The 72,089-nt window shown below is 41.3% G+C and overlaps 1 long non-coding RNA gene and 1 pseudogene across 1 annotated transcript; one reads left to right on the top strand and one right to left on the bottom strand.

Annotated features, from left to right (window-relative positions):
• The first annotated feature begins 3,621 nt into the window (after positions 1-3,621).
• Positions 3,622-28,725, top strand: LOC116584204. The gene is made up of 3 exons (XR_004283090.1): positions 3,622-3,723; positions 12,234-12,439; positions 27,588-28,725. It is a non-coding gene; the product is annotated as an uncharacterized LOC116584204 (long non-coding RNA).
• On the bottom strand, positions 14,015-14,094 carry LOC116585366 (annotated as a pseudogene).
• Positions 28,726-72,089: the final 43,364 nt, after the last annotated feature.

Raw genomic sequence — 72,089 nt, forward strand, 5'->3', positions numbered from 1 at the left:
GTGCTTTAATCATCAAGCCCTGGCTTTCAGTCGCGTTAAAAAATTCAAATTCAGTGGGAAAAGAATATTGATTCACAGACCAGCCACTTTAATAGAAAATTCCAAGTTGCTTGGGAACCACAAGTTAGCCATTGTTTGGCCAAGACAAGAGATGGTGTCTGGGAATATTTGGGGTCCCTGCTTGCAGAGCTTGGAAACGGGGAAACAGTCCCCTCTGGAGGTCGACAACTCGGGCTCCACAGCCAGCCTCATCTGGGTTGGGATTCAGCTCCACTGCCTAGCTGTGCCACCCGGAGCAAGGTAATTTCAGATTCATCGTCTAAAACAATGGCAGTGTTTTTCGTTCAAGTGATTTTGTGAGACTTAATATAAGTAAAACACCTTATATATAGATGGTAGCCCTTAAAAGATTCTCAAAATGGTGGCTAGTTAGAAAAGCAATAAACTTGAGTGGAGTCAACCCCAATTTTTTCTGTATTCTTTTCCTTCCTCTGCTGCTTCTTTCTCCTTTCCTATTCTCTCCTCTCTCCTTCCCATCCCCTACCCCAGCCCCGTTCTGGATGATCTGAAGGAAGACGTTAATTATTAGAGAACATCCAGTTCTTGGCTTTCTATGTAGAAGAAATCAGTGATTTTGAGGACCCTAAAGAGAATCATTGATTTTTGTAAAGGCTTAATGAAAAGTCAACAATCAAACAAAAGCTTTTTCCCCTCTGAATCATTATATTGTGTTGTTCCTGAACATCTGGGCAGAGGGGAGGGCTGCCTTCTCTGGGGCCTCAAAACACAGCTTCTTGGGCTGTAGCTATGTCTCTGTTTATGCCTCATTTGGAACATAAGCCATCATTCCAGGATTCTCTTTCTGGAGCTGCCACTAACTATGTGGGTGAATTATTTTCCAACTTTGAACTTCAGTTTTTAAAATGGAACAAACCAGGCGAGACTTACTATAATTGATGGAAGTCGATGAAAATACCACTCAGATTTAATGCTTAATCGTATACTCTTATGTCGTTTCCTGTGTATCCATCTTGTCTTGACAGCCAGCTCTTCAAGCAGGGGGACAGTGTCACACTCCACAGGAAAGAACATAAGGTTTAGAAGGAGGGGCCTCGGGTTCAAGTCCCAGCTCTGTGACCTACCAGCCTGTGTGACCTTGGGTGAGTCTCCATACCCCCACCATCCGTGCTTTCCTCTGCTACAAAATGGGGTTGATGCACCCTTTAAAAACACAAGGTTATTGTGAGGACTAAATAAGGTAATAGTTAATATAGCACTTGCTAAACTTAAAAAACAGGTTCATTATCATTCATTGTATTGCCCACAGAGCCTACCACTAGGCAAATTATGTAAGTTTTTGTTGAATGTCATCTGTTTTAAGAACAAAGGTAAGACTTGGTATTATTGATTTTAAAATCACTGAAGAAGAGTATTGTTGGTATATGATTAAAGCATTTCATTTCCAATGCAAAATTTTAAACACAAAAAATATGCTTTCAAAACCAGTAAAGGCTTTGAGTAATGTTATGTAAATAATATTGATGTTAATATTCTCTAGGTGCCTTAAGATTTATGTGGTAAGAATAAATACCAAAATTAAACCTGAAATGAAATACTAGTGTTCTCAGTGGGATTAATTTTGTGAGGCTCCCTTTGCATAGTACATCGCTCTTAAATTTGCATAGATAAATTTTAAAAGTTATTTTCTAATTATAAAATAATATTGTAGAAGATAGTAAAGTATAAATGCAAAACCAGTTGTATTACTTAGAGTTCTCCAGAGAAACAGAACTAATAGGATATATTTTATATATAGATATATATAAAGAGATTCATTATAAGAAATTGGCTCATGCAATTATGGAAACAGAGTCCCAAGATCTGCAGTTGGCAAGGCAGAGACCCAGGAGTGCCAGTACTGTAGTTTCACTCTGAGCCTATTTCAGGAAGCAGAAGACCAATGTCCCGGCTGAAAGACAGTCAGACAGAGAGGGTCCCTCTTACCCCACCTTGTTATTCTATGCAGGTCTTCAACTGATTGGGTGAGGCCCACCCACACTGGGGAGAGCAATCTGCTTTACTCAGTCTAATAATTCAGATATTAGCCTCATCCTAAACCATCCTCACAGACACACCCAAAATAATGTTTGACAAAATATATGGACAAGCCAAGTTGACACATAATACTAGTATAATAGATTACTGGGAAACGCAGAAGGACAAGAACTGATCAGATTCCACCACCCAAAGATAACCATTATTAGAGACTTGACATGTTTCACATGTTTCTTTTCACTCTTTTCTGTTTGGTTTGTTTAGTGTGCCATGGATCAGTTTTTTAATCACTTGTTCTATGTGACAGGAGGGTTCATATTGTCTCTTCTTATTTACTTAGAAAAGTATCTAAAATTTCCATGCCTCTGGTTTTGCACTTCTAAAACAATTATTTTAGAAAACCTGCCTTGAATATATGACACTGTCATTATAACCAAATTAAATGAGCATGACCCACAACCCTGTGTCTCACCCAAAGGAAAGAGAAGTGACATCCAAGTTAAGGAGGCAGAGGTTGGGGGCAGGGGAGGTATCGGGGATTCCTGAGAGACTCCAGGGAATTCCATCCCCTTTCTCCAAGCTGATGCCTATGTTGGAAATGTTCCCAGATGGTCGGCCTGTTGCTTTCCCCCCTGATCCAGCACTGAAGGTGTTAATAGCCCATCTCACCCTCCTTGTGTCTCTAGGCTGAGGTGTGAGCAACTAGGGAACCCCCAATAAATTAAGGACAGCAGCCTTTCTGAGGAGGGAGAGGTGGCTTGTTCAGCATTTTAAGCCTTTTAGTTGGTGTCCTTTATTACTGATTGATTTACTGGATATTTGCTCAGTGGGCAGGGGGATTTGAAATATAACATAAGCGCTTCCTGAGATGTCAGTACTCTAATGTTAGTGGTCTGCACGAGGATGTAATTCATATCTGCAGGTGCTTACTCTAGTATCAAATACTTCAATAACATCATGCCTGTGGAATCCACTACTCCCAAGTGCCCTATTTGTATTCTGATATGCCCACGTCTTTTCCTATGTGTGTTTTCCTTTCTTAAGGAGCTCTCATTTCCTTCAATAGGATATGTTTTATTTCATCCCTTTTCCTGCATTTACTCATATTAATGTCACCGCATTCGCTGGTAATAGCCGAGCCTGGAAATACCCCGCACAGCCACGGAAATGCTAGCCTGTGGTGGGTTATGACGAAGGAATGGCATGGAACCAGTGGAAGTAACGGTTTCTTTTGGAGTGTTAACAAAATGTTGCCCAGTGAGAGAACACATGAGGGAACAAGTCCAGGGAACATGGTGGCATTCCCTAGAACTGGCAGGGTTGGGGAACCAGGAAGGAGAATTTAGAGTTTGGGATACTTCATTTCCAGTCAGAAAGTTCTGGGTTGATTGATGGAAGCCTGGCACAGTCAAAATATCCCTTGGGGTCTTGTGTTGATTCCCCCCATCATAGTGCAATAGCTGAATGTTTCCGATTGGCCAACACAGAAGACTTTGAATAACTGAAGCCCCTAGATCTGCTGGGTGGGACCATGGTGATAAAATGCTGTCTTTGGGCAAGGTCCACTCTCCTTCTCTTTTTCCAGTGCTTCACCTAAGTATCGGGGAGACTGATGCAGGCAGGCAAGCGGTCCTGCTTAGCAGAAGGAGAATCTACTCAGGACCTGAGGTGAATTTGTTTTATCCTCTCCCTAGCCTCCACGTTTTCCATTAATAGGATTGATCTAGCATTTGGTCTGCTATTTATCTCCCAAGAAAGTGTAGAGAGAAAACATGTTTTTTGGTAATGTTACAGGATATAGGACATTTTAAGCATGTATAAAGGCACCAAGAATTGTGTTGAAAATTACTTGCTTAGAACACAAAATGAATTTTCCTCCAGAATCTATTTTGCATTGTTGGGTGCAGATAATTACTACAGTCCTCTAATATTAATGTGCAGATAGAGTTATAGATGCTTTAGTTCGAATGGTATAGGTTTACTCTTCCCCATGTCTATTAAATTCTTATTTTATCAGCTAATAAAAATGTAGGGTAGAGGGACCATTGTCCCACAGTTAGGAACAGAGACTCTGGAGGGAAGACTTCAGGGTACAGGGGACACTGGCAAAGGCAGCCCTTCATAGGCTTGGGCTGTTATAAGTCAGCAAACTTAATATGTAGTGTGTTGTATATTATCTATAATATATGGATATTGTGATATATATATATATATATATGATATAAGCTATAATATATATAGGTTATATGTGTGTGTATATGTGTGTGTTTCCTGTAATAAGATACAGGATGGAACCCCTGGGGTTTGCTGTGGGTGGCCAGCTTCCCATTTTAGACTGTGGGTTTAGAAATATTTCCTTTTTGCCTGAACTGCTGAGGTGTCTGTAGGGGAAAGACAAAAACAGATATTGCGAATTTGAGCCCTGCCAAAGAGTTAGTCCTGGGATCTTGGAAACTTTGGGAAAATGTACTTTTAAAAGACGGGATCTTGAAGAATTTTAGGACAAATAATTCTTGGTCACACTAAAACCAGCTTAGTGGGACCTTGGTGTTGCAAAATCAAAGATCTTTTCCTTCTTGGAAAGGATAGTTTTCAAATCAATTAGAGTCTCTAAAAAGCATAAGCTGTTCTGCAGAATAATGTAGACGATTGTCTTTGTGGGTAAGTTGTATCTCCACAGATTATTTTCTTTTTTAGGAAAAAATTTCTCCCCCCATACAGATTTTGATAGCCCTCTCACTAAAAATGACTGTTGGCTCCTGATAAAGGCGTTCCTCAGCCGGAAGATCAGGAGCAAACCCCAGACAAGGCTGATAGAGGGACCCTGAGTTGAGACCAAACTGAGTACTTAAGACTCTGTGTGAAGGGCCCACGAGAATGTTATTCCAAACAAAATAATCCAGCCCTAAGTAGCTTGCGGATGGTGGAATCCTGGGCTCCACCAGATGGGAGAGATTTGGGGTGAGCTACCTTGAGGTCAGAGGACTGAGTTTTCTCTAAGAGTGAAAATCCCTATGGTCAATCACCCAGCAAGGGGAGAGATCCAGGGGTGGAGAAGGAAAATGGAGGTGGTGTTGGGGTACAAAGAAGATGGGACATTGAAGACATGACTTTTCATGGAAAGGAGGGATACTAGAGGCCCTTCTAGCTCCAGTCATAGAGAGGACACAAAAGGAGGTGGAACCTTGGGACAGGTTTCACGCTGGTGGACAAGAGGTAGGAGAGTGGGGGGGATCAAACACCTAATTAGATTCGGGGACAATGGAAGCACCCATTGAGTTTGCCCAGGCAAGGTGCTTTCTGTTGATAGAGTTCATCATAGGGATGTTCTGAGGGTTGCTTTGAATGTGCAAGTCCTGCAAATCTTTTGTTAAATTTATGTGTATTTCATATTATTTGTTATTATAAATGGTATTGTTTTAAACTTCATTTCTAGGGGCGCCTGGGTGGCTCTGTGGATTAAGCCTCTGCCTTCAGCTCAGGGTCATGATCCCAGGGTCCTGGGATTGAGCCCCACATCGGGCTGTCTGCTCGGCAGGGAGCCTGCTTCTCCCTCTCTCTCTGCCTGCCTCTGCCTACTTGTGATCTCTGTCTGTCAAATAAATAAATAAAATCTCTAAACTTCATTTTCCAATTGTTCCTTGCTACTACTACTACTACTACTACTACACACACACACACACACACACACACCCCATATATATATCATTATATATATAATTGATTTTTATATATTAATTTTTTATCCTGAAACCTTGCCAAATTCACTTATTAGTTCTAGTAGTTTCCTTGTATTTGTTCTAATCTTTCTGACTTTGGTTCTTTTAAAATACCTTTTATATCTCAGGGTACCTGAGTGGCACAGTTGGTTGAGTTTCTGACTCTTGGTTGCCACTCAGGTCTGATCTCAGGGTTGTGAGGTCAAATCTTGCATTGGGCTCTGCACTCAGCACAGAGTCTGCTTGTGTTTCTCTTTCCCTCTCCCACACTGTACTCTCGCTCTCTCTCTAAAATAAATAAAATAAATCTTGGGGAAAAAAAACTTCTATGTCTCTATTTAGCTTGTTCTATCTTTCCTCTATCATCTTGAATATATGGTATACAGTTATAAGCCTTCTATTGTCTTTTTTATTGTCCTTTTCTATTGACGCTACCATCTGTATCATTTCTGGGTCAGTTTCAATTGATTTTTTTTCTTTTCATTATGGATTGTGTATTTCTTCTTTGTATGCCTGGCAACTTTTGTTGGATGCTAGACATTGTGAATTTTGTATTATTTGATATTATTTGGTAATGGATGTTTTTGCATTCTAACAAATAGCCTTGAGCTTTGTTCTGGGATGCTGTTGTTTAAAAACAGTTTGATCTTTTTTGTTGTTGTTGGTAAGTAGGTTCTATGCTGGGTTTGGAGCCAAATGCAGGGCCTGAACTCACAACCTTGAGATCAAGACCTAAACTGAAATCAAGAATCAGACTCTTTTTTTTTTTCTAAATTTTTTTTTTTTTAAGATTTTATTTATTTATTTGACAGAGAGAAATTACAAGTACACTGAGAGGCAGGCAGAGAGAGAGAGAGAGAAGGAAGCAGGCTCCCTGCTGAGCAGAGAGCCCGATGCGGGACTCTATCCCAGGACCCTGAGATCATGACCTGAGCCGAAGGCAGCGGCTTAACCCACTGAGCCACCCAGGCGCCCCAAGAATCAGACTCTTAACTGATTGAGCCACCCAGGTGCCCCAGTTTAATCCTTTTGGGTAAGCCTTTTTAGGTGAGATCAGAGCAGGGTTTATTTAAGATTAATCTGTCTTCAGTTGTGAGGCAAGGCTCTTTTTAGTACTCTGATGCTTCCACTCTGGGTATTTGGAACAGGTACTGATCCTGGCCCTGTGTGTGGTGTGAGCATTATTCTCTCTAATCTTTTAGAGTGGTTCTTTTCTTGGCCTGGGTAGTTTATTATACACATGTGCTAAGTAATACTCGACTGAGTACTCAATGGGGACTGTCTATGGAGCCCCAGACTTGTCTCTCCATGCAGCACCCTCTCGCATCCCCTGTACTCTGGCCAGTGACCTCTAGCGGCTTCTGCTTCCCCAGACTCCTACTCTGTATCCTCAATTCAGGGAGATGGATGGACTCAGCCTGGATTTCCCCTCCCTATGCTGCACACTGGAAACTTTCTCCAGGCCATTTAGTTTGGGAAGTCAAGTGGGCTCACCTCATTTCTTTCTCCTCACTCCAGGACTACTGCCCTTTGTTTTCTGATGTCCTATGTCTTGAGAACCATTGCTTCATATCTACTATCTGATGTTTTAATCGTTTCGGACATCAGGGTAAATCTAGTCCCTGCTGTTCTATTTTAGCCAGAAACAGGAGTGCTTGCCCACCATCTGAAAACCCAAGCCCACAGAACTCCATTGAATTTCTGCTGGTGAAAACTAGTCCTGTGGCTCCACTTGGCTAGAAGAGGGGTGGGGCAATCTAGTTTCTGGCTGAATGATTACTTCCCAGCAACAACTCTGCATTAGGAGGGGAGGCACAAATTTGGGTGACTAACTAACCATCTCTACCACAGTGTTCTTCCCCTTATCTTGGAGATGAGCAAGCTGAGGCCTGGTGGAGTGAAAGAAAGCTTTAACCAGGGGAAATTAGGATGTGGTCAGAATGGAGTTGCACTTGTAGCTCCTACAGGCTTGTCTTCTAAACTGTGTTTCTGTGCTGAGGATTCAAAAAGTCATAAAATCAGCTGACCTCATCCACTATCAGAGCCAGGAGGGGCTTTGATTGTGAGAACAAACCTCTCAGTATTCAAAGTGGGATTGCATATGTGGTGAAAGAAATTTTTAAAGCAAAACAGAGTGTCTATGGAGCTTAGCTTTGTTTTCTTTGTTTGACTAAAACCTCAAGTAAGAGAGGAGAATGTAGTGGGAATAATTAGCCACAACGGGTGGTATAAATCCAAGGAGAAAAATAATTCATCAACTTTAAAGCAACTCATTTAAAACTGTGAGTGTAGTTTATTTGACCTGCATTTGGGAGCAAATATTAATGAAGAAGTAAAGGCAGCTTATGGCTTTCTCAGTTCTTTCATTTCCCACTAGATGTCTTTGATAGAAACTAATTATCAATGCTCTTGATTTAATTTGGAAAAAAATTGGATGAAGGTTTTCCTTTAGTCCCAAGTCAGTGTTCACAACCCAGGAGAACTAAAATTAACCCCTGATCCTTCCACAGTAACTGCTTTAGCCAGTGAAGTCCAAGGAGTCCACTTTAGAAGATAAGAAAAATTATGATTATTATTATGGTGATTATTATTTTTTAAATAAAAATTTCTTGTGGGAATGCAGGAAGACTAGAGGAATTTTTCCCAGTGCTTAGGTTGCTTTTATTAAACCACTAAGCAGATACCACAAAACTTCCATTAATTGAAACCCAACTAAATTGAACTCATTTTTATCCCATATTCTACTTTGAAGAAAAAAGTCAAAGGCAAGAAAGCCAGATACCATCAGCAACTTATCTTTTTTTATTAAAAGATTTATTTATTTATCTTAGGGGGAGAGAGAGAGCAGGGGAGGGGCAAAGGGAGAGGGAAAAAGAGAATCTCAACCAGACTCCCTGTTGAGCATGATGCCTAACACAGGGCTCGAGCTCAGGACCCTGAGCCAGAATCAAGAGTCAGATGCTCAACCGACTATGCCACCCAGGCACCCCTGTCAGTACCTTATCTTAAAATCAACTTTCAAGACCATACTTAGGATCCATTACCCATATCTCAGCAACATACAGTTTCTATATTTTCTCTGCAGTATGTTCCTAATAATGATGTTCTGCAGGCTTATGTCTTCACTTCTCTTTTTTTGGTAGACTAGCATTGAGATTAGGAGTATGGGTTCTGGATTCAATACTAGTTCCATCATTATGAGTTTTGTGGTGTCATCTGTAGAATAGGAAAAATATTAATACCTATGCATAGAGTTGTTTGGATATTGAATGGGTATAGGTTGTGTGCTAGAGTAGTGACTTGCCAGCTACTCTATGGAGTAAGTGCTCAATATGTTTTGCTATCATTATTATTATTGTTACTACTAATAATATCTTTATTTATTTTTTTGAGGGAGAGAGAGGAGGTGGGAGGGAGGGGCAAAGGGAGTAGGAGAGAGAGAAACCCAAGCAGGTTTCACACCCAGTCTGGAGCCCCATGCAGGATTCCATCTCATTACCCTGAGACCATGACCTGAGCTGAAATCAAGAGTCAGACTCTTAACCAACTAAACTCAGGTGTCCCTCTGATGGTATCTTTAGATGACACTTAGCCTTCTCTACAACCATGACTTCAACTTTCATTTGTATCTAATACTGATAGCACTCGAAATAAATATAAAATTGTATGTGTGTATCTAGAACTATGACTTTGTCCAATGTTTTTACTGTTTGCTGGACTTTTATTTCCATTGACCTTCACCTTTGAGAGACTCATAATATCATTTCTAAGTAGTCACCTGTATAGATAGGGTTCTAAATCTCCTTACATCCCACTGCAGGGGACACCTGGGTGGCTCAGTCAGTTAAGTGTCTGCCTTTAGCTCAGATCATGATCTCAGGGTCCTGGATTCAAATCCTGTATTGAACTCCTTGCTCAGCAGGAGCCTGATTCTCCCTCTGCCTGCTGCTCTCCCTGCTTGTACATACTCTCTCTCTGACAAATAAAACCTTAAAAAAAAAAATCCCACTGCAGGATGGTATAATGGCATCTACAGAGAACCCATTGTCATCAGTCTTGACTACTGTTGTCTTCCGGAGAAGCCAGAATCTAAACATCCAGCAGACTAGGCCTCCCTTGCAAGTGACTTCCATTCAGGCCCTGGGCCACTCAAGGCCTGAGTGTCCCTCTCCCCACCAGTAAACCCATCATGCCTCCTCTCTCTGTGATCCTTGGTACCATCCAGGTAACTTCTACTCATCTTTATAGCTCTCTGCTTTGATTCCCCACTCCCTTCCCCACTGCTCTCCTTTCCAAGACTTCCTTGGTCCCTTAGGAAGCAAATTCTCTGCATCCTCAACCTTTTCACTGAAGATTACCTCTATATCCATTCCTTAACTGAAACCAACCTCTTTCCTAAGGATACTGCTTCTCTTGGTAGCTATCTCAAATGGATAATTCTCATTTTCTGACTCTACCCGTGCTTCCACAGGGGAAAGAAAAGCCCTGCTTTCTTCTAGCCTGCACCATAGGGCTACTCCTCTGGTTGTATCACTAGCTGTCTTCTGGACATATACCCCTCATTCAGTGAAGACACTGGTGGATGGGGCTCATCTTCCTAACTTCCACTCTAGGTCTGGCTCATCTCTGAGAGCTTTACTGTACTCCTTCATCAGCTGTACTTTCCAAAAATATATCACGTATCCTATCGTGACCCATACCTATCCCATCCCAGAAACAATAAGTGTAGACATTCCACTGTTGACCGGACCTCTTAATTTCATGCCTGTCTCATATAATTACTCCTATTTTACATTTTCCTTGATCATATGGCCTTGTTATTATAGTCTTCCTTGAGTCTCTTGAAGCCTAGGTCTTCCCCTATCCACCGTTCACTTTATATCCCACCCAGTTTGGGCCTCATGCTTTACTGTTCCACATCTTCCTTGCCAATTAAATTCCTTGCCCCCTTTTCTTTTTCCACTATGTACACTCCAAAAACCCTTGGATCATTCTAGTGTCTGACTTCAACTTGCCTAAACTGGGGACTGCTTCACTGCTGAAGAAAATAGCATTATCATGGAGGCTGGTACATTCTTCACTTGGGTTTTTCAGCCTTCTGATTCTCTGAATTAACTATTTCAAAACTTTTTCATTCTACTCAGTGCCCTACAGTACTCAGCATTTCAGGCTCTCACCTCCTACTGCTCTCTTGCCGACACCTGTCCAGCCACAATCAAATTTAGCCACTTGCTAAATCTTGAACATGACTCTGATGGTGGGTTTATGTGTCAACTTGACTAAGTTATCATTCCTAGTTATTGAAGCATCAATATAGGTGTTGCTGTGAAGGCATTTTGTAGATTGTAGATTAAAGCTCATAATAAGCTTACTTTAAGTAAGGGAGATTATCTTAGGTACTGTGGGTGGACCTGATTCAATGAGTGAAAGGCCTTACGAGTAGAACTGAAGCTTTCTTCAGTTCTTCAGTTCTTGCAACTTTAGCTCATTCCTGTAAGTTCTAGCTCACCATCCTGATGGCCTGCCCTACAGATTTAGCACTTGCCTCGCCAATTTCCTGGCTGTCTGCTGGACTTTTCTTTCCATTGACCTTCACCCCTGACAGGCTCACAATATCATTTCCAAGTAGTGACTTCAACATCTTGCTTCAACATCACGTAAGCCAATTCCTTGCAATAAATCTCTTACTATATATCTGATTCTACTTGTTTTATTTCTCTGCTTGAATCCTGGCATGGATTTTATGCCCTGAAAGTGGGTGCTGCTCTAACAAATACCTAAAAATGTGGAAGTGGCTTTGGAATTGGGCAGTGGGCAGATGCCAGAAAAATTTTGAAGGGCACGTTAGAAAAAGCCTAGATAGATTGTCTTCAGCAGACTGTCAGTAGAAATATAGATGTTAAAACTCTGCCTGTGAGGGCTCAGGAGGAAGTGAGAACTCCTTCCCTGTTGTGGAAAAGTCCATATTGTCTTGGAGAATACACAAATGACCATAACTAAATTGTTGGTAGAAATTTGGATATTAAAGGTGCTACCAGTATGGATTCCGAAGTAAATGAGGAACACATTTTTGGAAACAGGAGAAAAAAGAATCTTTGGCATAAAGCAGCCAAAACAACAGAGTTGTGTCCTACAGTTTTGTGGGAAGCAGAACTGTTAAACAATGAATGCAGGTATTTACCTGCGATTCCCAAGCAAGATGTTGAAGGCATAGCCTTCTGTGAAGCAAGAACTTTTAAGAAAAATGAAGAGGACTTGATTTGGGAAATTCTCAGGTTATCTAGACAGCAAAAGGTGTTAAAACTAGGAGATTTACTATCAGGGAAGCTGTGCTTTGGAGAGAAAGCAAGAGTGTGACTGGGCAAACTTTAGTTAGTGTCTAGGATCACGGTTTAAAGTATTCAGTCATACAGATGACTCTTTGAAGAGATTAGGTGTGTGACTCAACCTTCTCCACAGAAGCCAGGAACAGAGAAAAGATAACCGGGAGAAGCCTGTGGAAGGGTCTAATGGAGTCAAACGGATCCCCATGACATACAACAGAACGAAGGAGGCCCGCAAGGTTTCTGAGAATGTCACACCAGCGGAAGCACCACCAGCTTGACCTAAGAAGACAAAATGAAAGAGGGCTGTAGAAGTCCCCAAATTCTATGGACAGGAAGCAGGTAAAACTATTCAGCTGCAAACACATGCTACCCTTCATGAAATAAGAAGGATGGCTCAGAAAGCAGAACCTTGGCTCCAAAGCGTAGAGTCTCAGGCCACAGGATGTTATTTACAGGTCTTGAAAACTAATGGTGTTTGCCCTGCTGGATTACAAGATGGTCTAGGACTAGTGATGCTTTTTTCCATCCTTTTCCTTCCTTTTTGAATGGGAACGTCTCTACCTGGCAGCCTATGATGGTCCCACCCTTGAATTTTAGGAACAGATAACTTGTTTTCTAGTTTTACAAATCCGTAGGTAGAGAGGAAATTTGCATCAGAATCGATCCTATCCAGAGTTCCATCTGTATTTGACTTAGATAATATTTGAGATTTTTGAGTTGATGACACCTAGATGAAATTGTGGACTTAGAATTGATGCTGTATAGGATTGAGACTTTTAGGTATGTTGCGATGGTGGTACATGTATTTTTTTTTTTTTTTAAGAGTGCATGCACACACCCATGTGCAGTGGGGGAGGGACAGAGGGAGAGAATCTTAAGCATGTTCCATGCTAGACAGGGCTCCATCTCATGACCCTGAGATCATGACTTATGCCGAAATCAAGAGCCAGATGCCTAACTGACTGAGCCACCCAGGCACACTGGATTACATGTATTTTACATATTGGATGAATGTGGATCTCTGGGAGCCAGAGTATGGACTGTGGTAGGTTGAAGAATGGCCTTCAAATATATGCAGGTTCTAATTGCTCAACCTGTGAATATCACCTTACAGCGGCAAAGGGATTTTGTAGTTGTGACTGAGGATCTTGAGATAGGGAAATTATCCTGGATTGTCTTGGTGGGCACTAAATGTAATCACAGTTGTTTTTAGAGGAGGAGGGAGATTTGACTACAGAAAACAAAGTAGGAGATGTGAGGACGGAAGCAACAGGTTGGAGTGATGAGAAAAAGAAGAAACTTAGGCAGCCTGCAGAAACTAGAAGAGGTTCAGATTTCCCCTGAAGCCTCCAGAAAGAACTAGCCCTGCTGACACCTTGACTTTAACCCTATGAAACTGATCTTAGATGTCTGCTTCCAGAATTTAAAAGAATAAATTTTGTAGGTTTTTTTTTTTCAAAGATTTATTTATTTATTTTAGAGAGCGAGCATGAGCGGGGCCAGAGGGGGAGGGTGACAGAGACAGAGGGAATCTCAAGCAGACTCCCTACTAAGCATGGAGCCCCATGTGGGGCTCAGTCTTACAATCCATGAGATCATGACCTGAACCAAAACCAAGAGTAGGACACTTATCTGACTGAGCCACCTCGGTGACCCAATTTTGTGTTGTTTTAAACCATAAAGTTCATGGTAATTTGTTACAGCAGCAATGGGAAACACAGTGTCCAACCTTAGAACTTCTGCACTCTTTGTTCCTCTTCAAAGACTCTTCCTCCAGATTTTCATCAAATTCCTTCATCATATTCAAATATTTCCTCATACTTCCTATTCTTAGTGAAGCCCGCCTTCACCTCTCTGTTGGACACTGCAAGCTGCTCTCTGCCTCCCTGTTAGGCATTCTCCACCTCTTCCCTCTACTTTCTCACAGTATTTATTAGCAATAATCGCGCCTCGGATAAACCTCATTGGCTACGATACTGCCACTGCGCAAAGCTCTCTCACAGTATTTATAACTTAACACACTAGATAATTCATTTATTATGTTTATTGTTTATTACCTATTTTCATATGGAATTTAAACTCCGCAATGACAGGAGTCTTCCCTTTTTTCATTAATGTATTCCAAGTACCCAAGACAGTGCCTGGGCATAGTAGCTACCCCATAAATATTTGTGAAGTGAATAAATAAAACCTCCTATCCAATCGCTTCATAGTTTCTCCTCAGTAGATCTCACTTCCAATTTCATAGGAGAAAATAGAAAGCTTCTGAGGAAGCACCATTCTTTGATCATGACTATTCATGGTCTTCTCTCCTCTCTACCTTTTACAACAGAATAGGATATTCCCCTCTTGTTCAAGGTAAATCCCTCCACCAGTGTCCTGGTTCCTACCTACTCCCACCTACTTAGGAAGATGCAATATAAGTTATCCCCTTTCCTACATTATCATTCTTTACCTCTCCTTTTTCTTGGCTTTTCCCTATCAATATTTAAACATGTTCATGTCTGTCCCAATCTAGAAACATCAGTCGTCTCTTGACCTTTGTCCCCTTCCTCTATCTGTGGCTCCTTCACTGCCAGACATTTAGAGTTGTCATTATTGTAAGCTCTACTATCGTCATACTACCCATTTATTCCTCATCCCTCCATCTGGCTTTCACCCACCATCCTTCAACGAATCTGCTTCTGCGAAAGTAGAGGATGACCTCTTTCTAAATTCAAGAGATGCCCCCTTTAGTCCTTATCTTAGATGAGCCTTTGGCAGCATTAGGCAATGACTGCCACGCCCTCTTGAAATAATCTTATCCTTTGCTGTTTTCAAGAGCTACTCTTCGGATTCACTCTGCTTCTCTGTACTTTCGCAGTTGTTGTTTTTTTTTCCCCCTCCTTTTTTTTTTTTTTTTTTTTTAAAGATTTTATTTATTTGTCAGAGAGAGCGAGTGAGAGCGAGCACAGGCAGACAGAGTGGAAGGCAGAGTCAGAGGGAGAAGCAGGCTCCCTGCAGAGCAAGGAGCCCGATGTGGGACTCGATCCCAGGACGCTGGGATCATGACCTGAGCCGAAGGCAGCTGCTTAACCAACTGAGCCACCCAGGCGTCCCTCCCCCTCCTTTTTAATAGACTTTTTTTTAGAGCAGTTTTAGATTCACAACAAAATTAAGCAGAAGGGACAGAGAGTTCCTCTTTACCCTCTACCCCCACACATGGCTAGCCCTTCCCCCATTATCCATGTCCCTCACCAGCATGGCATATTTGTTACAATCCATGACCCTACATTGACACATTATCATCCAAAGTCCAGATAATTTATATTCGAGTTCACTCCTGATATTGTGCCTTCTATGGGTTTGGACAAATGTGTAATGGCATGTATCCACCATTGTAGTATCATAGAGAATAGTTTCATTGTCCTAAACATCTGCGGTCTGCCTAGTCATTTCCTCCTCCCCCAACTCCTGGCAACCGTGGATCTTTTTCTGGCTCTTTATTTTGTGCTGTGCAGTTAGAATCACACAGTGTGTACGTAGCCTTTTCAGATTGGCCTCTTCTTAATATTGTTTCCTCCATGTTTTTCCATGGCTTGATAGCTCTTTTCTTCTTCTTCTTCTAATAATAATAATAATAATAATTAGTAGTAGTAGTATTTTAGCATTGAATACTATTTCATAGACTGGATGTACCACAGTTTTCGTGTCCATCTACCTACTGAAGAACATCTTGGTTGCTTCCAAGTGTTGATAATCACAAATAAAGCTGCTATACTTATCTTCGTACAAGTTCTTTTGTGGACATAAATTTTCAACTGCTTTGGATATATACCAAAGAGCACAATTGCTGCTGGCTCACAGTAAGACTATGCTGATAAGAGTATGTTTAGTTTTATAAGGAACCTCCAAACTGTCTTCCGAAGTAGCTATTCCATTTTGCGCTTCTGCTAGCAGTGAATGAGAGCTCTGTTGCCATTACATTCTCACCAACATTTGATACTTCAGTTACCTTTTTAGAGTCTTCTTTTTTCCTGCTCCTAAAAGTTGTTGTCTCCCAGAGATTTGTTCTAGACTAGCTTTTCTTTTCATATCATACATTCTTTGAAACACACAGGCTTCAATGACCATCTCTAATCCAATTATTCCCAAATGCATTATTTTATCAGATGTGTGCCAGCTGCTGTTATAGGGGCTGTTGCTAGAACAGTGAAGAAGATGGACACATTGCATGGATTTTCTACCTGGGGTGGAAAATCCTTCTGTGGAAGACAGAACTTAAATGTCTTCTGTGGAAGACAGAACTTAAGAAAAAATTTAAAAGCAGGGTGCTTGGGTGGCTTAGTTAGTTAAGCATTTGCCTTTAGCTCAGGTCGTGATCTTGGGGTCCTGGGATTGAGTCCTATATCTGGCTTCCTGCTCTACGAGGAGTCTGCTTCTCCCTCTCCTCCCTGCTCACGCTCTCTCACTATCTCTGTCTCTTTCTTTCAAATAAATGAATAAAATCTTTAAAAAAAAATTAAATGGTAGGATGATTTAGAATAATAGAATTACTTTTTTTTTTTTTTTTTAATTTGAAAGGCAGAGAGACAGGCAGAGGGAGAGGAAGGGAAGCAGGCTCCCTGCTGAGCAGAGAGCCCGATGCGGGACTTGATCCCAGGACCTTGGGATCATGACCTGAGCCAAAGGCAGAGGCTTAACCCACTGAGCCACCCAGGTGCCCTAGAATTACTTTTAAAACTAAATTAGGGTAACAGTAGACAAGGTAACTAGGAAAGTGTAGGGTGGGAAGGCTACTTTGAATAGAATGTCAGAGAAGACCTCTTTGAGGAGCTGGCCTTTGAGTGGAAGAGGCCCGTGACCCTGTGGGCCAGGTAAGCACAGACTTGGGCACAGAATTTAGGGGGGACACCAAAATCTCAATAATCAAAATAAATACTATTTTAAGGAAATATTTTTTTAAAAGCAAAATTAATGTGTAAAACATAAGGAATAAGATATCAAAACTTTAAATAAAAGAGGATCAGTAAGGTGAAGCTAATCAAAAACTGTTTAAGATTATCACTTGGTCAGGAAATGTTATCAAATATGGCAATTCTCTCAATTGAAAATGAGATCATCTAGGAAGAAATTTTGAACATATTCTTGGTGAGTTTGCTTCTGTTGATGCCAATAAATTCTGGTTTGGGTATAAATAAAATATTTAAACTTAAAATAATGTGAGTTTTAATAAACTTTTAAAGTTTTTGATATTTTTTCAACTACTTTAATGTTCTGGAAAAATATTAATCAGTCAAAAAATACATGAAAACATCGAGAAGGGAGCATATTTCCCCTCTGGTCTCAGACTTCTGTATGGCTCTGGACAGCCCTGGAGCTGAGGCCTGAATGACATGGGGAAGTATGGGGAAAAAATGTGGGATCCGATCACGTGTAGACCAGAGAAAGAAGTGTGGATGTTTTTCCCAGTTGCCTTAGGGGGTCGTAGAAAGGTTTTTTTATAATTTTTTTTATTGTATTGTAGTTGACATTTAATAGTATTATGTTAGTTTCAGGTACACAACAGAATGCAGTATTTATAAATATTGTGAAATGATCATCACCACAGTAAGTCTAGTTCACATTGATCACCACACAGCATCACAATTTCTTTTTCTTGTGATGGGAACTTTTAAGATATACTTTCTTAGTAACTTTTAAATATGCAACAGAGTGTTGTTAACCACAGTCATTATGCTGTACATTTGCATCTCATGACTTCTTTATCTTATGACTAGATGTTTGTACCCTTTGACACCCTTCATCCATTTCACCCTCTCCTCCTCCCCACACCCTGTTTCTGGCAGCCACCAATCTCTTCTCTGTATCTATGAATTCAATTTGTTTGTTTAGATTCTATATATGAGTGAGATCATACAGTATTTTGTCTTTTTCTGTCTGACTTATCTCACTCAGCATAATAGCATCAAGTTCCATCCATGTTGTTAGAAATGGTAGGACTTTCTTCTTTTTTGTAGCTGAGTGATATTCCATTTTTACCTATATACCACATTTTCTTTATCTATACATCCCATGGAGGACACTTAGGTTACTTTCCTCTCTTGGCCATTGTGAATAATGCTGCAATGAACATGGCGGTGCAGATCTTTCTGACTCAGTGTTGTTGTTTTCTTTAGATGAATATGCAGAAGTAGAATTTTGGTATTTCTATTTTTAATTTTTTGAGAAACCTCCACACTATTTTCTATAATGGTTGCACCAATTTACATTTGGCTCATAACTTGGTGGCAATTATGGTAATAGCATTTACCTGTCCACAAATGAGCTCCATGAGGACAGAGAATGTATCTTACTCGGTATATATCCCAAGCACACTGGCTGAGTCTCTCTATATTTTTCATTTCAAATTCTGATGGGAGAGAAAGGTTGCTTATTACCTTGTAAGTAGATTGTTTTATGCCCGACCTCACTGGTCGAGATCAATCTATAGATTCGCCGACCTTGGATCAGGTGCCCATTTCTGGTACAATTAAGGCTATCCCTTGCTCAAGAAACGCATGCCATCACTTGAGGACTATGGGTGCTTAAGTCTCCTTATAAATGGCCAGTGATCTTGCTAAGCATTCTGACTGACATGTCTGGTATCTATAATAGCTTTGGAAGAGGGAACCAAACTCAGTTAGCTCACCTTCTCTTTATTTCATAACATTTGTTCTTACCAAAAGAGAGTATGTATTTGGATCAGGTTGTTACCATTCAGTTGAGAGTACTTTCACCGAGCAGGGTTTACCCGCCAGTCCTCAGAGGTGGCTGGCCTTCCTCAAGCCGAGCGGATGGGTGGCCTGTTGTTTGTATTGATAATCTGGTTCCTTGTGGCCCATGTGTGTTTCCTTAACTGGAAGCACACATAAAAGAGTGAGACAACACAAGGAGAGGAAGAAATCTTCTTGGAGAGCTTTCTGGAACTCTCTGGTCTGCTTATTTATCAGGCATCATGGGAAAATGAGGGTTCTGCATCAGTGAGTCTTCCAGACAACTGTATATTCCATTTTAAATGACAACCTAGACAGAAATTCAAGGCATCTTATGAGAATATTTCTAAAAAGCATTTGATACTTTCTTCTTTCATCAACTAAGAACTTTGAGTGTTATTTAACCTTCTCAATGATGCTTTGATGACTTGATTATGTACATCAGTCATTGTGTCAAGCCCTCAGGGCCCTTTGAGTTGTGAAGAGCTGTTTGCTCCAGCACTAAATGGTCTCAGCCTGCTGATTTTTATTAGTTTTGTATATGCTTTTAAGCATTATCCAATATCTTTTCTAGACTCTGATCTTAGCCTAACGTCTTTTCCCTGCTCTGTCCTACTCTCTTCAGATGTGCTGTACTGAATTTATTGTTGGCTGAGAATCCAGAAAACCAAGACTGGGATGGGTGACTGTCGAGTGTTGGATAGAGGAATTCTCTTACCCATAAGAATTATGACTTTTCTGCTGGGGTGCATGTCTTCCTTCCTTCCTCACTTACTTTTACATCATGTCTCAGATTCCTGTGGCCTGTGTGTTAACTATGTGCTGTTCTTAGAAGTTCTAACTGAAAATCATAGAGTCAAAATCTAGGTTTGAAAAAAAATCTTTTTTTTCCCATTTTTAAAATTGTGGTAAAATACACCTAACATAAAATTCACTATCTTAACCATTTGTAAGTGTATAATTCAGTGGTAGGAACCACATTCACATTGTTGTGCCATTGTGGCCACCATCTGTCTGCATAACTCCTTTCACTTTCTAAATCTCAAACTCTGTCCCCTTAAATGTTGACTCCCACGGGCTCCTTCCCCCAAGAGCTTGGCAACTGCCATTCTACTTTCTGGGTTTTTTTTCTTCTTTCCCTCTCTCCTATCCTCCCTCCTTCTTTCCTTCTTCTTTCTCTCTTTCTTGCTTTTTCTGTGTCCTTAGATTTGAAAAGATCTTTTAATGTAATCTGGTCGTACCTTCCATCCACATATTTTAGGTTCTCTCTAGAACATGCTCTGACCTTTGTCTATTATTCAACAATCTTTATCATGGCTTGTTTCCTCATATGTTAAGGAAAGTAAGGTAAAAGGTTGACATTGTAAGTTTTCAGGAAATGGTGATGGTAATAGAAATAATGAAAATAATCATACCTTCCTTGCCCAGAGACAATAGTCTGAAAGCTGTGTAAAATGCAAAAGATGTGTGGTTTTGGACAGAGATTTCTATGATGTAGACAGAGGGCTTATTTGAGAAGGCTGACACAGAGGCATGGGAGAAAGATGGGAGTCACTTTGAGGCTCTTTAGTGGAGAGACAGGCCCAGGGATGGAAAGAAGCCCAGGAGCAGAACGGCCATGGGCTGATGCAGGAAGATGAATGGGCCTAGTCAGCTTCTTCTGCGTAATGACCCCCTCCTTTCTCTGTTCCCCTTCTCATGCTGGGATAAAAAGGAGGCAATCAGGTGGTTGTGTGGGTTTCAGTGGCTGAGTAAGCAAGGCCCCCAACGCCAAGCTTGGCCGCAGTGTCCTGGAGAACTTCCTATCTGTGAAGAGGAAGGCTTGGGAGGAAAACTGACCTGTTGTCCAGATTCTGATAAGAGAACAGAATTAAAGTCATATTTCAAAGGACCCAAGGGAGCTCGGGTGGGGGCAAAGATTGTGACGAATGATGAGCAGAATTTTGTAGACCCAGCAGATATTTACCAGCTGTATGTTTAAAAAAGGATTAATCTTGGTCTTCCCCAATGTTCCTCTGCCTGGCCTTACACACTTAAAGAGAGAGACCGTATACCTTCTCTAGAATATATTCTTGGAATAGTAGACCAGGAGAATTAAGACAAAATAGCCCAAGTTAAATCACACATGTAGTAATAAAATCATAGACCTCGGGTGTAAAGGGCTTTGAAGGTTTTCTAATTAACTAGATGCTAACCCATGCATTTCAAATTTAACAGTAAAGATGATAGACTGTCTCTTTTTGAGCATTTCTAGCAGCAGGGAATTCAGAACATTTTTAGGTAGCCTGGGCTGGCCTAGGGCAGTGTCAGAGATTGTTGTAAGAAATCTGATTTTCTGGACTTTTCATCTCTTGATGCTTGCTTTGTCTGGGAGGATAACTCCAGTCCTTTATATGCCAGACCTAAAATCTGTGGGCAACTCTTATGGTCTTTTCAGGGCTGAACACCCCAAGTTTTCAGTGTTTGTTTTATTCACTTGGTGTCAAGTCTCTTAACTCTGCTAGCCATTCTTCTCCAAGGAGGTTTTGATTGGATAGTGTTTCTCCAGGTAGTACCCAGCGTGGTCTACTCAGCAGAGAAGAGCAAGAGGTTCTCTTCCTTTATGACAGATTGGTAACTTCTGAGAGCACATCTTAGGATCACATCAGTTTTGGAGTTCATAATCAGTTGAATACAAGTTGCTGGTGCCTCTGGGCTTGTCTTACTGATTTTTAGCAACCAGCTCTAATCACCCATTGTATGTTACAGGGGTCATAGTCCCAAAGTGTTAAAGAGCCAAGAAGGGCTGGCTTCTAGATGACATCAGAGAGCAAACAGAACTGGACAGAGGATAGTGTAACTCCACACAGAGAGCCCAGGCTCTGTGTGTGTCACTGAGGACAGAAGCCTCTTCAGTTTCATCACAAGGCAAATTATAAGATTGGTGAGTTTCTTACCAGGAAGGGGAGTAAAGTACTAGGAGCTCTAAGTAGAGGCTGATTCTTGGAAACTTTTTATTGGTGAGTAGGGCATGAAGACAAGGGATGGAGGAGGCATTCCGAAGGTCAGTTCTTAACAAGAGCCAGGGGATGACTTTAAAGTGTCGTGATGTTATTCTGACAGCAAAACAAAGCAGTCAAGAGACTGGAAAGCAAATTGGTTTGGGTGGTCTGATTATGGAAAATGGTGGAAGCTGGAAATAAGGATGGTAACAGCAATAATTAAAATAGTTGCTCAGGTAAAGACAGGCCAAGTTTCCCTGTCTTTATCCTACCTGGTCTTTCAAGGAGCTGAAGGGGGCTGTTTGTCAACATGGATTAGGGCAGATTTTCACACTGAAAAGTTATTGAAGTTGGCCTATTTTCTCAGACTGAGAAAATTTGGGGCCTGAAATCTGTTATCTCTCCCTCCTAGTTTCCTGTCATCTGCTGATTTAATAAGCATATCACCACTGTCCTCATCTAAGTCATGCAAATGTTTAACAGAGCATGCACGCCAAGGACAAATAGTTCTGTGGCATGATCTAGAAGCCTCCCTTTGGGTTGACAGCCATCTATTAATCACAAATTTTTGAGAATAGCCATCCAAGTGCTTACTAATCTATCCAATGGTACCAGCATTTAGCTCACATTTCTAAATCTTGTCCAAAGGAGCTAATGAGAGACCCCGTCAAATACCTTACAGTTTAGTATGTGTTTTTGCAATTCTCTGTGCCAAAAGCAGAATGGAAGGTAAACTGGCATGATTTATTCTCAGTGACCCCATTCTGACTTTTGGTGATCACTGCTTTCCTTTCGAAGTGTGTCCACATACCATCTCCCTTAAAACGCACTTTGAAATTATTCTAGAGACTGCCATCAAGCCTTTTAGTCTTCAGCTTATGAAGCATTTTTCCTACATTTTCTGGAAAACTGGGGATATGTTGAGTCCTCTCCAGTCAACTGACACTCCTTTCATTCTCCATGGGTGTTCAGAAGATATCTGTAGCGTTTCAGCTTTAATTGCTTCTACACGATGCTGGTGGCATAATTTGTGTAGACTTAAACTCATGGAGGGCAATGAGGTGTGTTATAATAACCAACTTCGGTTTATCTCTTACAATGTTCTCATTCTCTTTTATCACATGAAGATTGATCTCCCTAGGATGAAATAGGAAGAAAAGTATGAACAGAAGCCAAGTAGTTTTATTTCTATCTGTGATCAATTAACAAGAACTTCTGCCCCAAACATGAAGACTTCCTTATTCTTCTTGCCTCTGACATACCCTTTAAAAGCTGTTTTTATCATTTTATCATTTTTATCATTTACCATGGACATTTATCAGCACTAAAACCCAGAAAAGTGCTTATACCGTTTTTAAGGGTGTCTGACTTCATGTTTTTGAAAAAACCGTGAAAATGTCTTCCACCCAATCACTGTGAGACCCAGCTGCCGTCAGCTGATTTGGGCGGTCCAATAGATCCTGCCCCCTATGTAGAAGAAATACAGTTTTACTACAACTACTGCCATCATTTGCTCAAGCTGATGTATGTGGGTGTCTGTTCTTTATCATAACCAAAGCAGCCTAACCAGAACCAGTAGCAACCATTCATCCATCCAGTGAAGTTTCAGAGAGCTGTGTGCCAGGGCCCCCTGAAACTCTCTAAGACTAAAATCCCTCCCTTCTTGTTTTGGCATTTTTCCTCTTAAAAATCCCACAATTCAGCATTTGACTGTCCTTAACATTTCCATTATCAGATAATGGATATCACCTGATGTCCATTTTATGTATTTGCTCTATCCAGTCTAGGAGTCCTATGTCCTTTCATATGAGCTTCTAATATTCTGTATCTGTGCTGTCCCAACTGGTAGCCTCTAGCTTCGTGTAGTATCAGACAGTTCTGATATAGAACATTTCCGTGATCCTAGAGTTCTGTTAGACTGCACTGCTGTAGCTGTTCTTTGAGCCCTTTGGAATTTTCAAGCCAGAAAGGCGGGTACATTAGACACACACAGAACTGGCACTTGCCAGAGTCCTTACAGGCCATCAGAATTGCATTTATGGGAAGGCTTTATTGCGGTGGGCTCCTGAGACTGTCACTTTTAAGGCAGTCCATGTGCTTGGTTTGGACATTCCTTTAGTGGTAAGTGATTATAATGAGCATCAGCTCCTTGGGTTCCCCCAAGGAACCACGGTTTGCATATCAGTGTGAGCAAATATTCCCCAGATCCCATTGGTGGTCATTGTCATTTACCATGCCTAACAAAATGTTGGCACCTGCAGACACTCAGAAAGTTTGCCTGAAGGAACAAATGAATTAAGAGAGGTTTCTTTAGTCCCTGAAAAGCCCAAGAAAAGCACCTTGGGATTAGGAAGGAAGAAAGGAAGGAAGGAAGATCCCACCATCTTTGAATTTCTCTCCTCTATCTTTGTCTCTCTCCTTCTGTGCCATGGGAGCCGCAGAAGCGGACTGGAATGAGGTTACAGAGGAAATACAGAGAAGGAAGGAAGAAGATGAGAAGGAGAAGGAAAGGAGTATCACAGCAGAGGGAGAGAGTCACAGCATTTTAAACCTCGAAAGGACTGCAGAGTCCAGTTGGCCTGAGTCCTCATATCACCCATGAAATATGAGCATTTCATTTGGCGTTTAATACAAATCTGTTGAAAAAAATGAAGCAGTGAGGTCGAAAGACATAGGTTAAGTGACTTGTCTAGAGTTACAAAGCTAGTGAGTGTGAGAGCAAGGGCTAGAAGCCAGCCCACCTATCCAGTGATTTCCCACCGTCACAGGGTGGCTAAGGGAGGGGTGAGAAAAGAGGGTGCGGGCAAGGGGGGGGGATGGGTGAGATGAGGGGCCACCTGAGGGGAAGGAGAAAAGGTAAATGTGTCTGTCAGCTGTCAGGCTCTCTTGTGACTTTATTCGAAGCAGAAAAAGGTTCCATGGTTGCTTCATCTACTCGATCTGACCTTCACGGTTTCTCCATCCCGACAGAGACTTCTAGTTGGCAGGAGACTCTCCTGGACTTCACTATGCCACAGTGGACTGCATGACCCCAGGCAAGGCATTGCTTGACTAACTTACATGACCAGGTTGTACTTATTTAGTAACCACTGGTCCCTCATAAGTTTGGTGCAGATCCAAACTGATTTCTGAAGCAGCTCAGCGTTCCTAAGGTTTCACCTGCACTAGAATATAAAAACACACTGACGCAGAATTTGGCCAGCATTTTGAGCAGAGCTCTCAAGCGAATTTGTCCCTTTCCCTCCCCAACTGATCCTTCCGACAATCAAGCCCTGGAGCAGGTTTTTGAAAATGGTTCACATTTGCTTTACTCCTCGTCTTGAGAAGACTCTCCGGGTCAAGAACTTGGGTGTTGGAGGAAGGAGCTGGAGGTCATACAGAGCTGGTTTCAAATGTAAACTGTCATGGGGTTGTGTTACCCTGCGGAGGCAACTTACTTTCTCCGACGCAATTTTGATAGGAAGAGGAACATGGGAGGGCGGCGGAGACTGTCATTAGCATGTGGGGCCACAGCACCTGGGAAGCATCACGTGACCAACATATGTTAATTACAAGGGTGGCTCAGAGTACGGAGCCCTGGGTTTGAATCCAAACACCCTGCCGTTGCAGCAGTGTGACCTGGGGACAAGCTGGTTGATTTCTTTCCAGCTCGGCTTTCTTATCTGTGTCACAGGATTACGAATTGAGATAATGCATGTAGCACGCTTAGCACAGAACCTGGCACATGACATAAACATCGGCTCTCACTAGGATCTCCTAACGCCCTGTGATTTCTTTATCTACACTGCATTGTCCTCAGGGGCACCAAGCAAGCCGGTTTAAAAATCCTTGGCCAAAAACATCTGCCAAGTGGCAGCATTCACACCACACTTGGCGATAAATGTCCTTACTCCAACCCAGCTTCAGCTGGGCTAAGCAAGGCCAGCATCAGGTTTTATGGGTCTGACGAAGATGTTTGAAATATTGTAGGAGACTGTCAAAGAATACTTAGACCCACTTCGAAAAGGGGCCGTTCTTAATTTTCATCTTTCCTGCAAGTCAGAAAGATATATACTCTCCAAATAAAGGCAGTTTCCTCGTCCTGAAGTTATGGCAGCTTTGGTCATACAATAAACAGCACCCTGTCATAAGGACTGCATAAAACATGGTCTGACAGTTCTTTAAAAGTAAAAAGAAACACGACTGCAGCCGATGACCTTTCCTCCAAGGGCACAGCTGTTTTGTGTGGTTGGAGGGACCCATGGTTTCATACTTAGGGGCTACGATATATGACTGGCTTTTCACAAAGTGTTTCCATGAGAAATTACAGTACGTTCTAAAGGGGAGTTCCAATTGTGCTGCCTTCGTGTTAGGCAGGAGCACTTCCCCTCCCCCGCCTTGATGTTTTCCAAATGACATCGCGCTGAATACTCATGATTAGAGAAACTTCTTTAGTAGGTGAAGTGTAAGGGGTCTTGAGAATACCGGGCATCTTCGATTTCCTGGGGGATTTTAATGATGGGCCTTTTTTAGGGTTATCGCCTTGGAGGACTTCTGCATTTATGAGGAATTACCCCCAGACCCAGTGCTTCTGTGGGTGAGGACTGGAAATCTCCGGGAAAAATGTAAAATAATAGCTTTGTTAGAGATGGTGGGTGATTTCCATTTTCTTGAAAAATGTTTCTTCCTCCTGTAAAATGTTATTTGTGCAATGCATTGAAATGAAATGAAAAAGCGATATCTAAAATTTCTAATTGTGCATGCATTGTGTGGGTGAATGGACCTTTTTCTTCTTTTGTTTTCCAAGTTTTCACATGTTTTATTTACTTCATAATGAAATTAACAAGAAGGGTTGCATCTCCATTTCATTTTTTGATCTCCCCGTACGTATCGGTGGTTACTGAAACATTCCTGTTAAAGCACTGGATTCCCCCCCATCAACCTCCCATCCCCTCCAATCTCTATCCTCTAAATTAGAACACTAAGTCCCTTGAGATGGGAGTTTGGCAATCTTTATCCCATAATGGGGGAATGGGGTGGAGAATGGGGTGGAGTATATGCCAATTACTGATGGCTGTTGTTCCAATATAAAAATGAGCTCTCCTTGCCTGGATCCCAAACCCTGCTACTGACCTGCCAACAGCAGGGCATTGAGTGCAAGTCCCAGTATGGTGGGAGATTTGTTCTGATTTATCTGTGCTCTCTCACCTTGTCCCCTGAGTCACCAAAGCTATGCAAAATGACTGGCTTGGTTTAGAAATACAAGCGGAGACCCTGGAACAGTTGACTTATTGGTAATTAGACCACACTGGTATTGAACCCATGACCTCAGTCTCATTAGAGCTGCGTTTGGGCCAACCGGAGTTGACCAGAAACAGATTCGAAACAGTGAGTGATAGAGGTCTTTGGTGCAGGGTCAAAGACCTACTTACACTACCCAATATCATAAGTGGGTTCTTAACTCTGCCATCTTAAAGGAGCAGCCACAGATGCAAATGGCCAGATGGATAGGTCACTGCACTCTGCTTCATAGATGTGGCTTGTAGAGCCCTGCTAATCTGGCCAACTCCCTTCAACTGCATGCATCTCCTTGTAACTCAAGGGTTAACAAAGAGAGAGACAAGTGTTTTAGCAGGACTCCCGGCTCCCTCCTTTCAGTTGCTAATGGCTGATAGTAACAAAAACAAGGGGATTAAAGCCCATTTCTTTAGGAATGATTTCCTTTGAAATGACACTCCTCTATTTAAAAATATCCATGGTTAATCATTATTTTCACTCTTTTGCTTTTTTAAGGAGCACTAAAAACAGGTGACTTGTCTTCATTTTGTACAGAAAAGGAATTCGTTTCCCAGTGGTGGAGCAGGGTAAATGGAAAAGGCAGGACAGAAGAATGATGAGAGACACTCTGTGTGAAAAAATGAAATGGAATAGAAAGAGACTCCAAATAGAACAGAATTTTTTGTGATAACGCTGGCCTTTCACGTCAGTGGGAGGAGAATGGATTACCTGAGAATGACTAGCCATTAAATAAAGGTAAATTTCTGCTCAAGGCCACATCCAAAATAAAGATTTAAATGTGAAAAAAAAAAAAAAACCAAACCCACAAAACTTTACAGTTCTAAGAAATAATGAAATAAATATCTTATAATCTTGGAAGGTCTTTCTAAGGGTTCCAGAAAGTACAAAAATCATAAAGAAAAATACAGAAGATAATTTGACTTCATAAACATTTATCATGAAAACTTATGTATACCAAATACTAAATAATATTAAAAAGCAAATGGGGAGACAATATTTTTGGTGCCTATGAAAGAGTTAATCACAAGATATTTATCAGTGGAAGATATAATAATAAAACATTTAGAAATCAACAAGAAAAAGAGGAACAAGTTAATTCAAAGCAGACAAAAGAAATGAACATCACTTTACATAAGAAGAAATGTGAGTAAATGGCCAGTGAACCCATGGAAAATATATTTAACTTCCTTGGCAAAAGTCAAGAATTGCACATTTTAAACAACTGAAAGTTAATTTTTCTTCCAAAAAATTGGCAAAGATAAAAATAAAAATGCTGGCAGTGTTACAGGGAAATTAGTGCTTGTTTTTATACCACTTGTGGCCATGTAAATTGCTATAACTTTTCTCAAGGGATATTTGGCAATATACAGAAGAAAAGCCTTACGATTTCACTGTGCTGTGACCCAGAAATTCTACTAGTGAGAATCAGTCTGAAAGGAAAAATCATGGATATGTGCAAAGATTTTGCTTTTAGAATGTTGATCAAAGCCTCTTTATAATAACTAAAAATTGGACACAGCTAAAGTCCCCGACAATAGAGAATCAGTTAAATGTACCATGATGTATGGTGCACAGTGGAACTTCATGTAACCTTATCATGTTGTAGAAAAAAATATATTGCATGTCACTATTATCTTGCTCTGAAATATTCAGTATTATCTTGTTCAAAGAACAGGTAGCTTTAAAATTTCCGTAGTAGAAAGTTATATGTTACATATGCATAGGAAAAGATAGTAGATTAATACATATCACAAATATTAAATTATTAAAATACTCTTCTCTGGGCATAGGAATAATAGATAATTTTAAAATGTCTTCTTTTATCAGTTTTTTTTGTTTGTTTGTTTTAGAGTGAACATGTGTTACTTGGAGAATAAAAGATAAAGCAGTATATTGCTGGCACAATTTCATCCTAGATATTAAATGGGATAATGTATAAGAAAGTTCCTAACATAGGATTAGAAAGATAAGGGGACCTTGGTACTTAAGATTTGAATTTCAATCTAAAGAGTTATCACATAGTCCAAGAATTTACAGTATTCTGTTAAAGACTGACTTCCCTAGTTCGTGGGTTGAATTACTCTGTTTCTTTTGCTTTCTATTTTAATGGTTCAAACATATCTCCATAAGCTATCAGGGAAAGAATAGACCAAAAAAAAAAAAAAAAAAAAATTCCAGCCCATCTTTTTTTTTTTTTTTTTTTTAATATTTTATTTATTTATGAGAGAAAGAGCACAAGGCAGAGGGAGAAGCAATCTTCCTGCTGAGCAGGGAGCCCAGTATGGGTCTCCATCCCAGGACCTTGGGATCATGACATGAGTTGAAGACAGATGCTTCACTGACTGAGCCACCCAAACAGTCCTCTAGCCAGTCATTTTAAGATGATTTCTGTCATATTCATCTTCTCCACTATACTGTGAGGCATGCTGGACTGTGACCCTTTCTTTAAGGTGAGCTGAAGCAATGGGTCTTCCTCTACCAGCCTTCTTGGCCTCCATCGTGGTTGCTGTATTATCTATCACACTATGCAAAAATAGAAATTATGTATATGCAACCAAAACATCAAAGAGAAGCCCAAAGCTTGTGACCTGTGGATAGATTCCAGAACCCCTGGGAGGTTTTGGATGACAGGAGGGAGAGGAGTGTTTGGCAGGTGAAGTGAGCGCTCAGGCGGTGGGAGGCACAGGGCTAGGGGATAACGTTGGAGTTGTTCTGGAACCTGCTCCCGGGTTCGCACCATGGATTTACATCTGGATCCGTGGGAAATAAAAGCACTACACAGGGGAATGGAAAAGAGTGCTCTGCATAAAGGATCCTTCTAAGATTTGACATATAACACAGCACTAATGTGGGATCATTTTGACAGACTTTGTCACTATGGGGTGTCATGTGTGTGTGTGCGCGCGCGCATGGACACGCACGCTCCCAGGGTACATTAATGGTTCCTGTAAGTGGGTATTGGGAATTAGAGTGGGGTTTTTCTTTATATCCGTGGAGTATGGTGTTGCTACATTGTTGGCATCCAAAAGGACACAATGGCAGTTCTTCTAAAGGGGCAGATAAAGAGGATGGAAAAAAGAATACAGAGGTGAATGCCATATTGAAGCTATCAGGGTTCAGTTTTCTGTATTGTAAAATCCCGGCAGAGGTCCCAAGACAGAATTTGGGGGAGCTTGTTAGGAAGTTGGGTATTCTGTTGGAGCAAGCAAGGTGGAAAAACTCAGCAAGATATGGATTGCAACTATTAATGTAACTTCCCTTTAAGCCCAGAGCTTAAGTGCCCTGGGACAGTGTGTCTGACATAGACAAGTGTTCATTCGTATGATTAATTCAGCTGGCTAGAGCCTGGTACTAATGAGACCAAGGCCAAGGCTATTGGTTCTATCCCCATAGGAGCCGTTAGTGTCTCGTGGCCCTTGCATACAGTGGGCACTGGGTGAGAGAGTATGATGTCTGAGTCCACTTTGAATGCTTTTCCAACCCCAGTGCTTTCCCCTCTTAACACAATGCCGCCGCTCTGTATACACTTACAGTTGGGATTTTGTAACATGACAATTTAATCAATGATATTGTCTCCAGAGCCACATTGCTCTTGAAAAGCAGAGGCTGCCCAAATTAGAAATATCACAGGTTGCGAGGCTGCTAGTCACTTTGATGGTTCCAGGTTGCTGTACCAACTGGTTCTCATAGACAAATGAAGCTTGAAAGAAACCATACCCCGGTCACCACGCCACCTGAGAGTTTGAGATGTTGCCTAAAACAAGCCTACATTCTTTCTCTGCCTTCCAAGAAGTCATTGGCAATTTGTGTCTATGTACATTTGGAAAGGAGTCGAGTTGGATGTTTTGCCTGGGCCCCCTAGATCCTCTGTCTTGATGTATCCCATCAGAAGACTTTCATCCTGAGCTTTAATAACCCCACACCCTCTCCATCTCTATTTATCAGGCTTGTTTGAGTTGCAAGTAACTGAAACTCAAGTCAAACCATCTTTATTTATCAACTCACACACCAGGGAAGGATATCAGGTTTGTTCACAGAATTTAAAGAAGAGCTGTGCAGATCAGAGTTTTAGAAATTGGAACTGGGACCGAACCCTAACCAAAGACCTTTCTCTCTCTTTCTCCCTTTCTCTCTCTCTCTCTCTTTCCTTCCTTCCTTTCTTTCTTTTTCTTTCTTTCTTTCTTTCTTTCTCTCTCTCTCTCTCTCTCTCTCTCTTTCTTTCTTTCTTTCTTTCTTTCTTTCTTTCTTTCTTTCTTTTCTCTCTTTCTCTCTTTCTTTCTTTCTCCTCTTCTCATCTTGGCTTCTTTCTGAGAAAGATCCCTCTGTTTGGTAGCCAGCATCCCCAAAGGCACATTCTCCTGGATTAGCAAACAAAGCCAAAATCTTTAAAGTAATCCAAGGGAAGGCTCTCCTATGTGCATTTCTTAGACCAAACATTGTTTGCTGAGGGGTTAAAGTACTAAGATTGACTGATTCTAGGTCATATGTCCGTTCCTTGAGCTTGTGTGTATCGTGTTGAGGGGTGGGGGAAACAGGGAAACTATGTAACAAATAAATAAATAAACTGTGTAGAGCTAAGAAAAACAGTTATTGCAGTTCTTAACCTTCTCTAAGACCTAACTGGTTGGGGACACCTGGGTGACTCAGTGTGTTAAGCTGCTACCTTTGGCTTGGGTAATGATCCCAGAGTCCTGGGATCGAGTCCCGTCTTGGGCTCCTTGCTTGGCAGAGAGCCTGCTTCTTTCTCTGTCTCTGCCAGCTGCTCTGCCTGTTTGTGTGCATTCTCTCTCTCTCTCTCTCTCTCTCTCTCTCTCACACACACACACACACACATAAATAAATAAATAAAATCTTAAAAAAAAAAAAAAAGACTTAACTGGTCAGTCTCATCTGCTTAGAGCTCAACAAAATGGTGGAATCTGAAGGAACCCAGAGTAACATAGATGCAAATCAGAGAAGAAAAGAAGTCTCTTTTTGATAAATTCGGAATTTAATTTTTATATTGTTATAAGGACTATCATTTAGGCCCTTCTTTCATAGATGAGGAAAATAATTCACAGTTAATTGAAGTGAATTGCCCAAGCCAAATTCCCCAATTGGTGGATAACTGACAAAAAACCCCAAAGCTCCTTCATCCAGATTTATTGTGTGTTTTTTTTTCTTTCTGTGTTGGCCTGCCTTCGACAGACTAGTCATCAAACTCATTCCTGACTTCAATGGTGGGAATTTCAAGGAGTAGATGAAGGTCAGCTTTGATGGTCTTTAAGTCCCATTGCTAGGGCACCAACCTTCTTTTCTTGCCTCTAGGTCAGTAGGCACATCTGCTTCTACAGGTAAATGGAATATGTAGGGTCAGCTGGCTGTGGACCTTAGACTCAGAGTCAATCCAGGCCTCCTCCTCTTCTTGGTCATGTGGACTTTCTGGGACAGAAGGAAAAGAAGGGAGAGATCAACATTCAAACCCAGTCTGCGGTTTCACTTATACCTAAGATGTAGATAGTCACCGAGAACATTGCTTCTATCCTAATAATGAGAAAAAGCTGGATGTTCAATAAAATCACAACTTTTTTTGAGCCTGTTAGAGAGGCATCCCAAACTGAATTCCGCTGTTGGAATAAGCCTCTCCTGGGAGACATGGGGACACATGAAGAGGTAGCAGCCATAAACAACTGAAGCTTTTTAGCAAATTCTTATAGAGCAAGTGTAGGATGAGCTTACTTGTTCCTTCTTTGACCACTGACAGTGTGCTGGGCACTGAGTAGGGACTTCTCCAAAGTGGTCAGCCTGCTTTTGACCCTTTTCCTTCTACAGAACTGAAAGGTGGATATATTGGTTCTTGATTGTTGTGTTACAAATTACCCCTTAAATTACCCCTTTAAAAAGCTTAAAACACCCAACATTTATTCCCTCAGTTTCTGTGGGTCAGGAATCCTGGTGCAGCTTAGCAAGGGACTTCTGGCTAAGGTTCTCTCATAAGGCTACAAGGGAGGCACGGATCACGGCTCTGATCACATCAAGGCATGCCTAGAGGAGGATCACCGAAGTTTAATCAGCCTTACTTTTGGCAGGGCTTAGGTCTCTCTTGGCAGCTGGTTAGAGCTCTGTGAGCTCTCCATAGGACAGCTCTCAACGTGGTAGCTGGGTCCCCTCTGAGCAAGTGGGCAAGTGAGAGAGCCAGAGAGGATACCCAAGAGGAAAGTACAGGCTTTCTGTCACTTAATCTCAGGAGTGACATTCCATCATTTCTGCTGTCTTTTTTTCATTAGGAGTGAATCATTAGGTCCATCTAAAACTGAAGGGATGGGAATTATGCAGGAACATCTCAGGAGTCAGAGATCACTGGTGGCCATCTTGGTAGCTGTCTACCTCACAGCAGATGACTGTCTCTGGGGACCCGTAGCCAACTACTACACCCTTGGGGTAGGAGGTGGTAAGTGGGAGTAAAAGGCGTTACAGTGCCAAGTTTTGAAAGGATTGGAGCTTTGATAGGAAAGTTGGAGCCACAAGTATCAAGGATTTGAGACTTGATTGGGTTAGAATAGAAAGATACCAAGAATGAGAGAGGAAGGACGGAAACAGACACGTGAGCCCTATGCTTTATGTTACACCATTAATTTCTCACACAAACCCACGTAGAAGGTATTAATCCCATTTTACAGATAAGGAAACTAAGGCCCAGAGAGATTAAGTATCTTTCTCAAGATTACAAAGGTATGGGGCGCCTGGGTGGCTCAGTGGGTTAAGCCACTGCCTTCGGCTCAGGTCATGATCTCAAGGTCCTGGGATCGAGTCCCGCATCAGGCTCTCTGCTCAGCAGGGAGCCTGCTTCCTCCTCTCTCTCTCTCTCTCTCTCTGCCTACTTGTGAACTCTCTCTGTCAAATAAACAAATAAAATCTTTAAAAAAAAAAAAAAGATTACAAAGGTATGGTTGCCCAACTCTGTAAATACACTAAAAATCATTGGACTGTACACTTAACACCAGCTACAGTCTATGATATGTAAATTGCATTTCAGTAAGCTACTTAAAAAAAAAAAGACCACACAGGTAGTATGTGGTGGAATGAGAATTTCAGACCTAATTGTTTTCAGCTCTGTGTTAGTCAGCTGAGGCTGTCATAAGAAAATGCCTCAGATTGGCTGGCTTCAAGAAACATTTCTTGTCCCACAGTCCTGGAGGTTAGCAGTCTGAGTTTCAGGTGTTGGCATGTTTGGTTTCTTCTGTGGCCTCTCTCCTCGGCTTGCAGACGGCTGGCTTCTCCCTGGGACACACTGTGTCTCCTCTTCTGTGTATACCCATCCCTGGTGTGTCTTTGTTCAAATCCCCTTTTCTTACAAGGATCCAAGTGAGAGTGGATTAGGACCCACGCTTCTGGCCTCATTTTAACTTAATGACCTCCTTAAAAACTTTATCTCCAAATATGGTTATACCCTAAGTCAGGGGGTGTTAGACCTTCAACATCTGAATCATAATTCATAGGGAGCAGGATGTAATTCAGCCCATAACAGATTCCAAGGCTTATGCTGTTTTGTATACACTTTTTCAGACAATAGAAGTCTATCGTATTTGTTAATGAGATTGGCGGATAAACATTATTCTGGCTTTATTAGTGCAGTATTTGTTTTGTTCGCTTAAAACAGTATTGGGAAAATTCTAATTCATACAGATAAATATTTGCAAATGGTAACGGTTTTAAATTGGCTCATATTGCAATCTCTAGATACTCTTCGAATAAATTGATGCAAAGCCCAAAAGAGGAATAGTTGGATTTAAAACAAAAATTAAATTGAATTACTACCAATATTTAACATCTGTTAATATCATTTATCACAGAGGGAAAATTTAAATAAAAAGCATCCAGAAAGCAGAAAAATTGCTAAAACTATTTTTAATGTGACATTATCGCGAGGCTTGTCAACTCTTTACTTGTTACTGTACAACTCACAATGTCCTGGGAGAACACATCGTCTGAGCGGACTCAGGTGAGCCCACACCGTTGGAACCTGAGCACAGCCAATGCACACTAAAAGAACATACGTGTGCAATATTACACGAGGAGACATGTGTAGGCCTAGGTTTTTAAAATGTCCAGACACATGAGTTTACTTATTGCTGTCCTGATGTGTTAAATTTGACATAGAAGACATTTGAGACTGCATTTTCCTTTTTTTTTTAAAAGACTTTATTTATTTATTTATTTGACAGAGAGAGATCACAAGTAGGCAGAGAGGCAGGCAGAGAGAGGGAGAGGAGGAAGCAGACTCCCTGCTGAGCAGAGAGCCCGATGCGGGACTCGATCCCAGGACCCTGAGATCATGACCTGAGCTGAAGGCAGCGGCGTAACCCACTGAGCCACCCAGGCGCCCCATTTTCCTTTTTTTAAAGATAAAAATAATTTGTTAAAGATACTTAAACTGGGGCACCTGGGTGGTTCAGTGGGTTAAGCGTCTGCCTCTGGCTCAAGTCATGATCCTGGGGTCCTGGGATCCGGCCCCGCGCAGGGCTCCCTGCTCAGTGAAGAGTCTGTTTCTCCCTCTCTCTCTCCCTCTGTGCCCTGCTTGTGCTCTCACTTTCAAAGGAATAAATAAAATCTTAAAAAAAAAAATAAGTAGAGATCCTGAATGAAACTTCTGTGGGACTCCGGTACAACTTAGAGTTCAGGAGTACACAGTTTGAGACTCTCTGCATATATCCTAAAGCACTTCACGCCCACCCCCCCACCCCTCCACCTTAGGGCCACTGGTAACCGGCCTGGGGACTTGCCTGGCACAGATACCATGGGCAGCGGGGCCCGGTTTTGGTTTCGATAGACAAGACCCAGGCTGCTGGGCTTTGACCAGCTGGATTCAGAATGGGAGACCCACTGGGGAAACACAGAGTCAGTGCTGGAAGGAAAAATTCCACGACTACGTGAACTAAAACACTCCATTCTGGGTTAAAAACCCATGGATTTAAAGAGCTACTCAAGAATCCCTACTATCTGCTCTCCAGATCAACCACAAACCTTAGCATTCCTCAGGAAGAATCGAATGTCACTTAAAATTGCCTTTTTGTCTGCTTCCTCCCTCAATTAGGGAAGCCTTTGTAGCGCTGAGACCAAATGAGTCCATAAAAAGGGCTTATTTACCATTTGGCACTCAGATGAAGCCAGAGTCTCTCACTCTTTCCCTGGTTCCCATTTATTCCTCCTCCCCACACCCTTCTCTCCTGTCTTTTAAGCCAATTAAGGGAAGGGCAGATTTTGTTCAAGTGCCACAGAAGTTGTTCCTTTTTGAGTATTGAGTTTTTCAGTCAACAGGGAGAGGCCAGTCAAGATCCTTTATGTCAAAGACAAACAAAAGCAGCTAATGAGGTGGGGTTGGGGGCGGGGTGAAGGAGAAAGGACGTTCTGGAAGCTTTAGTAATTCTTTGGAGGAAACAACGTGATTTCATGTAGACTGAATTTATGGACTGAATCATTTCGGTGACGAACCTCGCTACCACACAGTTCTTATCCACTGGATGGCAACAGAGAGCCGTGTTCTGGAATAGCTTCACCTTTTACCTTGCTGAAGTTGAAAATCTCCTCCGTTTATCGAATGGCATAATACCAAGAATTTCGCTTAAGAAATGTCTGATTCTTGGCCCTTCCCACCCTCTGCCCCTTTAGCCACATTTGTTCTGTTCATTACTATACTGGGTACGTACGGTCACTCATGTTTTCATCTCTGGGAGAAATGGCCAAGCAACATTTTCCTCTTTCTCTTTTACACAAGAGGTTTTGTTGTTCTTTGAAAATTCCTTTTTTTTTTTTTTTTTTTTTTTTTTTTTTTTGGTGGTTTGTTTCCAATTGAGAAGAGCTAAGTAGCCAGCCTTGCTGGGTATGAAATTGTTTGCCACCCACCCTCAGATAACAATTTGACCCCTGCCCGACTCTAGGATCAGGGGTTTCCTCCTTGGGAACGTGGTTCCCTCAAGGGGTGTTGTGGGAGGTGTGGGAAAAGAGCGCGAGGCTCAAATGTCTTCCTGCTCATGCAAGAGAAAGCTCGAGTTAAAAAGTGCATATACCAAGGACTGTGGGTGTTGATGCTATCCTGGGATTTAATTGATGATTTTGTTCTAAAATCAGAAAGACTGCTGATTGGGAATGGCAACAAAATGGGGACAGAGGAAAAAAGGGGGCTTCCTATTGTGGCCACATGGCAAATCTGAAATAGGAAGCCCTTCGGTTCTGTGCGTGATGGGTAAGTAGAGCTGCCTCTGGCTTGCCTATCATTTAGAAAGGAGAGAAGGGAAAAGAGAAAGAAGGGAAAGAAGACAAGAAAGAAGGAGAACGTCTGAGTGGGAGAATGATGCAACGTCCTCCTGACGTAGCGCGCCTGCTGATGCTTTGAAGACAAACTTGGCTGGAGCCCCCAGAACCTTCCGCTCCCTGCCTCTCTGCCCAGGTTGTTTGTGGGGCACACCAAGAGCCAGGTTCTGACCACTGGGAGGTCAAGGTGGCCAGTTTGGCTGGGGGAACCCAAACGGCTGATGGCTGTGCACTTGGAGCTCCGAGCGAGAGGACAAAAATGCCCCAAAGCAGCGTCTGCTTAGCTGGGAACTGAGCTGGATGGTGCAGGTTCCCTTGGATCCTGAAACCACTGTGTAGAGTGTCAGCTACTCTAGGGTCCTTTTAGCCTGGAGTGCTGAGGGAAGGGTCTCTGCCGGCAGGAGGACAGCTGGCCTGGAAGGCATGCGTGAACGAGAGAGAGGGAGAAAGGAGAATGTGGGGGTGCAGATATTCAGGAAACTCCTCGGTGCAGAGGCCCAGATTCTTCAAGGCAGGGACTTCTCCGGGGACATTTGGTTGAATCAAATTGAATAAAATCTCATATCGGGATCAAATAACACTACTTCGTATTTATATAACCTTACAGAACAAAACGAAAGTGTGTTCTTGGCTAAGAGCATATTGAAAGACTAAAGAGGGAACTCTTGAGAGATGACAGAATTTGGTCTTGCTTTGGAATTAAGTAAGAAATCATTTTTCTATTTAAAGGCCAGCGAAACCCATTTATTGTGTTTGAAGCATTTTAGATTTTCTGAAGGCTTTGGTGACCAAAGTTTCTTCCTTTCGTGATGGGCAGCACCAAGGTCAGGGGATGACAGAAACTGTGTTTCTCAGACCATGTGATGTTCCTGACTTGATCACTGAATTGTTTTTCTTCGCCTCAATCCTCAGGAAAAATACCATATATTTGTTCAAGACTTAATGTGTTTTGAAGCCTGGTTGTACCCTGTACGCCCTGCTCTGCTCCATACAGCAGCTGTGAGATACAGAAGGGCCCTACTGGTGGTCCTAATTCACTAGATACAGGTGTTTGGCCCAGAAACAATCGAGAAGTTGATGCGTGGTCTCCAGGAAGATGCTAGAAAGAGTAGGGCAGAAGTCAGGTCTCCTGTGTCCCAATCTCATGTTTTGCCTTTTAGCATGACATTTTCATTTTTATATATTTTACAAGATGTTATATTTATGCTCATAAGATGCTCTATGGCGTACGTCTTGTTTATTTTGCTTTTTAGCTTTGTAGTTATTAACTTTCTATACTTACTATAACATAACAGCGGAAAATGTGACAGTGGAAAGATTGTCATGAGGTCAGCAGTGAAAACCGTAGACTGATTCTTCTTCCTTCTGGAGCAAGCCCCCTAATATAGCCGGTCCTGGCCAATACTGCCCACTTCCCTGCCACTGTGACCATTGTCTGGTTTCTCTTAGACACGACTTTTGTGCATCATAAAATGACTCTACAGTAAACGAAATGAATTTCTGTTTAAGCCAAAGGAATCTGATTGTTCCAAGTCAGAAGTTTTTATCCGATGATTAGAAGGGGGAATACTTTTTAAAGGTGAATCCACATCAGGTGTTATTATCCTAAAGAATTCTTGGAGTATGTCTTGATAATTTTCAATGTAATGAGTTTGGGAAATCTCTGAAGCCATAGATCTACATTGGCAGGAGGCAAGATGGTTTCAAAACGTGTCTTCGAGCTAGCCACTTTTTGGTTGCTCTCCTTGTTCTAAATCACCCAGATACCCAGTGGGATTTAGAACTGGCCCTAATGGAACTTCTCGCAACAAGACTTCATTAGACTAACCCTCATTTAATCTTCTCCTGTAAGATATTCCTAACGCCGGGTCCCTTGGCAAACGCCCTGAAGAAGTTTCATTTCAATAATATTGCTTCATATTTATATAACCTCTATATCTAAGGAGCTTAAAAACACTTATGGCCCATGCTTCATTACTTAGTTTAACCAAAAAGAAAGTCAACCCATTTCATATTAACAAATTTAAGCTCTCCCTTTGGAGAGAGGTATTAATCATGATGCTTTGTCTGTGTGACACATTTGTCTTCCATGAAGCTCAAATTGATTTGAACAACTGAACTCCTGGAGAAAATAAAGAACAGAAAAGGCAAGCGCTTGGTTTAACGTAACTCAGCAAAATGGGGGCAGAGTGTGAATCACTCAACAAAACTTCTGACTCTCCTGTCACCCCTCCATTAACACTGGTCACAAGTATGGTGACAGTAAACTTCTAAAGAAATTTAAAATGTTAATTTAAAATTTTAAAGAAATTGGAAGAAATTCCTTTTGCTGTTCCCCGTTGCAAATCTGTGTAGTCTAATTTTTTTTCTCCACTAAAGGGAAAAGTCTCTAAATCATGCCTCTGTTTCTGGGTGTGAGGCTGCGTTCTTTATCTTTGTGTCCTGGTTAGCCCTCCTCAGGTTCGCAGAGATGGTGCAGAACGTTCCGGATGGCAAAGTCCTAATTAACCCGGGACTTCAAGGTGAGCATTTTAGTTCTTCGAGTCAAGTAGTTAAGTGAATGTTGCATAGTAAACCCTTTTTATTTCAGTGCTTGTTATATGTCCCTCTAAAGTCTGGAGCCACCGGCGGTCTCTGTCTTTGATGATTCAGGCCCTGGCTGTTCTCTGTCCACACTGCCGCTCTTCGCTGTCAGACCTGCTAGGATATCAAACGTGAGAAGTGGGAACGGCCGTGTTCTGATCTCTGGACGCATCCTGGAGAACCACGGTGTGTTTGACCGTTATTTGCCCCTTGACCCTCTTCTCTCGTCCCTGGGTCCAGTTCTTCCAGAGGCTTGGGCGAATAACTCCTGAATTCAACATGGGTTTGCCACAGAAATGGCACACAGGATGTGGGGACTGTCTGTGGGTGCCTGGGGGCACCGCAGGTTGCCAATTTGGGGATTTCTGTCCTTTGTGTATTTCCCTTTTGCACTTCTCTTGGGAAAACTCAGCATGCAGTTTGGGAAAGGAAGAACTTTGTATTGCTCTTTCTTTCTTCATAGAGTTCGTCCTTCTCTTGAAATATATTTGACGTATAACATCGTGTAAGTTTATGGCATAGAACATGTTGATTTGATACATTTGTGTATTGCAATATAATCGCCAGTGTAGCATTAGTTAACACTTCTATCGCATTGCATAATTATCATTTCTTTTTGTGATAAGAATAATTAAGATCTAGTGTCTAAGTGAGTTTGACGTTTATATCCATATTGTATTTCTTAAACCGTCTTTGATGCCAGATCTTGTACCCTGTTCCCTGGAGCTGCACAGTTTCTGGATTTTTCATTGAATTTGGAGTGTGTGGGGGGACAATATATTTTCAGTCTCCTATAAGGAACACTCCCATGCCCCCTAAGATAAATCTAGCTCCCCAGTTCCCTTAAAACAATGTGACCTGGATGGGACGCTTGGTGGCTCAGCTGTTAAGCATCTGCCTTAAGCTCAGTTTACAATCCCAGAGTCCTGGGATCAAGGCCCTCATTGGGCTCTCTGCTCAGCAAGCCTGCTTCTCCCTCTCCCTCTGCCTCCTGCTCCCCCTGCTTGCTGTGCGCGCGCGCTCTCTCTCTGTGTCAAATAAATAAATAAAATCTTTAAAAAAATGTGAGATGGTTCCTTAAACACAAGATAATTCCTTAGTGGAAGCTCAGTGTAACTGGCCACTCTTACGCTCTTAGTTAGGGTGGGTTTTTCTTGCCCCAAACAGTCTGATTTAAACTGAAGGGAAATGGAAGTTGAGAGATCAGTTGTCTGGAGACTCCAGGCTCCTTGAGCAAATATTCCATAGCAGAGACCTCTGGGCTGCTTGGCATAGATGTGGCAACCTGAACTTGGCCCCCGTCTCAGAGCGCATATGGTGTTCCAAGTCAAGATCACACACAGCAATATACCATACTGTGCATGGGGAAAATATTTATGGGATAATAAATGCGAGCAAAGCGTGTTTGTGCTCTGTGCATAATTGGCAGTAGGCTATGTAGATGAACTGATTTCTTATTTTCCCTTTTGGGGAGCTGTGGCCAAATGTCCTCTCAGACATGCCTAGGAGCAATATAGTCTTCAACTCCAGGGCAGGGGTGCATGGGGAACGGCCACTATCAGCTGGCTTAGGACAAATCCTTGGACACAAGGAATTCCACGTGTGGTCTGGCTGAACAATGAACACCGAATTTTTCCCTCTAAAGACGTATTTTATTTTATTTAATATATGGAGGGTAGCTCAACCCTGTGAAATAGGCTTTATGTAGTCCCTTGCAACACCGAGAAGAAAGTTAGCATGCTATGACCATTGTCTTAGCAAATACGGAAAAAATCCAGGGGAGACTGCCCGATTCAGATAAACTTCTGTGTTTGAGATGTCCATCTCATTGTTCAGGGGTTTTCAGACAGAGAATTCAGAAAGTACATTTTGAACCATCAACTGCATTAGATACTGTGTGATCACTTCAATGTTACCGCAACGTCATTACATTGTTATCGTGCCTTTATTTTTAAAGAGCTCATGTGTAGAACAATAAAGAAAAATCTCAAAAAATTAAATTCTAAAGGTTGAATTTTTAAAAATTTCACCTTTTAGTAACTGTTCTACAAGTCTATCAGTAGAGAGGCAGATTTACTGACTAAAAGAAATACTGGTGTTTGAACATAAATTTGTACATTTGTTGTGTACAATTTTAAATAAAATTTAAAAGTGAGGTTGCATTTCTTTTCATGAAAAAAATTTGCAGTTTTCCTGCCTGTTTGCTATTGTTATGCAGTGGGTAGATTTCTCTTCACATTCTTTTTGCATTATTGTAACAGACAAGTCTAAGACACTGTCTAATGTTAATTCTACACACTCCTGCCAATTATAATCAGAGCTAGTCAAAATAAACAAATTAAACAAATAAACATGTCAAAACATCTCTGAGTTAGCGAAAATAAGCCAAGTCTGAACTCTCCCAGTGTTTCGGCATAAATGATGGGCTGTGGGTTGTAAAATGCTCCATAACATTTTTTCACCTTTGCTAGGGGGAAGGTGGGTCAGTTTAGAATTACAGTGCAGTTCAACTTTGAGAAAGGGGTCTGTGACTGAAACCAAATCAAACCCAAATGTTGCTGGCTTCACCTAGGGTAGTAATGATCTGCCGCATGCTCTAAATGCTTTAAAAAAGAAAGAAGGAAAGAAAGGAAAAGCAGTTGATTCTTTGCTGATGTGATGCCAGAACCCCTAAATCACTGGAGAGCTTGAACACAACGCAGGTGAAAATATACCAAAGGCGGATGTACATTTCAATATGAAACATACCGTCACTGTGACATTTCCCAATCAGCACATTTAAAATACTAGGCAATTAAGTTATAAAGCTCTATTGGCTTCAAGAAGGAACATAAAACATGACTTTGCTACCCAAGGAGGATATCTGGGCCAGAGCTATGCTTAAATAATGAGGAGTATGAGGTAGAAGGGCGTGCGTGTGTGTGCGTGTGTGTGTTGTGCTATGTTAACCTATAAAAATATGGAGAGAGGTTAGGGGAGAAGGCTGTCACTCTGGCAGGTGGTTCTCGTAAAAAAGTGACCTCTTGAAGTTTGAGAAATTTAAGCATATCTACACCCACTCCTGGGCAGCATGCCGCAAAGCAGGTGATTCGTGCAAACCCCTCAATGTTCTTCATTCAATGAATACTGATCCAGCACCAGCTCCACACCAGGCGCCCGGCAATGAAGTTGAGCCGGGCTCCATCTGTGCCTTTGAGGAATGCCCTGGGTCTCCATGGGGAAGTTGAATTGTTGGGTTTCGGGGGGACGTCAGTGATGGGCAGCAAGGAAGAGCGAGGGAGACCAGGCTCTGACATCTCTTACTGTTCCCGCTTCACCTTTCACTTGTCAGGGAAGAGGATTCGGGTAAGGCTATACTCCGAGGAGAGGGGCCTTGCACAGGAGTGAGAGGAGTGACATTGGAAAGGGGCTGGCGGTGGAAATCATTGTGCCTTTGAAATGTTGTTTTCTGAGGACAGTATATAGAATCTTGGTTATTAACAACCTCTCACAAGACAGTTATTTTTGGAGTGGCCTCTTAGGAGGCAACCTCTTGGAAGTGAACTCATTTATTTTGCGTCTCACTGTCCTGCCATTTCCTGCAGAGAGAGGGGAAAAGTGAAACCACATGTTTTGAGGAGCGAATGGAGGAAATCCCTCCGAAGACAAATGACGACTCCTCTCCCCTGGCAATTAGTCAAACCTGGGCTTCAGGCCAGCCCAGGTGTTCCCGACTGTGTATAAATTTGCCAAAGAACAATGAAAATAGCAGCTGATTGTGCTGACAGATTCTTCTGGTAATTTCCTGTTGTTTGGCATCTTCACGTTACTTTCCCACAATTATGGCTGCTGATGAAGTCTGGGGCCCTTCGAAGCAATTTTCCAACTCTCTCCTTGCCCCTTTCTGTCATTCCAGCAGCGAGCAGCCTCTTACCCCCAACCTAAGAGAAATGAAACAATCAGAATCTGAAACTGAGTTAAAAAATATTTCAGAGTTGTAGATATTTTTTCCCCTCTCCCAGATGTTTGAATTTAATCCCCTTGCAAAATACATATTTTAATGAGTCTGAATTTAAAAGAGGGGAAAAATGATTTGCACCTGCATCATATAGAGTTTCTTGGCAACGGTAAGCTAGGATTCAGGTTCCTTCAGATTCTCCAACGTACGAGTTGGAAGGTTTCCTTGTGTTGTCCATGAGTATCTAATCTCAACGAAGCAGGGTCAGCTGGGCCTGCTGTTGAAAGGGATTGGACTCCAGCCCAGCACTGACCAAAAGGGGCAGCCCCAAATGGGACTGGGCGCCATTTTGATGGACCCTGTCTAAACAAGTACCTCTGCTCACCTACCTACTGCCCCCTTCCCCACCCCCCACCCCGCCCCATTCCCACTCCTCAGTTTTAAGAAAATGAAACTACTATGATGTGTGGATGGAAGTTCTATTTGCACCCAAAGCATTTGGGGGTGAAATGAAAATAAGAAGAATGCCACAATTTTCTCAAATCTCCACATTATCCAATCTGTCAGGAAGCTATGCATATTTTCTTGGTTAGAGCAACTATGTAAAAGACTTTTTTTTTTTTTTTCTTGGAGGGTCTGGGGAGCTGGAGCTATTGTTGAGAAGCTGCCAAGAAGCTGGTTTCTTTCTCTTCACTTCTCCCTTTCCTGGCCCCTCAAACCCCCAGAGGAGAGAGTAAACGTGAACGCTACAATGTGGGTTTGCAAAGGAGTTTCTTAGGATATATTAGACTAGAGCATAATGTATTGAATTTTTCTAAACAGGGCTCCGTGTCCCCTATTAATCAGGACTGTTAGTCAGGAGAATTGCAAACCAAATAAAAACTCCAGGATAATCCACAACATTTGAGAAGAGGGTAAATCTCAAAACCTATCAGATCTGAAAAATGTGTTTGAGATGGGCTTTGGAATAGCTGTCGGTCTACTCTGTTCTGGATATACTTTCAGTAGAAAGACTGCATTTCTTTTTGTCTTCAGGTGGGAAGGGTGGGAAAAACACATTAAAGCCCAAAAGCAACTAGAAGACTTTTTTCTAGATTCCCAGACTCCTAAAAATCATAACAAAACATCCAGGTGAAGGTAAAATTGGAGGGTGTCTGAAATGACACGAGACATGGAGAACGCTGGTTATTTGTGACCTTCCAATAACCCTTCCATTCCCACTCAGTACTCTATCGCCATATGCGTGGCGTGTTGATACCAGGTTCCAGAAAGGTTTTTAGAATAATACCTTTAATTTACATTGCCGTTCCCTTCACCAGGGAAGCCTTCCATTCATTAATTTTTTTATCCATTAATCTATTTGTTCATTAATCTACCCTCCATGTGTTGGTTATACTTCGAAGCATTTTGCCTATTCTCTTGACCACAGGTTAATCTCCTCTCTCCCTTTGTGGAAATGCTACTCACCGTAAGGGTCCAAGCCAAATAGCACCTCCTCCATGCAGTTCCCCCTTCTGTACCTTCTGGTCCTGATTAATCCTCCTTTCCTCTATCTATAGCAGGCATGCATTCACTCAAACATATTGAGCAAGCGTTTAAAAAGTGCATGGTGCTGGAGGGAGGGAATACCGTGTTGATGAACACAGTCATGGTTCCCCGCCCTCTGGATCTTGAAGTAGAACGGAGGCAACAGCCACTCAGAAAATTAGGTACAATATGGTATGCTAAACCTTGTGACGTGGGAGGCTGTGGAGCAAGGAAAGAGGCCCTGATGGGTAATGATGTTTAGTCCAGACTTGAAGGATGGGCAAGGAGCCAGGCAACTGGGTGTGCGTCAATGCTCCTGGCAGAGGGAACAGCATGAGCAGCGCGGCATGCTGGGAAAGGAGCGCAGGGAGGGCCCAGTGACTTCGGGAACGGTGCTAACTTCCGGGCCACGCGTGGAGGGAAAGGAGGGAGGAGAGTGGTGGGAAACAAGGCCCAGAGGCCAGCAGAGGCTTCATCCTGAACCGGCCTTTAAAGCCAAGGGAGGAATGTGGACTTGCTCTGGAGGGAGATGCTTTAGGCCAAGGAAGGGTCGGGCTTCAATTTGTGTTTTGCAAGCTGTCCCCGCCTGGGGTTTGGACCATGGACTGGGGGCTGAGGCAGTGAAGGGGAAGGTTGTCTCGAATGGAAGTCACCTAATTTTGTGTTCAGTTACACACGGTTTGCTTTCTTTCATTGTCTGTATCAGCCTTTCACCCTTTTGCCTGATAATAAGCCTGTGGAATCCAGGCACCACATTCGGTCCCTCTGCACGTAAGGGGGAGTAGATGCTCATTAAGTACAAAGGGCAGTCGGATTGGACTCGTGCGCTGCTTTCTTTTCTGTTTGCCATTCCGACACTTGGGACAGTGCAGTAGCCCTCGAGTGGGCAACAAACGGAGGGAGACTTCTGGGTGAGTCTTATGACAGCGATTTCTGAACCTCAACTTCCAGGACAAAATTCATACCTGTCTTCCCGTTTCCTTAATTCCCAGGAGAGAATAGTTGTGATTCTATGTGCCGCATGTGGTTCCCAATATTAAAAGTCGAAGTGCTTTTGCCAAAAGGCTGGACAAAGTCCGCTCGAAGGAAAGTGCGTCTGCTCAGGCTGGGCAGGAGGAGAGTGCTAGGACTGTTGGAAAGGCCACGGAGGCAGAGATCCGTGGTTAATTCTCCTGTATTTTCCTGGAAAAGTGGCTCCCCTCCACCACCCACCAGGCACATTCCTCAGTGTCCACCAGGGAACCTGACCCCGTTAGCACGGAGTATTTATGACCCACATTTGTCGGTGATTATATTCACAGTCAAATGAGCACAACCCTGAATGCAGTTGTGTGTGTGTGTGTGTGTGTGTGTGTGTGTACGCACAAGTGCCCACAGGCATCAGGGAAAGGTTGGTTAAGGAAGAGAGAGTATTTCTGAAGCAAATATATTGTCTCTTTTAAGTTGTGTCCCCTCATATCAAATTGGAAATTTTGGTGACAGACTTACTAAAGGATGTGGAGGCAAAAAGTGGAGTAACTGAGAGGAGCAGTCCCCAGGTGAGGACCCTGATGTGCAGAGAGCGGGTTTGTCTTGGGTCACACATGGAGACAACATAGCTGCAAGTGAAACAAGGTCTCTTGGCTCCCAGTTCGGTGATCTCTCCATGGTGCCCCAGGGCTTTTCCTCTACGTGTTTATGACCTTCATACAGTGCTTGTTTGAAACTGAGCCTCAGGGTTTTTATCCTTATCTAGACATTCCCTCTTCCCCCCACTTCCTTATCATCCCCCCTCCCACCTGAAGCTGCTTGTCCCCAAGGGTGTGTGTGTGGGGATATGGGGGGTGGGGGGTGCCAGAAACGCTCACTTTCTGTGGTTGTCCCTCCTGTAGTCACTTGACAAGGAACTCAGATCCAGAAGCCTAGATTTCAACTATGGGGAGGCTGGGGCACAAACCCGACGACCACTTCCTCCATTCTCTTTTGCTCCTTGGGTAACCTGTCTTAACTTCTGTCTATCTTTACAGGCTGGTAGCTGGTCTTCCCAATCTTTTTGCATTGGTTTGCCACATTCACAATTTTTGCAGGAGCCGTATCCATATTGTATGCAGTTAGGTCAACTAATTTTTTTTTCCCCCCAGCTAAGTACATTACTTAAAAATTTTATAGCAGTCCTATAAATAATCAATATCATTTGCAAATAAAGAATGAAAATGAGCAATGTTATTAAGTTCTCGCTAGGTTCACTTGCATGCTGAAGGCTTTAAAGTTGATCCCTGCTCTTTTTGTTGTTGTTGTTGTTAAAAAAAGTGATTAGCTAGGGTACCTGGGTGGCTCAGTGGGTTAAGTCGCTGCCTACGGCTCAGGTCATGATCTCAGAGTCCTGGGATTGAGTCCTGCATCGGGCTCTCTGCTTGGCAGGGAGCCTGCTTCCCTCTCGCTCTTCCTGCCTCTCTGCCTAGTTATGATCTCTCTCTGTCAAATAAATAAATAAATAAAACCACATTGAGTTATCACCTCATACCTGTTAGAATGGCTATTATCAAGAAGGCAAGAGGTAACAAGTGTTGGCCAGGATGAGAAAAGGGAACCCTTGTGCACTGTTGGTGGGAATGCAAACTGGTGCAGCCACTCTAGAAAAAAATATGGTGGTCCCTCACAAAATTAAAACTAGAACTACCGTATGATCCAGCAATTCTACTTCTGGAATCGTAGCTGAAGGAAAAAATAGCACCAGGTGGAAAAGACATCTGCACCCCATTGTTCACAGCAGCCTTTTTTACAATAATCGAGACATGAAAACCACCTAAGTGTCCATCGATGGATGAATGGATAGAGAAGTTGTGCTATAGCTATGTATTTAGCCATAAAAAGGAAGAGATTCCTGCCATTTGTGACAACATGGATGGACCTCGAGCGCATTATGGTAAGTGAAATAAGTCAAACAGATAAAGGTGAATACTGTATGGTCTCACTTAAATGATGAATATAACCCCCCCAAAACAAACAAACAAAAAAAACAAACCCAGAGGCCCCTGGGTGGCTTAGTTGGTTAAACATCTGCTCGGGTCATGATCCCAGGGTTCTGGGATCAAGTCCCATGTCGGGCTCCCTGCTCATCAGGAGTCTGCTTCTCCCTCTCATTCTTCTGTGCTCTTTCAAATAAATAACAAAAAATCTTTAAAAAAAATCTTAAAACAAAACGAAACAAACAAACAAACAAAAAAAACCCAAACAAACAAAAAACAAAAAAACCCTCCAAAAACCTGAGCCATAGGAAAAGAGATCAGAATGGTAGTTAGCAGAGGTAAGAGGGGCAGGGAGTGAGAATTGAGGGAAGGTGGTGAATAGGTCCTTCCAGTTGTGGGTCCGTGCTAGGGATGTCATGTACAACACGATGACTACAGCTAACATTGCCGAAAGGTGTTAAGACGGTAGATCCTAAGACTTCCCATCACCAGGAAAAAACACACTTTTCTTTTTCTTTCTTTCTTTCTTTCTTTCTTTCTTTCTTTCTTTCTTTCTTTTTTTTTTTTTGGTATTTTTATGAGATGATGGGTGTTAACTCATTGTGGCAATCATTTCACAGCATACTTAGGCAAACCGTCATGCTGTGTACCTTAAACTTCTACAGTATTGTCAGTTATATCTCAATAAAACTGGGGCAAAGGATGCTTAGCAGGTGGTAGATGGGTTGTGAAAGCAGACTTTAATTTATTTTTAAAATATTTAATTTATTCATCTATTTTAGAAACAACTGGGTGGGACGTGCACAGAGCTGGGTAGGGGAGGAAGAGAGGCAGAGGGAGAGAATTTCAAGCAGGCTCCATGCCCAGTGCAGAGCCCGACACGGGGCTCGATCTCACGACCCTGAAATCAAGATCTGAGCTGAATCCAAGAGTTGGATGCTTAACTGAGCCACCGAGGCGCCCCAAAGCAGACTTTTAGATGACAAATGTTAAAACAATGCTGGGCAGAGTAAGTACTTCACAAAGGTTAACTCTTTGTTATTGTTAGGAGAATGATTTCAAGGAAAAAAGAGAACCATTCCAAGATGTTCCGGAATCCGTTCAGTCATGGTGTCCTGTGGACTGTAAACTGCATGCTAAAGGAATTAAAAATCAAGGGGAAGATCACTGAGGACTGGTATTGTCAGGGAAAGAATTGTCGTGACGTCCCTGCACTTCCAGCATGCTTTATTTCTGCCTCAGTTTGTGAAATTATATTCCATTTATGGTTTCGGGAAATATGAGTAGGATTCATCACCAGAAGAAAAATCGTAAGAATACTGGCATCTCTATCTTGCTGAATTATTTATTGTTTCTTGCTGAAGAGAAGACTGTGTGCTTCTTGGCCTGCTCTAGATGGATTGGATTTGATTCTGTCCCCATGCAGTCTGGCGAGCTTATTTTAATAAGAACAACTTAATATTGCAACTATACAGTAAAGCTTTTGCGTCCCTCTAGGACATTCTGCGCTACAAGCTCTGAGCTAACTCTGCTCTTCTGATTATTTTGGACGAGGAAACTGAGTTATCTTCCTGGCTTACATGAGTAATCTTAGAATTGACATTTAAATCCAATCCGTGTGTATGTGTGCATGCGCGTGTGTGCTCGCGTGTGCGTGTGTGTGCATGCACACGCTTGTGTGTGTGCCTCCAGTGCCTGGCACCAGGCTAGGCGCCTTCACATCCATTATTACAATTATTCTATAAAAATAGTCTTGTGAGGTAGACATTATTACTATAAATTTAGTGAAGAGATAAGAAAGCTGAGGAGAGGTTAAGTAACTCACCCAGGGTGAGTTATTAGGAAGCAAGATTCCAGCTGATTTCTGACTCCCATTTCTAGTGTGCTGTGCTGCTTCAGGCGACACTGGTTGGCAACTGTCTGTCTGCCTTTCTTCCTCTCTTCCTTCCTTTCCTCCTGACCCCCTTCCTCTTCCCTGTTTTCTCCTTCCCTCCTGGATCTTTCCCTCCCTCCCTTCCTCCCTACCTTCCTAACTTCTTACCACCTTCTTACTTTCCTTCTCTGTAATTTTATTTTTGTAGATGACTGCTTTTCAGCTCCAAGGTAAAGTAGCAGGAACATTGGATAATGCTAATCAAGTTTGTACTCGATTATTTTTAACTGACTGTCTTCTTTTCTACAGAAAAGAAGTTGGAGTTCTCATTACTGTGCCGGGCATGAGGGAGGCACTATACATACACGTTCCAGACCCAGTTTTAGAGAGTGGTTCTCTGCGCTGGGCATTCTCCTCCTCACACTGCAGGCCCGGAAGGGAGTCTTCGAGGCGCCCTGACTTACCCTCTGGCTGTGTAGCTATAGCACACAGTGGAGTCAGAATTTGAAGACATATCTTCCTGACTCCAAATCCCATCTTTTCTTGGTTGCATTATTTATTTTTCCTAACTAAACCCCAGTTTTGGCTAGACTGTGGTCTATAAGAAAGGCATATTTAAGGGTGCCTGGGTGGCTTAGTGGATTAAGCCTCTGCTTTTGGCTCAGGTCATAGTCTCAGGGTCCTGGGATCGGGACCCACATCAGCCTCTCTGCTCGGTGGGGAGCCTGCTTCTCCCTCTTTCTCTGCCTGCCTCTCTGCCTACTTGTGATCTCTCTCTGTGTCAAATAAGTAAAAAATATTTTTTTAAAAAAGACAGGCATATTTAAGATTGTTTAGAAAAAAACATAGGGGAGTTTGCTTAATGGCAAAAATGAGACCCTTCAAGCTCTGGGATCCAAGCAATTCCTCCCTCATTGGTAACAGATGACTGAAATGATGGAGATCATGTAAAGATCAGTCAGAACATCTCAGCCCTGACTGATTCCTGTGGGCTGATCAGTGAGAGCCATTGCATCGGGCCTGTCTTGCGTTGGCCGGTTTGGGACTGGGATTTCCTTCACCGCTGACCTCCCATCCTCCCTTGTGAGGATAAGATGCTGTTTACTTTCAATCTTAAATGATTGTGGTTCTGTGAGCTGTTAAGAAGTCAACATGTTCCAGGCTCCCATGTTAATGGCGTGGGGATTAAAACTAAACAAAGCAAGCAAGCAGTTGACAATAAATGAGTCTATTGGAAGTGAGTAGTGAGTGCAGAAGGGAGTGTGTGTTTCTTGCTTGTTTATTGACTCTGGTATTTTGGGCAAGTCTTTAAACTTTGGTTTGCCTCTGTTGTGCCCGCTATAAAATGGGAGATAACAGTAGCACATGTCTCTTAACACTCAGAGGTGGTGAGAGGTTAATTACTTAATGCCTCAAAAATTCTTCAGGCTCTGTGGCCAGGACCAGAAATTGGAACGGTTTTCTTTCCAAACCTTATCAAGAGTACTCTCCTGCTCTCTGAGGCTCAAATCTTAGTGGGGAATGGAAGAAACCAAAAAGGAGGGTGAAAAAGAATTAGAACAGGAGAGGTTCATAGAAAGCTGTGGTCGGGCATGTTTTGCATTCTCTTAGATAAAGAGAAGTATCCAAATGAAGATGCAAGGAGTCTGTTCGCTCTTACTCTGCAAACTTCTATGCTTGAATTAATGCTCTTTGGAAAGAAGTAGAGAAATTGTGTACATTTTTTGAATGTGAGTGTTTCCATGATCTAGGGTGAACAGTGGATTTACTTTTGTAAATCTTTGAGTCTTCAGAGTAGACCCAGGGGCTCCCCATCTCACTATGCCTCCATCTCCCTTCATGTCATTTCTGGCCAGAGCTGGGATCTAGGCCACACCTGAAGGGCAGAGCACCATCAGCCCACTGGGTAAACGCCTGCACACTATGGAGAGACTTTGACTTTGTTCTATGGGACAGTTTTTCACCTTCAGACAAAATCAGATCTGTAACAGACTCCTGAAGCCAAGGTCCAGCTCTGATGTTCCTCCATATTGTCCCCAGATTTCTACCCAGCCTGGCAACTGAAGGGTGAGGCAGAAAAGAGAGCTGAGTGCATTATATTCTCTAATCAAAGGGAAACAAATTTTGCTCTGAAGTTTTAAACAGTTTTTCAGAGGGAATCAACAGCATTTTTAATCACAGGACCCTATGAAGTCCCAGGTTTATTCCATTTTAATCTCTTTCGCAAAGGACTCTAATCAGCCTTTGGTTTGTAATAGAATATGAGACAACATGGCAAAGACACTTAGATACCCTTCTTCACCACGGTTTTGCCAAGCTGTTAAATACCTTCACATTAAAGAAGTTTTGGCAAAACAATTTTATGTCTCTGCTATTTATACCATTGGAAAATCTGAGTTCTCACATGGCCAGATTTTACTTTGTGCCCAAGAGCATTTCTTTCCTGTCCCTCTGTGGGTCCATGGACAGTGCGGTAGAGGTGAATGAGTGAGATTTATGGGAGTGGTGGGAACGGAGGAGCACATGGCTGACCCAGCATAGCATTCCTAAGTTCCCATTATATACTGGAAATAGAGCTTCTGTCTGGCAGGTACAGAGCAAAAGGTTTTCCTCCCTGGCAGAAGGATAGGCCTATAAAGCTATTTTTTATTTTTTAAAGTAACATAGAACCTTTTTCTCTCTCCTCCCACCCACACTGAAGCTCTTTTTAAGAATTATTCTGTTTCAGGTGTACAGCATTATAATTCAGCATCTGTATGTACTACAAAGTATGCAAGTCTATAGCTACCATCCATCACACTACAGTGACCCCCTTAACCCCTTTTGTCCACCCCTCAACTCCCTTATCCCCCTGGTAACACTGATCTGTTCTCCATATCTGTGAGTTTGTTTTTGTTTTATCTGTCCATCCATCTTGTTTAGTTTTTTAGATTTCTTCTGACTTATTTCATTTAACATAATATCCTCAAGGTCCACCTATGTTGTCACAAAGATTTCATTCTTTTTTATAGCTGAGTAATATTCCACTCTGTGTGTGTGTGTCTATGTAGATGTCATATTTTATTTATACATTTATCCATTGATGGACATTTAGATGATGTGTGGAAGCTTATTAGTTTGATGTATGGATGCTTATTAGTTTGATGTAGTCCCATTTTTAAATTTTTGGTTTTCTTTTCCTTGCCTTTGGAGTTGAATCCACAAAAACACTGCTAAGACCAATGCCAAGGAACTTACCATCTGTGTTTTCTAGGAATTTTATGGTTTCAGATCTTACCGTTAATTTTCAATTCATATCGAGTTAATTTTTAAAATTAATTAATTAACCAATTAATTATAAATGACTTATTTATTTATTTGAGGTGGGAGAGGGAGAGAAAATCTCAAACAGACTCCCACTGAACATGGAACCCAATGTAGGGCTCAATCCTATGACCCTGAGATCATGACCTGAACTTTAATCAGGAGTTGGCCACTTAACTGACTGAGCCACGCAGGTGCCCATTTATTGAGTTAAATTTTGTATATGGTTTAGGATAGTGGTTTAGTTTCATTCTTTTGCATATAGCTGAGCAGTTTTTCCAACACCATTGATTGAAATGACTGTCATTTCCTCACTGTATATTCCTGGCTTCTCTGTTGTACGTTGACTGTCCATATATTTGTGGATTTATTTCTGGGCTCTCAATTTTCTTTCATTGACCTGTGTGTTTGTTTTTGTGCCAGTACCAAACTGTTTTGATTACTACAGATCTGTAGTATAGTTTGAAATCATAAAGCATGTTGCTTTTAACTTTGTTCCTCTTCAAGATTTCTTTGACTATTTAGGATCTTTTGTGGTTTCATACAAATTTTAGAATTATTTGTTCTATTTCTGGGAAGTATGCCATTGGATTTTTGATAGGTATTGCATTGCATCTATAGAATGCTTTGGGTAGTGTGAACATTTAAAAAATATTAAAACTTCCAATCCATGAACACATTTATTAGTGTCTTTCTCAACTTCTATCATTAGTGCCTTACAGTTTTCAGTGAATAGGTCTTTCAACCTCCTTGGTTAAATTTATTCCTAGGTATTTTATTCTTTTTGATGGAATTATAATTGAGATTGTTTTCTCAATTTCTCTTTCTGACAGTTTGTTATTGGTGTATAGAAATGTTACAGATTTCTATATATTGATTTTGTGTCCTGTGACTTTACTGAGTTTATTTATTAGTTCTGACGGGTTTTTTTTTTGTGTGTGTGTGTGTAATTTTCAGTGTTTTCTATGTATAGTATCATGTCATCTGCAAATAGCTATTGTTTTATTTATTCCCTTTTGGTTTATATACCATTTATTTCTTTTTCTTGCCTAATTGGTATGACTAGGACTTCCAATACTATGCTGACTAAAAGTGGGTATTTTTCTCTTTTTTCTGATCTTAAAGAGAAAGCTGAAAACTTTTCCTTATTGAGCCTGGTGTTAGCTGTGGGTTTGTCATATATGGCCTTTATTATGTTGAGGTAAGTTTGCTCTATGCCCACTTTTTTGAGAATTTTCATCATAAAGAGATGTTGAATTCTATTGAGCGCTTTTCCTGCATGTATTTTGGAGTGATCGTATGTTTTTAATTTTTTATTTTGTAAATGTGGTGCATCATATTGATTGGTTTGTAGATGTTGATCCATCCTTGTGTCCTGGTATAAATCCCACTTGATCATGGTCTATGATCCTTTTAATGTATTATTTAATCTGGTTTGCTAATATTCATTGAGGATTTTTACATCTATGTTAACGAGGATAGTGGTCTGTAATTTTCTGATTTTATGTTGTTCTTGTATGAGTTTGATGTCAGAGTAATGCTATCCTCATAAAATGTGCTTGAGAGCATTCCCTTCTCTTCAGTTTTTTCTAAGAGTTTGAAAGAATAGGCATTAAATCTACTTTGAATGTTTGAAAGAATTCACCAGTGAAATTGTCTGGTCCTGGGCATTTGTTTATTGGGAGATTTTAAATTGCTGATTTGATGTTCTTACTAGTAATTGGTCTATTTGGATTTTCTACTTTTTCCTCATTCAGTCTTGGAATATTGTATGTTTTTAGGAACTTATCCATTTCTTCTAGGTTGTCCAATTTTTTGACATGGACTTGTTCACAGTAGTCTCTTAGCACCCTTTGTGTTTTTGTGTTATCAGTTGTAACTTCTCTTTCATTTCTAATTTTATTTATTTGAACCTTCTTTCTTTTTTTCTTGGTGAGTTTAGATAAAGGCTTGCCAATTTGGTTTATCTTTTCAAAAAAAAAACAGTTCTTTCTTTCATTGATCCTTTCTATTGTCTTTATAATCTCTATTTGATTTATTTCTGCTTTATCTTTATCATTCTCTTCCTTCTACTAATGTTGGGCTTTGTTCTTCTTTTTCTAGTTCCTTTAGTTGTGAAGTTAGATTATTTAATTGAGATTTTTCTTTTCATAGAAACCTTCTTAAACCTCCCCCAAAGACAGCCGCTTATAGGATCCACTTAAGGAGAAGTTTCCTCGTTGTCCTAAGCCCTGTGGGTAAATGCTGGCCAAGAGCATCTGCATGCTAAAATTGCCAGAGAAAGAAGCAGTTGACCTCTGGTGTCTGTTTTGCAACTGACAAAGAACCAGAGGAAACTTTTCTGAAATGTTTGCTTCAGGGTACAGTGATGAAACTACTGTTGGCTTCTCTTAGAAAATCTGTTATATCTGACAGCAGGAAAATAGCTCCTTTTGATTATAAAAAAAAGAAGGAAGACTTTTATAATGTCAACAATAGGCAAAGAAATGACTTTACACTTTTTTCCTTGAAGGTGGTGACAGGTGCCCTGATAGGATGGCAAAGCCCATCCTGACTCTCAAACAAACCAGACTTTTCCCCCACAGCCAAGCTGGGTAAGGAGTGAACATGGGTGAAGCAGAGACCAGTTTGGACAGCTGACATCATACACCAAATAGGGCTTTAATGCCAAATAGGCTCAATACATTTCTTTCCTAGAAATGATTTCAGTAGAAGAGAACATGTTATGGTACATAGGAAAAAAGCTTTTTAATGCAAACTGAAGATAAGTTAAGCTTAAATTAAATCTCCAAGAATGATTAAGGAATAGTGAAAAAGGAGCAAAACTATGCCTTGGTAGTTATTGATTTATGAATTTAAGTCCTTTCTTTTTAAAAAGATTTTACTTATTTACTTATTAATTTAATAGAGAGTGAGAGACAGAGAGAGCCTGAGCAGGGAGGGGCAGAGAAAGAGGGAGAAGTAGACTCTCCACTGAGCAAGGATCCGGACAGGACAAAACAGGGTTTGATCCCAGGACTCTGAGATCATGATCTGAGCCAAAGGCAGACACTTCACTGACTGAGCCACACAAGCTCCCCGAATTTAAGTCCTTTGAAAAGATCACGCTTTCTTAGTGTGGCTACCACAAAGAAGCTTTACAAATAATTGCAAAGCAGGACTCTTGGGTTAATATTTTCAGGGCAGGTGAGACATGCTTAAAGAATGTCTGTTCAGATTGTGAGGTAACACAATCTGAACCCACTTGGTGGCACATATCCTAATTGTTGGCAATATATCAAGGAGAAAATAAATTACTTCTTTAATTCCAAACCCAAACTGATGGAGGACAATGTCATAGACCCACAACATGAACGTGTGGTCCTGCTGAAGACCAATGATTCGACATCTAGAATCAGAGTAGTAAAGAACTTGGGCATTTCTCAAGGCTGCAGTTGGGACTCTGTCTCTAACCTGTGGATACATGTGTCTGGCCTTGTTCTGCGAGGTCACAGCCTGTGTAGGTTTATTCTGTGGGTGAACAGTGGTAGCCATGCCTCACTGGAAATGGTTCTTAAGTCGGTGTGTAGTATAAGCGCTGAGTATTCCCACCAAGGAAGGAAAGATGAAATAATTAGAAATGGGGCATTTCCCCAAGTGCTTCCTGGGAGCTTTGCTGTTTTCACCTGGGGACATAGGTTAATGCAGTTTTCAAACCAGCAGCACAGCGCAACCCAAACCCTGGCCTTTTAAGTACTCAGTGCTCACAAAGACAATAGATATTGGCACCTCGGGAAATACTTCGAGGTAATAGACCTCATTTAGGAAAAAAATTAAGAGAACATCTAACTATCTCTGAAGTGTTGATATGGAAATCCCAGTGTAATGTTATAATACCTTTTTTTTTCTTTCCCTGATTCCTATTTGGATAGGCTCCAATGCCATGCAGCAAAAGTACAGTCCTACTTTATCTTCAGTAGAGACTTCAGGAGCCCAGAAGACAAATAGTCCCTACTTGGGGGGGAGGGGGTCATGTCTTTTGGGTGGCCCTCTGGATTGAGGTCACTTGTCACAAAGGAGACCAGAAAGGCAGAATAAGCTGCTTTGCTTTTTGAAGGTAAAGCTAATTACTCCTTTGCATTGTGTCATGTGAGTGGTTATGTGATCTTCTTTCTGAGGCTAGGTGTATGCATTTGTGATTTTACTCCTATCTCTTTAACTTAGGAAAATAGCAAATGCAACTTGAGATAGGAAGTCCTCCCATCCTGGGTTCTGTTTCTAGCTTTTTCTGACTTTATAGAATGACCTTTTTGCCGGACATTGACACATGCTGCTTGCCGGCTGTTCCAGGACGTTATGGCTAAAGCTAATAAAGTATAATCACAATGTCCTAAAAATGTCAAGTTGCTGCCCCTTGGGCCTCTCATAACTATTCTCATCTGCAAAATGGAGCTGGTAACTCTGCACCCTGCCTTCCCTGCACAGATGTTGGGAAGCTAGGCTAAAGAACATCTGTAAAGCAGTTTTAGATTTTGGAACATGGGAACAATAAATGACCATAACAGCTATTTATCATGCAAGAGGAGATGACGATATATTCTATATTTCAAGCCCCACTTCTCTCATCTACTTGAAAATAGTTTTGCATGATTGAAGCCATTAGTTAAGAAGGGGTAAGTGTACGCAAGGCAGAGCAAGGTAGGGGAATATGACCCCACACAATGATGCCATCGTAGGTGAAGGGTAACTCTGAAAGGATGTGGAAGTCCATATTCATGAGATGAAATGATCAGTGTAGCTTTAAAAATGAAAAGAATGCTATTGAGCTTGATGTAGGATAAGAGAGGGATGGCAGGTGCCAAGAATCTGGGACTTGCCTTAGCCGTGACCCGAGGCAGTTTAACTGGGGTCTGCTGTGGTATCTTTACTTGGTCAGGGATGACTTAGCAGGGAAGGTCTTAAGAAGAAGAAAATTATGTCCTGAGTACATATCACAGAATTCAGGAAAGGTTAAATCCTAGAGGATCATGGAAAATATCGGGGTAGACCAACTGGCTAATATTTTGATTAAATACTTCTTTGGGCATCCATCCAAGAAGAGGCAAAACAATTATTTTCACACAAGTGAGTAATCTTTGGGGAGAGGCCATACTAAAAATGGTAAAGTCAGTTGTTTTATCTCTCTGGGCTTCATGGTCTCGTGTATATAGTCCTCAAATATATGCCAAGTAAAAATATTTACATCGAATGTACCCAACTCAGTGCCTTGTTGCTTTGAAGACACTGAGGTGAAGATGGTGTCTATCCTTAAGGAGGTTGCAGTTAATTTAGTTGATTTAATTTAGGTGATTTAACACTTCCTTAATGTGTTAACTTCTCTAATTAATATTGTCTCTTGCTCCTTTCCCACAACCCCTCTGACTTGATCAGAAGTCCAATATCAACCTCTCCAGCCTCCTTCTCTTGCACCCCGAACCTTTTAAAGCTCTTCCAAGGAGGCTCTTCTGACATCAGTTGCAAAAAGCTGGGGATCCTGGGTCTGTCCCTTGCCTGCCACTCTCCCTGCCCCTGCCGTAGCTCCTTGTTGCCACAGGGTGCCACTGTTGAATGCTGGCATAGGCCAGAGTGGCTTTTTTTCTGGAGGGTAAATCCTAGCTGAGTCCTCATGTTAAGAGTTACGTCTTACGGCCTTTTTTTCTCACTAGGTTCCTAGATGACAGGCGTTAGTGTCCAGTCCTGATTCACACAGTCTTCTTCCTACCTCAGAGGAGCCCCGCCAGGAAGTCTAGGAGTCAGTGCATTGCTGGGCTCACAGACACTTCCTTTTTCCAATCCTGGGAACCCACTCCAGAAGATGGTCACTTTTCCTTTATCCCCAGAAACACAATGGGTTCTTAACAGTCCCTCTGTTCACTCCCTACCTCCCTTTAATAAAGTCCTCGCCTCTAAGATGTTTCTAGACCTCAAATGACTGCTTTCCTTTACTTAGAGAAAATGCCCTATCTTAGAATGAGCCACCCTCTGGAGAAAGGGGAGGAATAAGTCCTAGCACCCCTCTTGCTAAAGCCATGAAAAAGCAAAACATAGGTTGTATCTTCAATAGGAAACTCTGCTAGACATATAAAGAAATAATTAAAACTAGGCAGAATGCAATAACCAAAAGGAGAATTACAAAGAAATAATGATGGAGAATGACAAGGAACACGGATCAAGGAACACTGGTGTCAACCTGGAGTAATCTGGGAAGACCAGATGGGGAGGTGACATTTGTGCTGGTCCTTGACTTGCTCTAAGATTTCAATAGGTGAATGTAGTAGGGAATTGTGCTGCAAACAGAGAGGGTAGAATAAGCCAACACACAGAATTAGAGGAAAACCATTTCCAATTGATGACCAATGTGGAATGGCAGTGGTGATGGCAGGGAGTTTTGTGTGCCACAGTGTGTGTGAGGTGGGGACCAGGGGAGACATGGGAGACTGAAGCCTAGGGCTCAGAGCACCCCCTGAAAAATACAAACCTTAAAAAGACCAGCGCTCTGTTTTCCTTTCCCATTGCCATATCTCTTGGTCAGGTCAAGTCATTTGTCGGTCAACAAATTAACAAAGAAACTAGAAGAGTCAAAAACAAAAGTTGAAATTAAGTTGCCTTGATATAGCCAATCTTACATTTTTATTAAAAACAACAACAAAATTCCCAAAGAAAAAAGTTGAACATATAGCTTTAGGTAAGGTGAAATAGAATGTTTGGGGAATTTCAATAACCCACTGAATTAATAAGTCTACTTTCTCCATTTTCAAACCATTTCTGAGTTGTGTAAACAGTCAATACTTCACCGTTATGTCCTTGAACTGAGTCCTTTTCGTTTTCAGAAAGAGACATTTAGAAGAAAATGACACAGAAATTTCTTCCTCAAACCACCTTGTTGAAGTTTCTCCAGGGACCAAAGTAGATGATTTGTAAATTCCTTTACTCTTAAAATAAAAGGCATTTTCATAAAAGAAAAGGTGATGGGCACAGCAATACCTACTCAAGAGGGAAAATAGTCACAGGGAAGATGTCATTTATTCTCTTCTTCACGGGGCAAAACTGTCTTGCCTTCAAAAGCTTCCTAAAAGGAAGACGGCATTTGTAGGTAAAAATAAAAACCCTTTTACAACATTTTTAAAGAGTTGTAGGAATCAGGAATTTCACAGGGAGAATGATACCATCTTATATTTTATAGGTGTGTAAACTGTTTCCAGCATCCTCTTCCACCCCAGCTTCTCAGTTGTCCCTTGCTGAAGTCTCAGGGAAAGGGGCAGGGCATGGATTCTCAACTATCTCACAGTTGACAAAGCCAAGGCCGTGAGTGGGGACCGACAGAACCAGTCTTCTCACTGGGTGGAGTGGGAAGGTAGATTGGGAGCTGGGCTGTCTGCAAGCTCACCTAAGCACACTCTTGCCTCTACTCCCAGCTGACTGTCTCTTCCTGGATGGAAAAATTCCTGGAGAATGGGGATTGTGTCTTAATTATCTTCTGATCCTTCCACAGTGCCTTCCACGCAATAGGTGTTCAATAAATGTTAATTAAATAAGCGCTCTAAACCCCGAAGTCTAAATGGCTCTAAGTTAGATCTTCAACGTTTTCTGTCCCTCACACATTTTTTAAAGATTATTTATTTATTTATTTGACAGAAAGAGAGATCACAAGTAGGCAGAGAGGCAGGCAGAGAGAGAGAGAGAGGGAAGCAGACTCCCTGCTGAGCAGAGAGCCTGACGCGGGACTCAATCCCAGGACCCTGAGACCATGACCCACGCTGAAGGCAGCGGCTCAACCCAAAAGAAAAAGCTTTGATTCCTTAATCTGGCAATTAAGAAAGAAACAATTAGTTCATTTCATTCCCTAGGATATTTGGAAACAAAAATTGAGAGCTCTAAGGAGGATGAGGGTTTCCCTCAGAATAAGCAGCAATACTGAATAGCTCTAGAATACAGTTCCGTCTCTTGCTGACACACGTCTTTTCCCCCTTGCTCCTGGGTTTGAGAATGACCTTTCCTAGCTCTTGCTGGACATGAATAGTCTTCTTTTTTTCCAACCAGTTCCTGTATTTCCTGAAGTCAGTTGTCATGTGTCCTTTGACAAATGAGTTTCAGGAGTGTGGACTTTCCCCTGAAGAACACTTTCTCCTGTATTTTTCCCTCTCGTCCATAGGACCAGTTTTCGTCTTTGCCAAGTCAGGTGTAAAGAAGACTTATGCCCTCAATAATTGTGAAGTAGACAGTTTTTTGCAGGTTTTCTTTTTCTTTTCTTTTCTTTCTTTTTTTTTTTTTAAGATTTTATTTATTTTATTGACAGAGAGATCACAAGTAGGCAGAGAGAGAGAGAGAGAGAGAGAGAGAGGGAAGGAAGCAGGCTTCCTGCTGAGCAGAGAGCCCGATGCGGGACTCGATCCCAGGACCCTGAGATCATGACCTGAGCCGAAGGCAGAGACTTTAACCCACTGAGCCACCCAGGTGCCCTATATTTTTCTTTTCTTTGAGTGGTTATGGGGAAGGAGAGAGGGGATGTGATGGGCAAAGAGCTTGTCCTGGGGATGAGTTAAGCTGTGTCTGTGTGACAGGATGCCAGGACGCTGGGGTTGCAGTAGCAACAGTGATGGCTGTGACGAGGCTGTACCTGTTTGAGACTCTAATTAGCGTTAGCCTTTTCCAGCTCTCCTGGACACCGTATCTACTGCCATACCCTTAAACTAAGCATCACCAGGGTTTCTACAGTTTTTCTACTTATTCACTATCTTTTATTTTAAAATTTATTTCTAACAGAGCAAAACATTTTTTTGGGATAGTAATCAAGTTAATAAGTCAATAGCAAAAGCTGTTAAGAAAAGAAAGAGAAGAAACGCAAAGAAAGGAATCAAATCTGAGGCATTCTCGACAAAGCCTGTGGATGTTAAGAAGGATTTTGTGAAATACACAGGTTAAAAAATTTGACTGCAGAGATAAAAAAGCACAATGTTTTGGGGGAAGGGTGGGGGAAAATAGGGGATGGGGATTAAAGAGTGCACTTATCCTGATGAAATAAAATAAAATGATTAAGAAATGCACAATGATTAAAAAACCTTTTATAAACCAACAGATTATAACATAAAGTAAAACTACATCTAAGCAACTAAATAGAACCAATAACTCATTTATTTTTCATAGAATTTATCATGCACATTTTAGGAAATTTTGAAAAAGCAGAAGAAAACATGCATGCCAACCTCTCTACCCAGAACAATTTGAAAGCATTTTTTGTTCTCATTTTTCTTAGGCATAGATATCGAAGAGTTTCATGCAAGGTTGTTATCATGCTGTGTAAATAATTTAGTTAATTGCAATTAGATGCCTGCTTCTGGAGATAGAGTCCCAAACAATGTAAAGTTCTTGCTCTCCCTGCTCCTAGCGCATAATCTGGTTGCCTCTCTCAGAGTAGAATCCTAGGGAGGAAATTCTGGGCTCATGGGGTATATGTTAAAGGAGAGGCAAATTTAAGCCAGGGTGCGGAGAGTAAGAATTTCTTTTTCACCCACCTACCCTCTGTGTTTAGTTTATCAATTAATGCACTTCTTTGTGGTTTCCCCGCAACCACAATGCAAAGAACTCCTAAGAAAAGCCCTGGGTACTTAACGGTGACCTGAAGCAGCTGTTGGGGACAGTGTTGCCTGGGATGTGAGGAGTCCTGGGCCTGCAGAGCTGAACTAGAGTCAGTTCACCTCAGAATCTCTGTGTGCCCTGGAGAGCCCCTCAGGAGCACAGTCGAGATGAGAGACGCTTGGGCAGCCTTGATATGAAGAATTTAAGTGTCTGACCTTGGGATCTCTTACCTTTAAAGAATCCCAGACAGAACTCCTTCTGCTACTTTGGTTTGGGCAGACACGGTTGATTCCTTTCAACTTCCAGGCACCATAATCAACCAAGGGCTTATTCTCCTGGTTCCTGTTCTTGTAGAGCTTATATTCTGGTGGGAAATCCATATCTGAAGTAATTACAAACAAATAAATGTATTTCTCTAAGCTCTTATACAGTTTAACTGTTAGGGAGGAAATGCTTCCTATATTTACAGGGTGGTCTGAAAACATCTAATAAGAAAATTATTAGCTTGAGATCGAGTGTGCTAGGAAGGTTGCCCCAAGGAAGTTACCACTGAGTTGTATTCTAAAGAATGGGGAGGAATTAGTAAGTAAAAGTAGTGTGGGAAGGAGGGTGTGGAGATGTTTCTGACAGATGAAGCAACAGGCTAAAGCACAAGGAAGCAGGTCATTACCTCTGCAGGTCACCCTGGCATGGCTGATATCCTTAGCGGGCAGAAAGAGGGCCAGACCAACTCATCTTGGTTTTAGCATTGGAAATCCCGTGTGCTGGGAAACTCCTCAGTCCCATACAAACTCAGATAGCTTGCTGGTAACCCTGAAAGTATCCTCTGCCCCTAAAATGAAGAAAACTTCTGAGTGTGAAATGTTGCTTGGTTCATCCTTGTTCTGGGGGCCTTTATTAGGTTATCAGTTCTTTTGGAAAAAGGCAATATAGTTAGCTATCTACTTTGTTATATAAATTGGCTTATTTAAAGTCTAAATTTTTTTGCCAGTTATTCTCTGGCCTGTAAAGTTACAGTGAGACCTCGAAGGGAATGGAAACATAGAAAGAGATGATTTTAACATCCAGAGGAAAAGATAAAGGAGTGACGAAGACTTGCTTGACCTGTGTCATTATTTTGCCTGTGACTAGGTTACCTTAGGTCTATATTCACTGTGTCTTGACTTTTGTCTATGAGATGGGAATAGCAGTAACCGTTGTCCCAAAAGTAAGGAGTCCCAAAGATGGTGGGCCCATTGCATTCTTGGTTAATGCCATCTGATGGCAAGGGCCTTTGTCTTCTGTTCTCACCTTCAGGGAAAGCCTCTTTTCAAAGTTCTCTTGGTATCCATTTGTGAGAAGCATGTTACACAGAGAAAATAAGGGTCTTCCTGCATTTTCAGGAACCTGTGAACCCATCTTACATTGAGCTTCAAAGAAGGCCAGTATGTGTACAGCACTTTCACATGTCTTGTTATCTTAGAACTATACAAAGATTCAAGGAAAATGAATAATAGCCAATATCTGTTTAGCACTTACTCTGTGACAAGTTCTATCCCACTGGTTTAATTGAACTATGCCATTTAATCCTCACAATAATGGGGAAGGTATTACTACCACTCATCTTACATATGAGAAAGTGAAGGCTAGAAGGCTTGAGTGACTCATCGAAGGTCATCTAGTTGTTACGTGTGGCAGTCAGGAGTTGAACCAGACATGATGGTTTTGGAACCAGCTGGAAGAGGGTACTGTTAGCACTTTCATCTTATAGTGGACGGATCTGAGGATCAATGTCCTTGGGGCCTATGGAAATCCTTGGTGTTATAGAGGGACCAGACCTCAGGAAACTTAGGGCCTATTATGTTAGAAGGGAACTCATATGCCTTTTGTTTTATATAAAGCAGCTGGCTGTCAGGGTAGGGAAAATCAACCCAAGCTTCATTGGAAGAGGTAGTAAGGAAGGAAGTCTTGGAAAGAGGAGCATTTGCCAGTGGGACATCATAGGCCCAAGAGAGGATGGGGCAGTGGACTTGAGGAGAAGCACTGAGGTGGGAAATACAATCAGTGGTTTCATCCTGTGTCTTGAGCTTAGTTTGGGTGGACATAGCTCCCCTTCTTCCCCTTGGTTGATCAGTGGATGAAGGAAAGAACTAGGCAGAACACTGAGTTAGAAGGGAACTTGATTGTTGAACTCTGAATCCAGGAGAACATCACAGTGACTCAATTCCTGGGTTTGGCAGGAATTTAACCTGCAAGTCTTGCAGGTTGGTTGCAGGTAATCCTCCCAACCCCCCACTCCCACACCCCATGACGTCTCTCTGAAAAGTCACTGTCCAAGCATGGCTTCTTTGTCACAAGAAAGCTCTCTTGCCCTTCTTAGTCTGAGTATTTGGTGTCTGCTTAGATTTGACAATCCTTAATTTTCTCCTACTTGAATTTAATTAAGGAGAGGAATGTTGAGGGGAAAAAAAGATAAGTTGTTTGGACATGAATTCTGTAATATATGGGGTATAATTTGGAGACTAGGTACTGTTATGAATTGTCCAGACCATTAACATGGAAAATCAAGAGTTGGGACTTAGAGAGTCCTGATGGATAAATATTTGCTTTGCTTTTTGTAGCTGTGTTCTGGATTCTGACTTCCATTAATGAAAGATACGTGAGTGAATAAATTGCTAGCCTCTGCTCAATTTGGTCACTTGTAGACTGGATTGTATAGCGCTGTTTTCAGATGAAGTCAATCCCTTTGTCCCCACGGAGTTAACTGATTTGTCCAAAGTAAACTCTCAGAAGCATGATAAAAGGCTGTGTTCCAGGTTTATAGACGCTTGGTCCTAAGGACTTTAGAAAGCATTTGATTGCCACCAGGAGACACCTACTAAGAGTTCCCCAAGTGTTCTCTAGGAAGAAATGCCTCATCATTTAGGGAGATGCCCCATTAGACCCTTTTGCCCTTTGCTCCTTTCCTTCATGTTTCTTTTCTTTCCTTCCCCTTCAAAAAAAGAAGCTGAGTGAAGTTTTTTGCATTCTCCCTCTGTGTTTTGTACCTGCATGCTTGCGGGGGGGAAAAAGGCGAGAGAAGCAGGGGAAGCTTAAGTGGAAACAAATGTGAAGGTGACCGTTGGCTGGTGCCGTGGAATGAAATTCCAGGAGGCAGACAGGCAGCCTGTCCTGGGACAGTGGAATCCGTTGAGAACAAGCATTCGCTCTGACATTTGGATAAAGAATTGTAGGGATATGCTTTTCTATTTTTCACGCTTCTACCAGAATTGTTAGTACTTTTTTATTCTTCATGAAGCTCTTAATTTTAAGCACCTACTGTGTGCAAAGCAACGCAGTGTTCCAGGCACTACAGGGTGCCTCGTCTCCACCCAACAGAAGCTTAGGATAGTTAAGGCTTTTATTTTCTTCTTTAAAAATAATGTTGTGTGGTCTTGAGACAGAGTGAACACTTCAGCTAATAAATTCCTGAGACCCTTCAGCACAGAGGTGAGAGCCCCATCACTCACACATGCCTCTGACTCTTGACCTGTGCAGCCCTTTGCCACACTGTAGCAGAGCCTCTTTATATTAATACCAATTTATCATTATTCCATTTAAATGCTCTTTTTTTTTTTGTCCAAGAGAAAGAGACAGAAAACATCTGCATATCGAGTAATATTAGCTACAGTTGGTGTCTCAAGTGAGAATCAATCTGACAGCCCCATTTATTATATCGGGGTAGGCTTTATTATGGAGGCTCGTGCATTTGAACTTTCCCTCTACAAGATATGAAAGAGTCTCTAATGTATTCATATCTTGCTTTAAAAACAACAGTTTGAAATACAGGGGAGATAGCAGCTATAGATAACATTTCAGTTATAATAGGAGAGGCCAAATGTGAGCCAGTCTTAAAACAATAACAACAATAAAGACACTTAGAAGTGTTATTAGTTATTAAGCCATATGGTTCATGTTACAGCTCTGTTCTTTTGTTCCTTGCCTGTGTTGTCAGCATTCATGTGATTGTTGTGATTTGTCGTGTCTAGTGCATCACCCTTTTCAATACATTAGGCTAATAACTCTGGTCCCTTTAAGGGCAATGTCACGATCTGTTTCTCTTCGGTTGGGGCTGGCCATCAATGTTAAAACGTGTCATCGTTAAAACAAACCAAATTACCACCTCAGCCGAACCCCCACCACTCAGACTTCTTTCTTCCTATTTGAAAATCAGCCATTTGAGGCTTAGTTAAGGTACTCTTGGCTGTTATGTGAAATGTTCAAAGAACTGGCCTGCCAGTTAAGTTTGTTCATTGTTAAGTTAAGGAGGACTTGAATTGTTAGAATCCGGAGGTGCTCATGTTGGTGGCTGTCTTGAACAGCACAGATGTTTAATAACTGTCATTTCTACATCTACTTCTTTGATAAATAAAAAGATGAGTCTGGTTCCCTAACCCCACTGAATCACACAGCTCTGCAGGTGCTCTTGGTCACCTGAATCTGGGACAGAAACCCTCAACTGAGGTGGGACAACCATGCAAGGATTATACTGGGTGTTTCCTCCTTACCTTCCTCCTCACTGATGCTATTTATTGGATGAGTCCCAGGACTCAACACCAGGAAACAGGAACCAAAACAGGGCTCCTGTTCAGTGGACTGATGGTCAGCATACAATTGTTTATGTGAATCTGTGAAAGTTCAATATGTTTATTTTTGTATGTCAATGTGTCTTAACATTTCCTATATGAGAATTTTTTTAAGCCAACCATTTGCATGCTCTAAACTTGATTTTTTAAGACATCTTAGAGCTACAGGCCTCATATATCTGTGTCGATTAAAATGAAAAGATGTAGAGTACATTTATGAGCATTCCACTACCCATAGGCCTCTGTTAGCGGCAAACTGAAATGGTGGCTTTTTCCTATTCCTTTATGAGTCTCTGTCGAATTTCTCTGAGTCTTCAGTTACCTCCCCCTAGCTCCCTACTATTTACCCATTCTTGATCACCAGCTCTATTATTCTTTTGTATATGCTCTTTCTGTGCCTGGAATATCTACTTGTCCCTAATCCAGGATTTTCCTTGACTTTCGTTATTTGAAAGCCTTTCACTTTGTTAATTTCAATACTTTTTCTTTTCTTTTCTTTTCTTTTTTTTTTTTTGAGTTGAAACACACATAAACTATTCAGGATTCTCCTTAGCCTAGAGGACAGATCCAACATATGTTGAATCAAAGATAACCGTAAAGCAAAATGTGATGTATGGGAAGATCAAAGCCTAGTGCCATAGGGAGGTAATGGAGAGATTGGTTTACCGGTGAAAGGATTCTATCAGAAAATATATTTTAATCTTACTAAAAAAAAAAATAGCACACATTTAGAGAGGTGTCAGCAGGATGGCTGAATAGGAAGCATTAGGCCCTTATTCCCCTACAGAGACCCATAGATAACTACAATATATGGATCAGAATGCTTTTGTGAGAACTCTAGGGAGCAGTTGAGAAGTTTCAACACCCAAACCTTCCAGTGAAAGAGTAGGAAAATTGACTGAGTTTTCCACCCTTGTTCGTGCTCATCTCTCTATCTGACCCCGTGTGGTGTAATCGGAAGGAAACCTCCCACACTCTGGATTATCCTTCACGACAGAAACAAAAGAAGAGAATGTGCATCATTTTGGTTACTCTGGGGACTGTCTGAGGGACTGATATCTGTCTCTCTTGACTCGGGAGTGCTAATGGGAGTGGTGGCCTTGTTTGGAAGCTGCAGGAAAGAAAAGATATGATCATAGGAGCACATTAGGGCTGCAATTCTGTCAGCAGACAGCAGGGAGAGCAAGAGATTACAGGCTTTTGAGAAGAAGCAGGGACAAGATGCTTAGGAAATTTGAGAGGACTTAAAGTACACATGCTCAGAGGAGATACATCCTCTGAAAAGTTTTGAGAGATTCTAGAATCTCTAATGGACTGAGTGGTGAAAGGCTTCTGCATGAAGTCGGGCCAAAAAGTTTGGAAGAAGTGGTTGTTTATTCAAATGCCCAAGTCTTAATGAAAAAAATCACAAGGCACACAAAGGTACAAAGAAACATAAATATGGCCAAATCAAAGAAACGAAATAAAACTCCAGAAACTGACCCTAAAGAAACACAGATCTACTTGTTGCCTGACAAAAAACTTAAAATAATTGTCATAAGAAGCTTAATGAGCTTAAAGAGAACACAGACAACTAAATGAAATCAAGTAAATGATGCATGAACAAAATGGGATTACCAACAAAGATATGAAAACTATAAAAAAAGAACCAAACAAATGTAAACATTAAAAAAATACAACAACCAAACTAAAAAATTTGTTAGAAGGGTTCAACAACCAGTTTGATCAAGCAGAAGAAAGACAATGAAGACAAATCATTTGAGGTCATTGAGTCAGAGTGAAAAAGACAAACCAAAAAAAAAAAAAAAAAAGGAAAGTGAAAGGAACCTATGGAACTTATGGGATACTACCAAAAAACCTAACATATGCATATGCATTATGGGAGAAGCTCAAAGCCTTCAACCAGGATAAATCCAAAGGGGCCCACACCAACACACTGTGTGTGTGTGTGTGTGTGTGTGTGTGTGTGTGTGTGTGTGTATGTGTTCCTCTCCCATGCCACATTGGAAGGAACCCTCATCCTCTCCCATGGGTTTTGAAATACTGAAAGCTGGGGGTTCCTGAGGGCCACTGGTGTGCACTATTAACCAGAGCAAAAATGTATCCATATGCTTGAAACCAAGAATGATATTACCATACAACATGGAAAAGTCCAGCACAGTCTGTGCAGATTCTTTATCTCTTGGTAAGGAAGTGTTCTAGGCCCAACGCTAGTCTTATGAAGGTGAATAGGAGCTGAAAGACTACAGTATGTGACTTCTTTTTCCAATAAGATGTAAAGATGTAATTTATGATATCATTAACATAAAGCAGGGAAAGGAGCATATAAGAATAGAATTTTTGTATGTGATTGAAAGTAAGTTGTAATCAGTTTAAAATAGAATGTTATAACTTTAATATGTTTCATGTAATTAAAATGGTATCCACAAGGAAAATATCTATAGAATATACACAAAAGGAAAATGAAAGGAGAATCAAAAAATTAATGAAACACAAAAGGAAGTAGTAAGAGAGGAAAGGAGGGACAAAAATCTAAAAGACATACAGAAAACAATTAACAAAATGACAATAATAAGTTCTTCCCTGTAATTACTTTAAATGTAAATGGGTTAAACTCCCCAATAAAAAGACATAGATTGCTGAATCAATATAAAAAATGGATTCAACTATATTCTGTCTACAAGAAATTCACTTTAGATACAAGGACACACTTGGAAGAATGTGAAGAAATGGGAAAAATACTTCATGCAAAGGTAACCAAAAGAGAGCAGGAGTTACTGTACTAATATCAGACTAAATAGACTTTAAGTCAAAAACTTTATTATAAGGGGGCACTGGGTGGCTTAGTTGTTAAGCATCTGCCTTTGGCTCAGGTCATGATCTCAGGGTCCTAGGATCAAGCCCTATATCAAACTCGCTGCTCAGTGGGAAGCCTGCTTCTCCCTTTCCCACTCCCCCTGCTTGTGGGTTGCTGTCTCTCTATCAAATAAATAAATAAAACCTTAAAAAAACTTTTATAAGAAACAGAGAACAGTATACAATGATAAAAGGGGCAATTCACCCAGATATAACAATTATAAACATATGTGCACCAAACATCAACTTTCTTAAATGTATGAGGGAAACATGTAGAACTGGAGACAAAAAAAGACAGACATACAATAATATTAGGAAACATATATATCTCACTATCACTAATGGGTAGAACAACCAAACCAAAGATCAATAAGGAAATAGAGGACTTGAACAAACCTTTAGACCAAATGGACATAACAGACATATTTAGTACATTCTAGCCAAAAATAGCAGAATACATTTTTTCAAGTGCATATGGCACAATCACCAGGATGTACTATATGTTAGGCTATAAAACCAGTCTTCGGAAATTTTTTTAAAAAATTAAATTATACAAAATATCTTTTCCAATCATAATGGAATGAAGCTAGAAATTGATAGCAAGAGGAAACTAAAAAAAATCTACAAGTATGCCAAAATTGTCCCTTAAACAGCCAAAGGTTCAGACAAGAAATCATATGGGAAATTATAAATTACCTTGAGGCAAATTCATGTGAAAACAAAATATCAACATTCATGGAATACAATGAAAGGAAAACTTATAGCTATAAATACTAACATTAAAAAATCTCAAATTACAATCTAACTTTATATTTGAAGAAACTAGAAAAAGAATTAACTAAACTTAAAACTAACAGAAGTATGGAAATAATAAAGATTAGAGCAGTGATCAATAAAACAGAAAATAGAAAAACAAAAATAATTAACTAAATTAAGAGCTTTTTTTTAAAATACACAAAATTAACAAACCTTTAGCTAGATTAAGAAAAAAAAGAAAGAAAACTCAAATAACCAAAATTATAAATGAAAGGGTGGATATCACAAAAATGCTACAGAAATAAAAAGAATTATAAGAGAATGCTACAATATATGTCAACAAACTGGATATTCTAAAGGAATGGATAAATTCCTAGAAACATAATGGGAAGATGGTGGAGTAAGAGGATCCCAAGATCACCTAGTCCCACAGATACAACTAGATAATACTCACATTACTTTAAATAGCCCAGAAAATGACCCCAAAACTAGCAGAACAAAGTCTACAACTAAACATAGAGAAGAGAACACTCTGAAGAGGGTCAAAGGGTGGAGACATGGTGAGGAGCAAAATGAACAATGGCCATTAATGTTAGGGAGGGAGTCATGCATTACCTGATACCAAAACCTGGTAAAAATACCACACAAAAAGAATTACAGGTCAATATCCCTGACAAACATAGATGCAAAAAATCCTCAACAAAATATTAGCAATCTAAATTCAAC

The sequence above is a fragment of the Mustela erminea genome, chromosome 2 (genome assembly GCF_009829155.1).
Source record: "Mustela erminea isolate mMusErm1 chromosome 2, mMusErm1.Pri, whole genome shotgun sequence".
In the NCBI taxonomy this organism is placed as follows: Eukaryota; Metazoa; Chordata; class Mammalia; order Carnivora; family Mustelidae; genus Mustela; species Mustela erminea.